The sequence below is a fragment of the Pseudochaenichthys georgianus genome, unplaced genomic scaffold (assembly GCF_902827115.2).
Source record: "Pseudochaenichthys georgianus unplaced genomic scaffold, fPseGeo1.2 scaffold_683_arrow_ctg1, whole genome shotgun sequence".
In the NCBI taxonomy this organism is placed as follows: Eukaryota; Metazoa; Chordata; class Actinopteri; order Perciformes; family Channichthyidae; genus Pseudochaenichthys; species Pseudochaenichthys georgianus.
The window spans coordinates 11,615-68,837 of record NW_027263237.1 but is presented as its reverse complement, the minus strand read 5'-3'; the positions used below and the strand labels follow the sequence as shown (position 1 = coordinate 68,837).

Below are 57,223 nucleotides of genomic sequence, written 5' to 3'. Positions count from 1 at the left end.
TTTATTACTTAATAAATACATTTAAATATCCCCAAAATATTAAATGCTGCATGTTTGTCAGTGTCTCCTCCTACATATCAATAAATGCAAAATAAGTTCTGTTTTTTTTATTACTTTTAAGGCCCCAAATAACAGAACAAAAATATTCTGGATATATTTAAAATAATTTTATTTCAATGTTTTAAGGTTTAATTAGATTCAAGTTGACTAAACACTGACTTATTAAATACATTTTAATTTCCCACACATATTAAAAGCTGCCCTCCAAGTAGTTCCCAATGTGTGCATATTAATAATATACATAAATTACACATTCATTTCAAAATTCAGTGTTTCTTTTACCTGTAATGCCCCACATCATAAACCCTTTTATTTTTCACTCCTTTACAGTGCAAGAAATAAATCCTGTTTACCGGTGGATTCCTAAAATCCACCCCCCCCCCCAACACATGATCTATGACACAGCCGGGATGGTTAGTGTCGCTATGGTGACTTGCTTTTTACAAATAGCGCTGACAATGTCAAGTGTCGCTATGGTTGCAGATGAAAATATGTACGCAGGCTTTTTTTTTTATATGAGAAACATCAAGAACTGAATTATATCTGTCTCCATGGTAACCTCAGAGTATAGCAGAGGGAAGAGAGCTCTTTATTTTGCAATAGATCCTCTGCCTATATCTGAAGGAGCATGAAAACACCACGAGGGAGAAAATGAGGTTTAAAGAGGCCCTGTTATGCTCTTTTATGTGTAGCCTTTCCTACTGTGTTCTATAGGTGTTAGTGCATGTAAATGGTCTGCTAAAGCTAAAATACCCTTGTCCCCCCCCCCCCCCCCCCTCCCTGTAACTCTTCCACTGGACTCCTTTGTTTACTTCCTGAACATAGTGACATCACTGTGTAACACTCGTGCTCCTATTGGCTAGCGCTCCAACACATTGTACTTGATAGGCTGAGGGGCGGGACATCCCTCACCGGTTGACCAATCACAACAGAACCGGCCAGCTATGGTCCGTTTAAAATCATTGCAAATTACCAAAAGTGTTGGCACTAGTCATGATGCTGATCTCCAGGAGGGGACACCTTTATCCATCTATCTATCTATCTATCTATCTATCTATCTATCTATCTATCTATCTATCTATCTATCTATCTATATCTATCTATATATATCTATCATAACCTGACAGTCTATGCTCAGGGCGTAAAAAAACACGCAGCGGTTGCCTGAAGGGGAGGGTCGAGAGAAAACCACTGCCTGCGAGCCTTCAATTTGGGCAAAAACACCCGTTTACAGAGAGGAGCGCTCGATATATTTTCGGCGTTGCCTCGCGGGTACATGGAATCCTCTCTTTCAGTGTAACCCGCGTTAGCCCCGCCCGCCCGTGCTGACTTGATACTATTATCTAACAAACCCACGGGGTGAATGTCGAAAACACTCCATGCTGAAAACGTGCAAGCCGAGGAGCTCCGCAGTGAACGTGGCCGCAGGTTTGTTTTCCTAAACACTAAATGCTGTTACCTTCATACTAAACATTTTTGCCAGTTTGCATTTTAGCTTGTTACGGTTCTTATAGGTTTATTTCACCGCTGACATTTCCCTAGGAGAGCTAAATTGTGCCATTTTTGTGGACAGACACGCCTCGCAGACAGCAACTGGCTAGCTGTTAGCTTAGCAAAGTCAACTTCTGGTTCCAGGTAATTCAATTCAAAGGCTTTACTGTCATATGCACAGTAGCTACAGTTTACTTATAGCAATGCACATATTAAGTCCCAAGCTCTTACAACAATGCAACCTGATGTATACATATAAGACTTAAAACATATTAATAAAACAATACAAATAGTGCAATAAATAACAGGATAGAAATGCAATAGTGCAAGACGGATGTGCACGTAATGCAGGGGAAGTTAAATATATGCTAATTAGAATACGATGAGCTAAAATGTAACATTCTCCTTTTGCGCAGACATTTTTGGTATGTATTTTGGATTAAGGTGGAGATAAAACTGTAAAATGCTCCTTTTATAATAAGCGTTCCTACATATAAATTGTTATGCAATAATGCACTTATGAATATTATGTATGTGTTGTGTGGTGAACCCGGATACATCTGCTAGCTGTGATTGCTTAGCTAATGCTAGTTAAATGATGCTAATTCCTTAGCTGTGTAGGCGTTAAGCAGGTTCTCTATATAACTTAGCAAGGCCTCAGCACAGTGAGGGTTTTTTGCAGAAGTACAACCGGCTTTTGATTTTTGTGTAAAACCGGTAACAGTGGGCAGTGCAGGTGGGAGGAATGCATGCAGGGTAGTTTGAGACTATATTTAAAGTTTTCACTGCTGGATCCTTTCTGTTTTTAATACTGAACTACAACATTTATTCTGCAGCATGCATACTTTGCATTTCAGCTAAAGCCAATGTTAGTTATAATGAGCAGTATTACACTACACCCTGTGTCCTTAGACCCCCCCATTGAGATATACACAATATCAACACACTGATATGTTTAATGTTAATCTGCAATGGAAACACTTCCATTAAAAGGTTTCAAGGACATTAAAAAAACATCTTAAAAAGCTATATTTAGAAGCTATTTTTAGAAAGAACTCTGGCACTGAATTTGTGTTTTCCTGTATCACCTTTTAGATTTCGGACAACCAAATTAAAAGTATACCTTTTTTATTTGTAACTAAACCACAACTATTTATATAAAACACGCTGGAGACTTATTGTTATTTATGTATTATTAGAATACAAGTCTATGCCCGTGTGTGTATACATGTAGCCAGGCTTTTACCACCTTTCTTTTAAATGATATATATATGTGTTGTTGTTGCAGATCCACGTAGAGGAGCCTGTTTCCATTCCACTGCCAAACAATGGAGAAAATGGAGGTGAAAATGGACGAGGAGGAAGACAACTCATTCAGCAACACTGACACAAATGGTACGATCCAGCACGTCCTTTAATATAGACCATCATTTACACTGCATGAATTATCTCGTGCATGAATGACTCCTCTGTGGTGTTATAATAATAATAATAAAGCTTTATTTATACAGCACTTTTCAACACATGCAGCTCAAAGTGCTGACGCATCACGAGTTAAAAACAAACAAAAAACTCCCCTCGTTAAGAACGTTACAGGTACATGCAGCACAATATGTATATATGTTAAGGGTTAATAGACACAAGGTGGTAAAAGGTATGATAATAAAAATATAATAACATAAATAAATAATGGTTTCTGTCCGACAGACAAGACGACTGAGTCGATGCAACAATATGAAACCCGATAAAGCAAAGTGAACACATAGGTACAACAGGAATAAAAAGATAATAGTAATAAAAATGCCATCATTCCAATAAAGGTTAAACGATTAAAGGTCATTTCCACTGATCATAATTCCATTGTTGAGGCCCCCCCCCCCCCCCCGTGAGCCCAGTGTGCTCTGATTGGTCGGGACGTTGCGAGGCTCGCTGCTCACTGGCGTGGTTTCCGGGTCTGCGACACAGCGCGAAACTCATCCTGAGCACACGAACACTCACAGCCGAAGTAAAACCAATAAGTGTGGCTTGATATCGAGAAAGAAAAAGGTTTCTAACGCTGTGAGAACGGGTCTGCGGAGAGAAAATTCCTCCGCCATCCCAACTCGTCTATTACCAGCGTTCAGGGAGCTCTATGCAAGTCGATGGTGTGGGGAAATATCTTCCAAGGCCCATAACTTTCACCCAGTGTATCAGTTCCGTCCTGACTGAGCACACGCACCTGTAGCCTTGGCTGCTGCTCTCACTGTTTTGTCTCCGTGTTCCCGCCTGTTGGCGTCAGCTGATAGAGGTGTTATGCTTCTATCTGTTATGCAGCGTGTTGATGATTCTCTCTGAGCTAAACACACGGGTCTGGGGTAGCGTTCTTCAGATGTGACGTGGCAACTCCACGGTGAAGTCAGGACCTCTGGCTCTTGGACTTGTGATGTGAATTCTCCGGCCGATACTCCTAAATAAACCCGTCGGTGTTTGACATCAAAGCTCCAACTCTCCTCGTGTCTCTCCGAGTCCTGACTCCCCGTCGCTACGGAAGTTTCCCTTACAAATGGGACGACCCTGCTAGTTGAAAATGTACGCTAAAGGTCCTGGTGTGTGAGGAGCTCCGCGGATTGGTCCATTTTGGTTCCGGTCACGAGGTTCCCGGAAGAAACAATGGAGAAAGAGAAATGTCCAACGAGGCGTTCTGGGGCAGCAGACAGGTCTTCTCTGTGTTAGAGCTTTACTCGCTACAGGGTGCACTTTGAGGGTTGTGACTCTGCAGACCGTTCACATGCAGAACAAGCTTCATAGCAACAAGGGGACGGGTGAGAACCGGAAAGCATGACATGGGATCTTTAAGGAAAAAAAGACCAACGGAAAAAATAATTGCTATTGAAGAATGTTAGATGAATAAAATAAGATAAAAACCTTTAAGACCTATACAATAAAGGAAACCGTCTAAAAGGATGTGTCTTTAGCTGGTGTTCCATATCCAGGTTTGAACACGGCACCTGATCATTCGTCCATTTGAGAGAGAGAGAGACCCATAGGCCCCGCCCACTCGATCGGATCAGCCGATACTAATTTCGGCGATCGGAGCATCCCGTATAAAAATATATATCAATAGTGTTTTATTGTCAGAGTTGATAGATATTTTTTATCTTCACGGTCTACTGTTTATTTAATACTGCTTTAATTCTATTTTGAGATGTTTAAATTCTAGTATTGTTTATTTGACCTCTTTAATTTCTTTTTGCTTTGTTGTTTTTAATGCCGCTGCAACGCAAACATTTCCTAATTTGGGCTGAATAGAGCACCTCCTATCTTATCTCATATTATTATTATTTATATATATATATATATATAAAAAAAAGACCAATATCCATATCCAGGTTTGAACACGGCACCTGATCATTAGTCCATTTTGAAAGGAGGCAAAAAGAGAATTCCTGGCTAACGCTACGTAGCATGTGGACATGTCAGATGGTGGAGGGTGCCTCCTGTCCAGCACACTGCTGTTCGTCTGATCTGCACGCTTTTTCATCCAGGAAGCGGACATCGTGGTGCCGGACGTGTTCCAGGACGGAGTTGGCTCCCGTATGAAACCCAGTATTTGGGCAGAACAAACTGTAGACCTGGAACTCTCCGTGTTCATTTATTTTGATAACTTTTTTTATGTGATTCCAACGTATTTTTTAATTAAATGTTCTTTCTGCAAAACAAAAGAAGTCGTACAAGTACACAATGACGTAAATATATCATAACAATAAATACATAAGACGCCAAAGAGGGAGATTTCTCACGATTAACCCTTCAGTGGATTTGGCTCGTTATTATTTATTAACACTCCAGGATGGAGTTGGCTCCCGTATGAAACCCAGTATTTGGGCAGAACAAACTGTAGACCTGGAACTCTCCATGTTCATTTATTTTTGATAACTTTTAAACACATCATTACATGCAAGAAAGGTTAGAAGAAGAAATACAAGTACACGATGACATTAATAGATAAATATTATCTCGCGATCGGCCGATATTCCCGATCGCTAGAGCCGATCACATGACGTAGAATACATGACACTTTTCTCAGAGAGAGAGAGAGAGAGAGAGAGAGAGAGAGAGAGAGAGAGAGAGAATTTAATACTGCTTTAATTCTATTTTGAGATGTTTAAATTCTAGTATTGTTTATTTGAACTCTTTAATTTCTATTTTGTTTTTAATGCCGCTGCAAAGCAAACATTTCCTAATTTGGGATGAAGAGAGCACCTCCTATCGTATCTCATATTTAAAGACAAACCACAGGGGGACGTTTGCTCACTATTAACCCTTCAGTGGATTTGGCTCGTTATAATTTGGTTACTCAGGCATCCTTTTAAAATATTTTAGCGCTGTATTCCTTTATAAGTAGCTTTTATAAACTTATAGATTTTGTTTTTAGAAAATAAGATAACATGGTTTAAAGAATCAAAGATTTTTTTTTTATAAATTAGTGCAATATTCATATCACAGTAGGTGCGATATTTGGTAAATGCAAAATGTGTGAAAATATGTTGGAGCTGCAGAGAAATCAGTATTCTGCAGACTTTATAACAGATTCTCTTTAAGAGCATGTGTGACCTGCTCCATCGAAGTCAGTCGCATTGACCCGAAGACACATCTTGAGTTGTACACGCTGCTGGAAAGAGGAGACTCCTAGCTTTCTCATGATATCATGTTGTTGTTTTCCTCCAAATATTAATCGAAATATGTCACATTATATAACGACTATCACCGAGTCATCACTTTGAGAGAAAGGCCTTCAAAGTTTCTCTTCTCTGGAATCCATCGATCTGATTGGTTATTAGCAAATGATCAAAATACTACGGAGGGAAGATATTTTCGTTTGGAGGGGAAGCTCGCGAGTGTGTGTGTATACGTGTGTGTGTGTTTGTGTATTTTTGCGTTGGTGTGTATCGTGTTTGTTTCCCGGGGAAAACTCTCACGAGAAACACCGGCTGTTGTTCTGCCTGCTGTGACGTCAAGTTACTCCGTTCTCCGCTTGTAATTATGCCGAAGCTTCAAAGTCGTATTTATCTTCTGAATTTGCCGAAACAAGTTTAATATTCTGAAAGCCAAGACTTTGTTTAATTGAAACCAGATGAAAACAAACTGTAACGGACCCTGCCGTGTTATCTATGATTACTATACGCGTACATTCATAATGTCAGCCGGAGGGGCGGCGCTGCGGAACAGCAGAGTGCGAGTGAGAGCTGTCGTCGTCCCTTCACGAGCTTAAAGAATGTATTTATCGTGATTTTGGAAATAAAAGTTTCATATTCTGAAAGCCAAGACTTTGTTTGTTTAAAATCAAACAAAACACCCGAAAAATAGTTTTTTACGTAAATCCACGTTTATTTTGAAATGAGCCGTTGCGACTTCCGACTGATTTCGATAGTCACACATACTTATTAGTGGTAATGTGACGGATGTTTCAGATGTAGTAATTCGCTCTAAAATCCAAAATAATATTGCAATTCAAGTCTCAAGGCTTTTAATGTCATGTGTGTATATATAGCTACAGTGTAGACATGACAATGAAAATCTGAGGTCACAGACTCCTCCAACAGAGCAGCACAATAAAACAGATAAAATAGTGCAAGTAAATAAAATAAAATATAATAGAAACAGTGCAGAGTAGTCTATATACAGAGTCTGCAACAACGGTCAAAATAATCGGAATATTGGCTCCAAACCGTGCAGCCCTATTTCTTCGTGCCACATTTGGAAATGGTCGAAGTCTACAGAGTGTCGTTGACGGTATTCGTCCGTTTGTTAATGATGAACCCCTCGATACGGACTCACCTGAGCTGTGTTCCCTCGCAGGTAAACGGCCAGCGGACGACATGGAGGAAGAGCACGTCTTCAAACGTTCTCGCAACGCAGACGAGATGGTGGAGCTACGAGTTCTTCTGCAGAGCAAAGTAAACACCGTCAACATGTACACTTCGATATATATGGATATGTGTTGGACTGTTTTCCTCCATTGATCAAAGTAGAGAGGCTCTGATTGGCCTTTTCTTTGCCTGTTCCCAATTTGTGACTGTTTTCTTTCTAAGAACTGTAGTTGGCATCGTACACACACATTTTATTTAATGGGAAAGTAATTGTATGTTCATATATCAGCACTTTGGCTCGACCAAAAATCGGTTAAAAAAAAAAAAAGTGCTATATAAATAAAACTTGATTTGATATGAGAGAAGAATCAATGAGAAAATATTCTATTCTTTGTATGTAGGCCTACAAAGAGTCCTACTTATCTATCTAGCACTAATTTACTTCTAAAATCCTATTTAACTTCTTATGTTTGTCCAACTATCTTGACTCAAATAGTTTTAATGTTTGATTTAATTTCATTCTCAAATTTAGCATCAGTTAGAAAAACCCTATTTCCCCCACAATAAATAAAATACTCGTGTGTTCTTCATTAACGCTGAAGATCTGACACACCAAATATATGTGTGTGTGTGTGTCCTAGTATTACTATACTTGTGGGGACCTACATCTGTTTACACAGTCACGTGTGGGGACTCGCCTCCCTTATGGGGACAAAATGGAGGTCCCCACGAGGGGAGTCATTAATTTTAGGGTGAAGACTTGGTTAAGGTTAGGATATGTGTGTGTGTGTGTGTGTGTGTGTGTGTGTGTGTGTGTGTGTGTGTGTGTGTGTGTGTGTGTGTGTGTGTGTGTGTGTGTGTGTGTGTGTGTGTGTGTGTGTGTGTGTGTGTGTGTGTGTGTGTGTGTGTGTGTGTGTGTGTGTGTGTGTGTGTGTGTGTGTGTGTGTGTGTGTGTGTGTGTGTGTGTGTGTGTCACAATCTGAAAACAGTTTCTTTTCGCCTACAGAATGCTGGTGCTGTTATCGGAAAGGGTGGCAAGAACATAAAAGCCCTGCGCACTGACGTGAGTAGACGGATGATGTTCAGAAAAATATTTTGCTGCTGAGGAGCAAATTTAAAAGACTACATTAATATAATCCAGACCTAAATTCCATTTAAAGAGGCCGTATTAGGCTTTTTTGGGGTTCTCCCTTCCCCGTAGTGTGTCCTATAGGTACACATGTAAATAGTCTGCAAAGCCTGAAATCCAACACGTGACATCACTAAGGAACACTTGTGCTCCTATTGGCTAGCGCTCCAACACATTGTACGTGATAGGCTAAGGGACATCTCTAAGCGGTCGACCAATCACAACAGACCAATCAGAGCAGACTTGGCTCTGGTTTCAGACAGAGGGTGAAAAGAGGTGCTGCGGCACAGGCAGTATGAGAACAATAAAGACGTGTCACAGTAGAGACACAACATACTGATACCTGAACATCAGCAGGAGAGGACTCTTTAAAGTAGAGACACTACATACTGATATACACCTGGACATCTGCAGGAGAGGACTCTTTAAAGTAGAGACACTACATACTGATATACACCTGAACATCAGCAGGAGAGAACTCTTTAAAGTAGAGACACTACATACTGATACACACCTGAACATCAGCAGGAGAGGACTCTTTAAAGTAGAGACACTACATGCTGATATACACCTGAACATCAGCAGGAGAGGACTCTTTAAAGTAGAGACACTACATACTGATATACACCTGAACATCAGCAGGAGAGGACTCTTTAAAGTAGAGACACTACATACTGATATACACCTGAACATCAGCAGGAGAGGACTCTTTAAAGTAGAGACACTACATACTGATATACACCTGAACATCAGCAGGAGAGGACTCTTTAAAGTAGAGACACTACACACTGATATACACCTGAGCATCAGCAGGAGAGGACTCTTTAAAGTAGAGACACTACATACTGATATACACCTGAACATCAGCAGGAGAGGACTCTTTAAAGTAGAGACACTACATACTGATATACACCTGAACATCAGCAGGAGAGGACTCTTTAAAGTAGAGACACTACATACTGATATACACCTGAACATCAGCAGGAGAGGACTCTTTAAAGTAGAGACACTACATACTGATATACACCTGAACATCAGCAGGAGAGAACTCTTTAAAGTAGAGACACCACATACTGATATACACCTAAAAGTGAGTATTATTTCCGCTCTAATGATAAAAAACTAGCAGGCTCATTTGTTCCCAGTCCTCTTGTGATCCAGTTCCCTTCGAAGGTTCCTCAAAGCCTGAGTCTCAGGGCTTTAAATCTCCAAACTGTTGTTTAAATCGTGTCCAATCGTGTCACACTTCCTGTTCCTTCTTCACTCACCACAGTTTTTCACTATTGGGACACAAAATAAAGCTTGTATTCAATTAAAAATGTATTCCTTCTCCCCCTCTTCCCCCTCCTTCTCCTGTACTTTTTTTGTTTTGCTTTTATTTTCGGCCAACCTTCCTCTCCGTTGTCCATGTACTGGATCGACATGCCCCACCCACTGACGTTGGCCCCGCCCATAAACCGTGCCCCTAAATGTGATTGAAAACCCCCGCCCAATGCCAACCTCCTCCACCACAACCACCACCACAACCTCCACCTCCTCCTCCACCTCCACCTGCAGTTCAATGCCAGTGTTTCAGTCCCAGACAGCAGTGGCCCAGAGCGGTATGTCCCACCAGTTATTGCCTCACTGCCTGATTAGAACAGAGAAAAAAAACATGTCTTTTGATAACTTCTGTTTCATATTTTATACACATGACGGTTTACTTCCCCCATTCCTTACCCCTAAACTACCCCCCTTTCTTCACTTTGTAAGAGACGTGTGTTGTTTTTCCTTTTGATTTCTCTGTCCATCATTAAGCATCTTCATTGAGTTTGACTTTGTTTATTAACCATGCAGAGAATCACCGACGACCAACCAGGGCTGCACAATATATCGCATCAGAAAATGTACTCAAACACATCATGCTACACGTTTTTCCATGACTTATTTATGCAACTATTTCACGATTAATCAATAAGTAAGGAATTGATCTGACGTCCAGCGCTCTGTCTTTTAACCTCTTTCCTTCTCTCCCTCATTATTATGCTTAGTAGCGGTGTGTTATTGAGTATTAACAACCTCTGAGAAGTCCACATTGACCAATCAGAATAGAGTATTCCACTCCACCTTGTAATAAGTAAGGGATAATGTGCAGCGAGGCGGCCATTAATATCCACAGCTGACGTTAAATTGACCTGCTGATTTATATGACTGTAAATAGTCACTTGATCCTCCTGAGCAACGGTCTGTTATCCTTAACAACGGTCTGTTATCCTTAGCAACGGTCTGTTATCCTTAGCAACGGTCTGTTATCCTTAGCAACGGTCTGTTATCCTTAGCAACGGTCTGTTATCCTTAGCAACGGTCTGTTATCCTTAGCAACGGTCTGCTATCCTTAGCAACGGTCTGTTATCCTTAGCAACGGTCTGTTGTCCTTAGCAACGGTCTGTTGTCCTTAGCAACGGTCTGTTATTCTTAGCAACGGTCTGTTATCCTTAGTAACATTCTGTTATTCTTAGTAACGTTCTGTTGTCCTTAGTAACAGTCTGTTATCCTTAGCAACGGTCTGTTATCCTTAGTAACAGTCTGTTATCCTTAGCATTGGTCTGTTATCCTTAGTAATGGTCTGTTATCCTTAGCATTGGTCTGTTATCCTTAGTAACGGTCTGTTATCCTTAGTAACGGTCTGTTATCCTTAGCATCGGTCTGTTATCCTTAGCATCGGTCTGTTATCTTTAGCATTGGTCTGTTATCCTTAGTAACGGTCTGTTATCCTTAGCATCGGTCTGTTATCCTTAGTAACGGTCTGTTATCCTTAGCATTGGTCTGTTATCCTTAGCATTGGTCTGTTATCCGTAGTAACGGTCTGTTATCCTTAGCATTGGTCTGTTATCCTTAGTAACGGTCTGTTATCCTTAGTAATGGTCTGTTATCCTTAGCATTGGTCTGTTATCCTAAGTAACGGTCTGTTATCCTTAGCATTGGTCTGTTATCCTTAGTAACGGTCTGTTATCCTTAGTAACGGTCTGTTATCCTTAGCATCGGTCTGTTATCCTTAGCATCGGTCTGTTATTGAGTATTAACCTCTAAAATTGACCAATAACAATCCGGTATTCAACTTCGCTGTGTGATAATATTTTTTTTAAATGTCCTATTGAAAATGTGTTGCTTGTCAGACTTAATAGATCAGAAATAAATATCATTATGTAGAATATTAATTTCACTATCTAATGCACACGGACACAGTAGCATTAGAAGCCTTTCTTTGGTTTTGCAGTTACACGCTAACAAGCATAGCTAATGAACACAGTGAAAAAAAGTCTGCACGCTTGTAATCGTGGATGTATACAATGCAAGATTCAAAAATATTTGCAAATACTTTATGAGAAAGATCCTGCATTCACGATGATTCTACTGTGGTATTACCCAATATAACCATCACAACATTTTCTTATGATTTAAGTAAAAATAAGCTTTTAGTACCGCTTTCACAGATCGATGAGTTTTAATCTAGCCTACAATCTTTAGGGCGACAGTACTGCATTGTTTTTTTATCGCAGAAAAAAAGTGTCCTTCCTATATCGTGCAGCCCTACAACAAACTACCTACTGAGAGTTAGCATCATGTTAGTTAGCGTCACAAATGTCCCTTCCAGTGATGTTTTTATTTCACCATAAACTTGTAGAAACTCTCGCTCTGTCCTCTGTGGCCCACTTTGCCCACTTCCTCCCCCCTTTCTCCCCCAATGTTGTCAACATCACTGTCAATGATTTCTGCGAGAGGCTCCGCCCACTTTTCTGTCACTCATTATTAATGTCTTCTTCTTTATATCATTGTGCTGCTTCCCTTATGTCAAATTTCTCCCAGGAAACATCCGATCAGAGCTCCATACCCTCCTCCGACCCCAAACTACACCCCTCTGCTCTTTTACTCTTCTTCTGACCCCCCCACCCCCAACCCCTGATCAATATAAGAAGACGTGCTGGTGGTGAAATCGTGATTTCAAAAGCTTTTGTTTGATTCCCCAACTTCCTTGTGGTGGGATTGTTATAGAAGACCCCCCTCTTTCTCTCTCTTTTTCCCTCCCGACTTTTTGTGGCCACGTTCCCCCCCCCCCCCCCCCTCCTTCTCCCAAAATGTTCTTATATTGAGTGCATGTCAATTGTTCTTCTTTACATCCTATAATGCCTTGATTCGTTTCGGCCGACATTGTTCCTGACAGAATCCTGAGCGTGAACGCCAGCATCGACACGATCGGAGACATTCTTCTGAAAATCATCCCTACTCTAGAGGAGGTAAGTCAACGAGTTTAAGACGCGCTATTCTGCTATTTTGGGGGTTTTGCCTTTCCCTGTAGTATAGGTCTTTGTGCATGTAAATGGTCTGCAAAGGCTAAAATCCCAAAGTTCTGAAACATTGGGACAGTATGTTACAATCGCGCTCCTATTGGCTAGCTCTCCAACACATTGTACATGATAGGCTAAGGGGCGGGACATCTCTAAGCGGTTGACCAATCACAACAGAGCCGGCCAGCTAACCAATCAGAGCAGACTGGGCTCTGGTTTCAGACAGAGGGTGAAAAGAGGTGCTGCAGCACAGGCAGTATGAGAAGAATAAAGAGCATTTTGAACATTAAAGCTTGGAGACATGTAGAGACACTACATGTTGATATACACCTGAACATCAGCAGGAGAGGACTCTTTAAAGTAGAGACTCTACATACTGATATACACCTGAACATCAGCAGGAGAGGACTCTTTAAAGTAGAGACTCTACATACTGATATACACCTGAACATCAGCAGGAGAGGACTCTTTAAAGTAGAGACACTACATACTGATATACACTTGAACATCAGCAGGAGAGGACTCTTTGAAGTAGAGACACTACATACTGATATACACCTGAACATCAGCAGGAGAGGACTCTTTGAAGTAGAGACACTACATACTGATATACACTTGAACATCAGCAGGAGAGGACTCTTTGAAGTAGAGACACTACATACTGATATACACCTGAACATCAGCAGGAGAGGACTCTTTAAAGTAGAGACACTACATACTGATATACACCTGAACATCAGCAGGAGAGGACTCTTTAAAGTAGAGACACTACATACTGATATACACCTGAACATCAGCAGGAGAGGACTCTTTAAAGTAGAGACACTACATACTGATATACACCTGAACATCAGCAGGAGAGGACTCTTTAAAGTAGAGACTCTACATACTGATATACACCTGAACATCAGCAGGAGAGGACTCTTTAAAGTAGAGACACTACATACTGATACACACCTGAAATTAGCAGAATAACCCCTTTAATAGAAATTGGGAGTGGCCAATACGGACCACTCTGATGTTGCTTTGTGTTTTTTTTTTTTTAGTACCAGCATTACAGTGGGACAGATTTTGACTCGGAGCTTCGCCTGCTGATCCACCAGAGCCTGGCGGGAGGGATCATCGGGGTGAAAGGAGCCAAGATTAAGGAGCTGAGAGAGGTAGGACAGAGGCCAGATTAACAGGAGATTAATTGTTAAAATAATCGAGTTTGTTTTTAACAATGCCGTTAAATACATGTATGAAAACACTACTTTTTACCTGCCATTATTGGTTAGTTCAGTATGGAGGACTAAAGCTGCCCAAACAATATATAAATGCAATAATGCTGAAAATGTAAAAATAAAATGTAAACTAAATATAATTAAATACGGAAATGTTTGTCTGGCACATTTCATGTATGCATATTTTAGTGTCATTATTTATTGCAATGGCAGCATTGTCCTTCCATAGATTAGTAGCAGAGTTATCAAAGTGGATTTAATTGGTTTAATATGTTCCTGTTTCCTGCCCAGAACACCCAGACCACCATCAAGCTGTTCCAGGAATGCTGTCCTCACTCCACCGACAGAGTGGTTTTGGTCGGAGGGAAACCAGAGCGAGTCGTCGAGTGTATAAAAGTTATCCTGGAGCTGGTGGCCGAGGTCAGTCTTAATTTACTTTATTACATGGCTTCAGAGGAGGGAAGTAGTGGAGTACAAATACTTCGTGATTGTACTTAAGTATATTTCTCTGGTATCAGTACTTTACTCCATTACTTATTCTTCTGATGACTTTTTACTTTGACTTCTTACATTTTGAACCCAAATACCTGTACTTTCTACTTCTTACATTTTGAACCCAAATACCTGTACTTTCTACTTCTTACATGTTGAACTCAAATACCTGTACTTTCTACTTCTTACATGTTGAACTCAAATACCTGTACTTTCTACTTCTTACATGTTGAACTCAAATACCTGTACTTTCTACTTCTCACATGTTGAACACAAATACCTGTACTTTCTACTTCTTACATGTTGAACACAAATACCTGTACTTTCTACTTCTCACATGTTGAACTCAAATACCTGTACTTTCTACTTCTTACATTTTGAACCCAAATACCTGTACTTTCTACTTCTTACATGTTGAACTCAAATACCTGTACTTTCTACTTCTCACATGTTGAACACAAATACCTGTACTTTCTACTTCTTACATGTTGAACACAAATACCTGTACTTTCTACTTCTCACATGTTGAACTCAAATACCTGTACTTTCTACTTCTTACATTTTGAACCCAAATACCTGTACTTTCTACTTCTTACATGTTGAACTCAAATACCTGTACTTTCTACTTCTCTCATTTCCCAAACAGCTGGTTCCTTTAGTCTGAATGTGTGTTGGTGCGTGGTCATTATTCTTTAGAGTCACTGCGTGCCTATTGGTTGGAACACGATCCGTGTATCCATCACTTCCTGGTCTTCTCTAAAGAACCAATGGAAACGTTGTCATGTTGCCGTTGTTCAGCATGGAAACATTCATTAGCTAACAATGACATTATTGTTCTATTAATATAAAGGGAGGTCAGGTACTCTTTAAAGCAGCTGCTAGATATGGGTACTTTTTACTGAAGTACACTTCAAAGCCTCTTTACTTTGACTTGAGTAAAGAAGTTTAGTCAGTACTTCTACTTTCACCAGAGTATTTTTAAACACGAGTATCTGAACTTCTACTTGAGTAAAGGATGTGTGTACTTTTCACATCTCTGCATGGGTTAGTCGAATACTCGATTCTGATTGGTCAATTCGCACATTTTAGAGGTCAATATGACAACTGCTGTTTTTCACAGTTTTTTCATTTCCTATAAAAATAAATTTAAACGAGAAGAAGAAACTGCTTAAATAATTAAAACAGTTATATAATTACATTGCATTATATAAAGACAACTTTAAATCTCATAAAGTAAATGTTAAATAAACAATATTTTTTGTTTTTTACCGCATTTTTTATTACATTTCCAGAACTAAATGTTGTGAAATAATCAAACCAAATAAATAATGAACAAATAAATACAAGTTAGATAGATATATAATTTTTAATAATTCCCTTTTACCTTTTTATTCCACAGGCGCCTATCAAAGGCCGAGCGCAGCCTTACGACCCGAACTTCTACAACGAGACGTACGATTACGGCGGCTTCACCGTTGTTTTCGAGGAGCGAGGCAGGCGACCAATCGGAGGGGGGGGTTTCCCCATGAGGGTTCGAGGGGGCTTTGATCACATGCCTCCCCCCTCCAGAGGCAGCAGGCCGATGCCCCCCTCCTCCAGACGGGACTATGATGACATCAGCCCGCGACGGGGTCCTCCTCCTCCTCCATTGAACAGAGGAGGAGGAAGAGGAGGGAGCCGAGCGAGAAATCTGCCTCTTCCTCCTCCACCGCTGCCAAGAGGAGGGTGAGGAGAGGCACTTTAAAGTCAACAAGGGGTTAAAAGTAATGGATAAAATACAGTAAAAACTATGAAATACCATAAAATGTCGGACTCAAGAGGACAGACGTAGGGACATCTAAGCTCTCTGTCTATGGGCTTTATTTAAAAGGAAGGTCTTCAGAATCAGAGACGGTTAAACGTCCCACGGTGCGGGGCATGTACAATACATTTATAAAAAAGGGGAGGAGTTGAGGGAGTTGTACCGAAGGATTTAGTCCTGGTGTGTTTTTAGAAACCAGGCACATAATTACTATGATAAGACATAATGGGAACAAACAGTTCCTAAGCAATGATTACTGTGGTGTGGTTAGAAGTGTTAAAGGTCACCTATCATGGTGTCTTTAGGCAATAGCAGAGCTCTCAGATATATGAAAATATTTTAAAAAACATGTCTATTAAGTGTTTTGCTCCAAACACCAAACATCACCGAGCCATGCCTCATGTCCCTCTGTTTCACTTCCTGTTTCTAAAGTGCTGATTTGGGGATAAAGCTTTAAAAAAAAAAAGGAGGGGTCTGAGCTCATGCGGGACCCGGCAGCTACCATCTAAACTAAATGCTGCCGTGATGAAACGCCATATCATGGATTATCAAGGATTCTCTCTGAAACAGTCTGGAGCTCAAAGGCAGGCATGAGATTCACTCACCTTTCGGCGAAATTCGCCGTTTTGAATCCAAAATAGGTCGTTTGTGTGATTCATGTAGATCTGCAATAAAAATATTTTTGGGGTATGGGGGGGGGTCTGGGACCCGGAGTAATCTGCGGCCGCGAGCTGTTATGTGCCATCATGATACGCATGGTGTTCTTTTTTTATATATTATAATGCAGCGCGAGCTGTGTGCTCGAGTCTTCCTGCCTGTCGGCTCTGCTGCTCCGCGATGATGGTCTAGCTTCAGCAGCCACATTACCTACGGATATTAACTGTGCGGTCCGGAGTCACTGTGGCACAGACTGGACCGCTGGTGAACAGCTGTTAGAACGGGCCGTTCAGGTGTTCAGAGCAGAGCGGCAGAGCGTGATGTGAACTGAAACGTTTTTCTGTTGCAATATTATTGTTGAGCTGGCTAGCTAGCATACATTGTCACTATCTGCTAACGTTAGCTTTAGCCTTCGTTTTCTAATAGTTTTTTTTTCATAGGCGATAAACGGAGGTGGTATAAGTATAGATATTGTACTTGAGTAAAAGTAGAAGCACTCAGATCTTGTACTTGAGTAAAAGTAGAAGTACTCAGATCTTGTACTTGAGTAAAAGTAGAAGTACTCAGATCTTGTACTTGAGTAAAAGTAGAAGTACCAGAGTGTAGGAATACTCTGTTACAGTAAAAGTCCTGCATTCAAAATGTTCCTCAAGTGAAAGTAGAAAAGTATTCTCATCAAAATATAGTGAAAGACAGTAAAAGTAGTCGTTGTGCAGATTGGTCCATTTCAGAATAATATATATGATGTGTTTTATAATGATTGATCATGAAAGTGTTCTCAAAGCTGGTGAAGGTGCAGCTAGTCTGGATGAATTTGTTCAATGACTGAAGTTAAGACTTGTTAAGTTTCTCCAGCTCTCCCCAGATTGGCAAAAAAATGCATCTCAAAATGCATCAGATTGATGCTTTAAAATATGGAATATTAAAAATGTTGAGATGTTACGTCATATCGGACGCAAATCTGGATCAGCTCCGTTGTTCCCCGTTTTTAGAGATTTGGGGTACGGAGGAAAAGAGAGAGGGTTTATTTCCTGACGCTGCGTGAGTTCCCCGACGCACCGGGGACACATGTTGATGTAGAGAAGACATCACAAAGTGCATTTTGCGTGATAGGTCCCCTTTAAGTAAAAAATCAACAACAATAAAAAGGGAATTAATCAAATAAAATAAAATAACAAAAAATAAATGTTTTAATGTTTTAATAATGTTCTCAATAACCCGCTTATTTATTGTAATTTATTTATGCATGTCTTTTTTTTTTGTTAATTCAAAAGTACATTTTGAATGTGTCAATTGTAGCGGCAGCTTTAGCCCTCCATAGATTAGACACCGTAGGAAGTTTGTATTTTAGTTTTCCAACATTTTCGCTGTCCTTGTTTCCAGGGGGGACCGATTCTCTCACAGCAGTTATCACGGCGGCATGGACGACAGACAGAGGTGAGGACTGGGCAGGATTATCAATAACTCAGGATATGATAGAGATATTATGTTATATACCTTTATAAAATACAGAGGTAAAAAAACACTGAACTGATCCCAGGTCATCACATCGTCTGCATGTCCCTTCCTGCAATAAGTATTATACCTAAACAAATCAGTGTAAAATGAATTGGTCTAAAACATGTATTTTTTTTTATGTATAAATGCATTTAATATAATATAATTATATGTGTGTTTAGTGACAGAAGAGGCCGAGGAGGAGACCGTTTCGAAAGCATGGTGAGTGTGTGAATGTGTGTCATGTCTTTTATTGTGAAATATGTTTCAGACGAGGTGATTGGGATTCCTCTTTATGAGTGTAACACACACACACACACACACACACACACACAGGCATGGTCACCGTGCTGCTCCCCCCCCCCCCCCGTGTGTGTGTGTGTTCGCACACTGATCCGGGGCCTCTTGTTGCCTGGCAACAGTTGTCTCCGTGGTTACCGCGGAGCAGCTGAGTACGTAGTCCGGAGATCCACCGGCGCTAGCACAAATGAACTTGAGCTGAGAATAAGAAAACCTGAACAGGCGTCCTTTAGGGCTGAACTGCAGGAACATATACTTAAGAAAATGTTTAAAGTATTTCTAAAAATGTAGGGGGAAATATGGCGGGATTCAAAACTGCATTTATTGAATTTATAGGATTGAAATAATTACAATGTAATACGATATTTTGTACACAGCTAATGCTAACACCAGCACTTTCAAAATGTCCTCTTATTACGCCGTCCGTTAAACTGCTTCTTGTTCATCTTGTTTCCTTTCCATCGGTCGCGCAGGGCGGAGGAGGATATGGTGAGTGGCATTCATTATTTAATCAAAGTCACGTCATTGTTTTCATTGTGGTAATAATTAGTTTTAGACATGTTGCGTATTGTCCACTTCATCAGGGACACTTGTTCAACGATCTTTCTTTAATGCAGTTTCCTAATTGTTTTTCAGACAAGGAACACTCAGAAGGTAGAAGAACTTCTGGGGACCCCCTAACGATCACACATACACAACGAGAGACATAGGAACATACCGGGTTTTAAAATCAATTTCCAACAACATCAGATAACCGATATAAATTAAATTGGCTAAAAGTGGTAATGCAATATATTAACATTTCAAATTCAGAGACACACATACACACACACACCCATACATACACACACACATACACACACATACACACACACATACACACACACACACACACACACAGCACATACATACATACGCACACACGCACATACATACATACACACACACGCACATACATACACACACACACACACGCACACACACATATATGTACACACAGCACACACACACATACACACACATACACACACACACACACAGCATGCATACGTAGGCTAAATAAAACACAGATTCTGATTATCATATAATAAAATCACTTTTTTATTCAGATCAGCTTATTTTGTTGAACTAAATGCTGGAAATGTAATATATCATGGTACTTTACTCACTCACACACACACACACACACACACACACACACACACACACACACACATACAGAAAGAAGGGTGATTTTGGTGCATGTTGAGGGTCCATAAAACACAGTTTCGGATTTTCATTTAAAAATAATAAACACAACATTATTAACTCTTTTATATTTTAAAATGATTTTAAATACATCATAATAATTTGGATAAATGTAATCTCTCCCTGGGGGTCCCTGTGCCTCACTTTCCTCATTCTTAGAGCACATGGAACGGTTCACTTTAGGTGTTTTCTGTATTCCTGTTTTCCATCACTCTTCCTCCCGTGGTGTCTTTTCCTTTCTCACTCTCTTGTTTCCTCTCCTAAAGACAACAACTCCTCCTGGGAGCACTTCCAGTCTGGTGAGTGGGGATGGATTACGTATACACGTCTCTTCTCTCTTGACCCCTCACCTAAAGGGCTTCTTGTTGCATGCGTTAGTCAAAGATAGAACCACCTGAAATGTTCTTTACCTCCTGATTTCAGGCGGCAGAGGATCGTACAGCGACATCGGAGGCCCAGTCATCACAACACAAGTCACCATCCCAAAAGACGTGAGTGTCGAAAAAAGTTAATTTAGTTAAATATGGAGTTAAAAAACACCATGCTGTTGCCAAAATATCCAGTCAGCAGATTAGCAGTCAGTCTAAAGCACTTCCTGTTTGAATGAAATGCACTTCCTGTTTGTAAAAAGTCAGTGTAAGCATGAAACATTGATTGTTTTATCCTCAATCCGAGCCGGATAAACACATCGTAGTACACTGGTGTAGTGTGGACCCTTCGTACGGATGAATAAAGATGCCATTACTAGGGTTGGGTACTGAAACCAGGAACCGAAAATAACTGGAGTCGAAAAGCAGAACCAGGAATATATATATTGGCAAGAAAACCTACAAGAGATTGTACAGTGCAATCGGAGAGATACAGGGTGTTTCTCAATGTCGAGGACGCTTCCTTGGTAGCACATGTCTTCCGAGTCACTTGCTTCAGAAGCGAGGCAAGAATCCTTCCTGGCATTCGGAAAAAGAAGAGTGGAACAGGCGAGCAGGTGTGCGTCATATGAGAGGCCCCGCCTTACATTTTCCGCCACAGATTTGGGGAAATTGGTCCGTGCGCAAAGCATTGTGGGGATTTTAACACCGGAGTCTACACATATGCCGCCTCGAAATTTCTCGCTACGACGTCCGCCGGGCTCGGTAGTATGCTTGAAATAGTGGCTCTCGAGCAGCTTTCCTCGACATTGAGAAACGCCCACAGTACGTCCACGTTTTAGAAATGAAGAACCGAAAATAACTGGAATCGAAAAGCAGAACCAGGAATATAACTGAAACTGAATATATATATTTTTTTATTAATATATTTGTTATTCCTTTTTAAATATATTTCAATATTTATTAAAATACCAAGAGAGAAATAGAAAATAGGGGAAACATTTAACAAACACAGAAAATAATAAATCGTACCGTATTTAAATATGAAATAAAAAAATATAATATGCAAATTAGTTTTTGCTTTGATAAATAAATTTAAAAAAAATAGTTTTTGGATGTTTAGTTGTGTTCTATTGATATATTTGTATTTAAACGCACAATTATGAAAATGCCGACTTTATTTATACGTTACAAACCACACATCTTGCTGTAAATAAAGAGCTTCAGGGTTCCTACTTCCTACGGTCATTCGAAACCTGGAAAAGTCGTGGAAATGTAACTAAAGTTGCATCAAATATAATTATATTTTATCTAATCGCCGAAATAGTGATACTATAACGATAATAAATACTGTATCGTATGAAACGTAAAATGGCATTTAACTGATTTGAGTTGCTTTAGCGCAGGGATGGGCAACTTTGATGGTGGTGGGGGCCACATCATTGATATACTGGCCACCAGGGGGCCGCAGATTCACTTGGAACACACACACACACACACACACACAAATGCCATGTGTTGTCTGTAATTATTAACAAATATACTAAGTCTGACATCTTCATTGACATTTTACAATCAAAGGGAACATCCTCTAATAAGCCACTAAACAAATATCAGTTCACAGAAATGTTATTTCATTTTTACAAGTGGCATGTTTGTATTGAACAGGGTATTAAACAGTGGAATACAACTATTTTAAACTATTGGAAAGCACGGAAAATGTGTGTGTATTGAGATGAACCATTAAGATGACATACACATGAAGTCATGAAGACTAACCCAGACAATAGTTGTGTAACTTGAACCTAAGACACTTGTAGCCAGTCTCTGCATTCCCCTTATTCCACAATAAGGGGAGTGTCAACACAGACACCTGTCAGCCCGCACTCTGCTGTTCCTCAGCGCCGCTCCCCCTCCCTCCCGCTGAAATTATGAATGAAAAGCGTAGTAATCATAGATAACATGGCAGTTTGTTTTCATCTGATTTCAAATAAACAAAGTCTTGGTTTTAAGAATATTAAACTTGTTTCGCCAAATTCAGATGATAAATACAACTTGTAAAGGCATAATTACGAGAGGCAACTTGATGTCACAGCAGGCAGAACAACAGCCGGTGTTTCTTGTGAGCGTTTCCCCGGGAAACAAACACAATACACACAATATGCGTCACAGATTACTTTGCGGTATTTGAAATCATGTACGCAGCTCGCGACGTAACTAGGAGTCTAGTGGACGGTATCAGAACTACAAGTAAAACAAATTAAAAATATTTTTTTTTTAAATGTTTTTTTTTTTAATTAATTACGTTGTTTATAAATTAATCTGAGGGCCGCAAAAAGAGGGGGTGGGGGGCCGCATGTGGGGGCCGCCATTTGCCCATCCCTTAGCGTGTAGAAGCTATTAAGCCTACTATTGGATTCGTCTTAGATGGGCACGACATGTTTCAGACCTTATTTCCTGTTCCAAGTTCAAATAAACCATTTTCAGTGGTACGCTGAGAAATGTTTTTGGTCGTGGAAAATGAGGTAAAGGTCATGGAGAAGTCATTGGTGAGAAGGTGTATGAACCCTGAACCCTCGTTTGCTCCCCAGCTGGCGGGCTCCATCATCGGAAGGGGGGGCCAGAGGATCAAGCAGATCCGCCACGAGTCCGGAGCCTCCATCAAGATTGATGAGCCACTCGAGGGGCTCCGAGGACCGATCATCACCATCACGGCACACAGGACCAGATCCAGAACGCCCAGTACCTGCTGCAGAACAGGCACGTTCTCCAGTGACCCCCCCCCCTCCCCCCCCCCAACCCACAAAGAGCTGCTATCTTTGGGTCGGCTCTGCATGGAAGTAAACATGGGTTTTGTTGCAGTTTTAAGATAGTTTAATTTGCTTTGAGTGTCTGTTGCAGCCAGAGTAAAGCACACAACGAGAAATACATCGCCACATTGGGGCCTGCACGTCAGTCTGAAAGGGGAAGGCTGCAAGGTGGAGCAAGTACAGCATATAGATGTCTCCTTCAATCCTCCGCAGATCGTTAGTATAAAAAGGCAATCATTGTTCCTACTGAGGTTTCAAAAATGTTGTATTTGCAAGATAGGCATTATGTATTAAAATCTGTGTTAATTTGGATTGTTAGGTTAAATGTTCTTGTTTCATTTTCAGTTTTGATAATCTGTTTGTATTTTGAGGAATAAAAAATGCTCCATAAATCAGGCTCTGTTTTGAAATGTTTAATTAACAAATATAACAATTAAACTTCCCCTGTTGGTCATTAGAACAATCTTTTTTTACATTATAAGCGTTTAAATGTTATGTTTTAATCTGCTAACGATGCATTCATGTATTCAATCCGTGCATGGATTTCTGGAATCGGATATTTGCCATTTTCAAAATTCTTCTTATTTTCAGTCGAGAGATTTTATATTCTTAAATGTGAGGACCTGCTGCTCTTCTGGGATAATACGGAAATATATACTATTATTATATATAGAATTGTCAACATTTTTATAAACACAACAATGGAGAAAGTAATTCCACGACACAAACAATCATAAGCTTCAGCCTGATCTGAAATCAGTGTGTGACTTTTGGACGTAATGCAAAGCGCCTTTCAGAAAGTGTTTTAATGTTTCAGACACACTTCCTCCCCTCCTCCTCTCCTTCTCTCCCCTCCTTCTCTCTACATGTCTAAGCAGTCATGAAGCTTTTCTATTTATTGGCATGCTTTTTAAAATAAATGCTATCATTCCACAATAAAAATGTGTGTGTGAAGCGTCCGATCTCCTCTTCCAATAAATATTCCTAATGTTGTCCTACTTTCATGTGTTTCTGGTTTCAGTGTGAGGCAGTACTCTGGTCGCTTCTTCTAGAAAAAGGAGAGCGATAAAGAAGAAGAGTGAAGCCATGCCGCCATACTGTTTCCTCCTCAGAGCCGACATTCCCCTGCTTCTCCTCCTCCTCCTTTCTTTCTCACAAAACACAACGATTTTCCTTTGAATCTCAAATCTGTCGGGCAGATTCTCGTGGAGTGAACTCATCTGTGTTTTTCTGCTTTATTTCAGTGCAGCATGCAGAATGTAATCTCTTTGTAAAGACATTTTGTTTCTTCCCCTCCTTAAAACCTTTAAGCACACTTTCAAAATGAAGCTGCATGGTGTCCGAATGGCGAAGTACCGTTCAAATAAACTTTGATTTTTACTCCCATTTCAGCATACTTTTAAAGTGCTTTTTTGTAAGAGGGGGCTTTATTGAAGTAGTCTGACATGTCCTTCTTGCAAGAGCTTGGTTGGTTCCTGTGTGGTATGAAAAATAATCCTACTTAAAGAGGCCCTATTTTGGTTTTGGGGATTTCGCAAATAGATGTCCTACTTTTGCTTTAAGTTGGGATACATGTGCCAGTGTGATGAAGCAAAAATGTGTGTATATATTTACATGAAGTAAGCATTAGTGTCATGCCGTTAAATAGGCCCTACTTTCTTGGAAGGAGATTGCGCCATCAATCAGGTTAGGTCATCTTTTTTTTAAATGTCTTTTCTGCCGCTCGTGACTGGCTGTGATTCGACCTCATCTGTTTGATCCATGAGTGTGTTTAATTTTGAAGCGTTTTTAAAGTGTGTTTCGGAGCATACAGCGTCCGTGTTGGTTGTCCTGTTGCCTCCTGCAGGAGTTTAGTAAATAAAGTCTGTCACAGTTCTGCAGAGTGGCTCTACTTTCTGCTCGGAGGTGTGAAGTAACTAGCATTTACTCGAGTACTGTATTTAAGTTCGATTTAGAGGTACTTGAGAATTATAATTGTGTGCTACTGTGTTACTTCTACTCCACTATATTCAGAGGTCATGGTGTACTCTTACTCCACTACATTAATTAAATAACTTTAGTTACTTCACAGATGAAGGATGTGAAATATAATCAAGTGTAGAATCAGACTTTAGTTTCCACCTGGAGTAAATCCACCAGCTACCCTGCAGTCTACAAAGTACTTCAGACTAGCTGCACCTTCACCAGCTTTGAGAACACTTTCATGATCAATCATTATAAAACATATATATATATTATTCTGAAATGGACCAATCTGCGCAACGACTACTTTCACTGTCTTTCACTATATTTAGATGAGAATACTTTTCTACTTTTACTTGAGGAACATTTTGAATGCAGGACTTTTACTGAAACAGAGTATTCCTATACTCTGGTGCTTATACTTTTACTCAAGTACAAGATCTGAGTACTTCTACTTTTACTCAAGTACAAGATCTGAGTACTTCTACTTTACTCAAGTACAAGACCTGAGTACTTCTACTTTTACTCAAGTACAAGATCTGAGTACTTCGACTTTTACTCAAGACAAGACCTGAGTACTTCTACTTTTACTCAAGTACAAGATCTGCGTCCTTCTACTTTTACTTACTCCACTAACAAGATCTGAGTAGTTCTACTTTCACTCAAGTACAGATCTGAAGTACTTCTACTGTTTACTCAAGTACAAGATCTGAGTACTTCTACTTTTAATCAAGTACAAGACCTGAGTACTTCTACTTTTACTCAAGTACAGAGTCTGCGTCCTTCTACTTTTACTCCACTACAAGATCTGAGTACTTCTACTTTCACTCAAGTACAAGATCTGAGTACTTCTACTTTTTAACTCAAGTACAGATCTGAGTACTTCTACTTTTACTCAAGTACCAGATCTGAGTACTTCTACTTTTACTCAAGTCAATATCTGAGTACTTCTACTTTTACTCAAGAACAAGATCTGAGTACTTCTACTTTTACTTCCACTACAAGATCTGAGTACTTCTACTTTACTCAAGACCAGATCTGAGTACTTCTACTTTCACTCAAGTAACAATATCTGAGTACTTCTACTTTTACTCAAGTACAATATCTGAGAGTACTTCTACTTTTTACTCAAGAACAAGATCTGAGTACTTCTACTTTTACTCCACTACAAGATCTGAGTACTTCTACTTTTACTCAAGTACAAGATCTGAGTACTTCTTACTTTTACTCAAGTACAAGATCTGAGTACTTCTACTTTTACTCAAGTGCCAGATCTGAGTACTTCTACTTTACTCAAGTACAAGATCTGAGTACTTCTACTTTTACTCAAGTACAACATCTGAGTACTTCTACTTTTACTCAAGTGCCAGATCTGAGTACTTCTACTTTTACTCAAGTACCAGATCTGAGTACTTCTACTTTCACTCAAGTACCAGATCTGAGTACTTCTCCTCCTCTGTGTCTTCGTAAGAAATCTGCCCGGTTGTAATCTGGTTTCCGGTGAGTTGTGTCAGCCTGTCCGATGCATCCGCAGTCGAGCACCGGAAATTAGTTCCCATAATGTAATAGTGCAGCTCCCACACGGCTTCCCATCAGATCAGCCCTCTGTCAGTCACATGGTGCTCTGTTGTTTCTGTTTTTTCACACACAATAGAGGACGGCAGACTGCACGCTAAAGGAAGATCACTCCAAGACTTGTCTCCGTACACTGAAAAACAACCGTTGCATCTCTTGTGCCTCTGGAACCGGGCTTTTCGCGCATGTTCGCGTTGTTTTGCAGCGCGATGAAGTGAAACTCCGCCATATTCACCGCACCACGCCCGGAGAACAGCCTCTGCTTCTTAAGTTGTTTGCACAAACTTTACTTCCTCATCACAAGAGAGAAACAAGGTAACACTAACATCCTTTTAGTCTTAATCGCTTCCTGAGATGTTCTTAAAGCTTGTTTCCAGATCTGCCGTTTTTACGCACAGCCGCTGGTGGAGGGTTAATGGGGATGTGGGGACTTTGGGCTGTTCCATTTCTTCTGTAACCGACATTGTGTGAGTGTGTGTGCGCCCGGGAAGGTGCCATTTCCCCCCGGTAGAGATGACTCTGAGCTCCGTGGGGGCCTGCTGCCTCAGCCCGGAGGCCAAAGAGGCGAGGCGGATCAACGACGAGATCGAGAGGCAGCTGCGCCGGGACGAGAGGGACTCCAGGCGGGAGTACAAGCTGCTGCTGCTCGGTGAGGACCGGGGGACGGGGTTATCAAGTACTTGTATTATAGTGCGAGAAGAAGTTTACAGATACTCTAATTAAGTAGAAATGCATGGTCTTAAAAAGTACTGATATGTTTTGCTTAAGGAAAAGTAGCAATACTACATTTTAAAAGTACTTTGTTACAAGTAAAAGCCCTGCATTCAAAAATGTTACTTTACTAAAAGTACTCAGATCTAGTACTTGAGTAAAAGTAGAAGTACTCAGATCTAGTACTTGAGTAAAAGTAGAAGTACCAGAGTGTAGGAATACTCTGTTACAGTAAAAGTCCTGCATTCAAAATGTTACTCAAGTAAAAGTAGAAAAGTATTCTCATCTAAATAAAGTGAAAGACAGTGAAAGTAGTCGTTGTGCAGATTGGTCCATTTCAGAATAATATATATGATATGTTTTATAATGATAATCATTAAAGTGTTCTCAAAGCTCAAACCTGTCCACCTCTGGTCTTACAAGTAAAAGCCTCTGAATCCAGAGCCCAGTCTGCTCTGATTGGTTAGCTGGCTGGCTCTGTTGTGATTGGTCAACCGCTTAGAGATGTCCCGCCTCCTTAGGCTATCATGTACAATGTGTTAGCCAATAGAAGTGGGAGTGTTACACAGTGATGTCACCATCTTCCGGAAGTAAACAAAGGAGTCCAATGGAGGCATTGATAGCTTGTTAGCATGCTGCTGTTTCTTAGCATGAATTAACTACAGAGGGATTCTTGTATATGGCATCAATTTATTGCCATGTTTTAATTTCCCCATTGTTGGCCTGCGTGTTTAACGTCTCACGTCTGGGTTCCATCTTCTGTCAGCGCCCTGTGGGTCTGTTTTATGAGCAACATTCTGTCGTCCCACCAGGGCTGCCAGTAAGATGCTAATGACAACAATGTGCATCATTTCCTCCTGTCGCTGACGAAATCATTTACTGGCAACCGTTAGAAACACGGAGTAAAATCATGAGCGTATCTTTAATCCATAAATAACGCTGGACAGTTTTAAGGGTTTACACATGATGGGATTTATTGAAATGTATGATTTGGAGCACGGGGTTAAAATGTAAGAATGGCGATGGACGTGTGACGAAGCTACACATCGGACTGTTGACCCTGAAGGAGTGGTGATCCATTCAGTTAATCATTTCAGAAAGAGAAATGTCCACCATCTTCTGTCAAGTAACACGAATACAACATGGCTCTGAAGATAATAAAGCAGGCATACACGTGTCTACCCGTTGGGACCATGCATGTAGAATAGGGACTGGATACCGCGTGGGAGGCGGGGTGTCGGTCTTTCCTGTGAGAGCTGCTCGTTGGCGCATGAAGGCAAAACGGCCCAACTTTTGAGAGAGCGAAACGTCACAGATTACCCAGCATGCCTAGCTGTCAGAGCAGAAGAACTGGTATGTGCGCTTATAGAGCATGCGCAGTTGAGTTGCCCCTTAAGCCCCGCCCCCGAGCTCCCACTCTCGGCTCGCTAGAATGAATGGAGAGAAAATAAGCTGGAAGCTGGGGGTGGGAGCCGGGGTGGAAGCTGGGGGGGTGGAAGCTGGGGTGGGAGCTGGGGTGGTGGAAGCTGGGGTGGGAGCTGGGGTGGTGGAAGCTGGGGTGGTGGAAGCCGGGGTGGTGGAAGCTGGGGTGGTGGAAGCTGGGGTGGAAGCCGGGGCGGAAGCTGGGGTGGTGGAAGCCGGGGTGGTGGAAGCTGGGGGGGTGGAAGCCGGGGTGGGAGCCGGGGTGGTGGAAGCTGGGGTGGAAGCTGGGGGGGTGGAAGCTGGGGTGGGAGCCGGGGTGGGAGCCGGGGTGGTGGAAGCTGGGGGGGTGGAAGCCGGGGTGGGAGCCGGGGTGGTGGAAGCTGGGGTGGAAGCTGGGGGGGTGGAAGCTGGGGGGGTGGAAGCCGGGGTGGGAGCCGGGGTGGTGGAAGCTGGGGGGGTGGAAGCCGGGGTGGGAGCCGGGGTGGTGGAAGCTGGGGGTGGGAGCCGGGGTGGTGGAAGCTGGGGGGGTGGAAGCCGGGGTGGGAGCCGGGGTGGTGGAAGCTGGGGTGGAAGCTGGGGTGGAAGCTGGGGTGGAAGCTGGGGTGTAGCTGGGGTGGTGGAAGCTGGGGGGGTGGAAGCTGGGGGGGGGTGGAAGCCGGGGTGGGAGCCGGGGTGGTGGAAGCTGGGGTGGGAGCCGGGGTGGTGGAAGCTGGGGTGGTGGAAGCCGGGGTGGGAGCCGGGGTGGTGGAAGCTGGGGTGGAAGCTGGGGTGGAAGCTGGGGTGGAAGCCGGGGTGGGAGCCGGGGTGGTGGAAGCTGGGGTGGAAGCTGGGGTGGAAGCTGGGGGGGTGGAAGCCGGGGTGGAAGCTGGGGGGGTGGTGGGGCAGGCGAGCAGCAGCAGCAGCAGCAGCAGCAGCAGCAGCAGCAGCAGCAGCAGCAGCAGCAGAGGCAGGACGACCTGCAGCTTCAATAGAGCACCATGTTTAGGAGAATGCGATTGGTTGGTTGGTTGTCAGAGGGACGAGCTGCGGCACGTGTTCGTGTATCCTTGGTGCTCGAGTGGACTGCCTGAACTCGCTCGCAGGCTCCGCCCCGTTTACCAGTTCCTCTGAAGATGGAGATTTCTTACAAACTAAATGATCCATACATACACGATGCTCTGGTCTTCAGTAGTAGTGGTACCATCGTTTAGAAATACTTTGCTACAGTATTACTCTGCTCAACGGTCCAGCTGCACGTCGAGTTCAGAATATATATATTATTGTAATGAATTATTTATGCATTAATGCGTTCATCACTTGAATGCTGCAGCTGCAAAGTGGAGCTTGATTTGGAGCTTCATCGAAACCGTGTTCAGGCCCGTGATGCTTTCTGGGGGGCTTCCCTCCCCGTAGTGCGTTGGTGTGTGCACCCGAGAAAGACGAGGTACACTTAACTAATGTTCATTTTAAAAAAGAGGAATAGTTTTGGTGGGGTCGGATTGGAATTTCCCAAAGGGGGGTTAGTTTAGCGTGACACACTTGGAAGAACTAAAGGATACGTTAAACAAGAAAGCAGAAAGAAAGTGAAGTCATGGAAAAGTATTGCTGCTAAAAGGCTAGCGATGATTGAGAGCGAATCATTTCAGATGTGTGTATCTCTCACTGCACGTGTTTTATTATCTCTGCTATTAGTGTTATAATATGTTTCTTAATGTCTTTCATGTTTGGAAAGCGCTTTGAAATGCCTTGAGTTGAAAGATGCTATAAAAAAATAAACTTGCCTTGGTCTGCAGAGGCTAACGTGTGTGTGTGTGTGTGTGTGTGTGTGTGTGTGTGTGTGTGTGTGTGTGTGTGTGTGTGTGTGTGTGTGTGTGTGTGTGTGTGTGTGTGTGTGTGTGTGTGTGGTGTGTGTGTGTGTGTGTGTGTGTGTGTGTGTGTGTGTGTGTGTGTGTGTGTGTGTGTGTGTGTGTGTGTGTGTGTGTGTGTGTGTGTGTGTGTGTGTGTGTGTGTGTGTGTGTGTGTGTGTGTGTGTGTGTGTGTGTGTGTGTGTGTGTGTGTGTGTGTGTGTGTAGGGACTGGTGAGAGTGGGAAGAGCACCTTCATAAAGCAGATGAGGATCATCCACGGCCGGGGCTACAGCGACGAGGACAAGCGAGGGTTCTCCAGGCTGGTTCACCAGAACATCTTCACCGCCATGCAGGCCATGGTCCAGGCTATGGAGGCCCTGCAGATCCCCTACACACACACACAATCAGGTAACACACACACACACACACACACACACACACACGACCAGGTACACACACACGCACGACCAGGTACACACACACACAACCGGACACACACACGACCAGGTACACACACACACACACACACAACCAGGTAACACACACACAACTGGATACACACACACGACCAGGTACACACACACACAACCGGATACACACACACGACCAGGTAACACACACAACCGGATACACACACCCAACCAGGTAACACACACAACCGGATACACACACACGACCAGGTAACACACACAACCGGATACACACACGACCAGGTAACACACACACACACACGCACACAAGGATACACACACACACACCAAGGATACACACACACACAACCAGGTACACACCCACACAACCAGGTAACACACACGACCAGGTCACACACACAACCAGGTACACACACACACACACACACACACACACACACACACACACACACACACACACAACCAGGTACACACACACACACACACACACACACACACACACACACACACAACCAGGTACACACACACACACACACACACACACACACACACACACACACACACACACAACCAGGTACACAACCAGGTACACACACACACACACACACACACACACACAACCAGGTATTACTACAATAGAAAATAAAAAGAAAGACACATAAGTGCATGGCTATAATATATTAGTGTTGAGACGGTTTCATAGAAAGGGAAGGGCGAAGTGAAAACTCATTCTTATCCCTTTTGTTGTTGATGCACGCACTGTCCAACAATAGCATGCTTCACTGTCTCTCACACACACACACACACACACACACACACACACACACACACACACAGCCTGCAGCGCATCAGGCTGAAGCACTTCTGGTAAACTGCGTCTCTGTTTAGTTTTGCAATCCTGTCTCTTGGCTCTGCTTTGGGAAGAGCACACTCTGTGACCCGAGGCGTGTGAGGACAGGTGACGAGACGCAGAAGAAGAAGAAGAAGAAGAAGAATAAATTCCCGTTAATTATCGAGTGACTCACCGGAGTCCATACCGTAAAGAATTATTAATCACATAAATCTTAGTTAGAGTTTCCAGGTAGGCTGAGGAGTGAGAAGAGTCCACTTCCTCTGAACTGGGGGGGGGGGGGGTCATGTGACGTTTGGCAGCATTAACCATGTCTGAGTCAGCATGTGTTTCCCCCATTGCAATTATTTATTTACTTAAAGGTGGGGGGGGTAATTCACTTCAGCAACACTTGTTATATTCCATGGAATGCTCTTAACATCCCGATAGCAATGAATAAATTAAATGCTTTAATAATAATAATATATCATATTTTTATAGCGCCTTTCAGGAAACCGAAGGTCGCTTTACAAGTCGGGTAGGGGGGGGGAAGTAGCGGAAAAATAAACCTATTAAACTAACTATACAGCTTTGACAATAAATACATATAATATCACCTGTGGAAGCCGTGGCGCTGTAAAAAGCACGACCAATCATCTGAGCCGGCTAAAGTAACTGGACGGCCTACCTGCCTGTCAGCCTTCCATCGGGGCACAGACTTACCTCGTGCCCTCGTTGGTCATGTGCGCGGTCGTGTGTGTTGGGGGAGGGGCTCTGTGAGGAAGTGGCAGATTTGTTCCAGTTGTGTATTTTCAAAGTCTAGCGCACTGGAGCTGCTTCTCCATTCCTACCTCCCCCACCTTTAAGCATGCACTCAAAGGAAAAGGGCATTTGAGGGAACAGCGTCCCACAGAAATGATGCGTTTCTTGTATCTGTTCCTCTTGTTGTTCCTTTTGCCTTTCGTTTATATCTGGCGTCACGATTAAAGGAAATGTATACGTTGTTAATCAGATGGGGTAAACTGGATAGACTTTGAATTCCAAGAAGACGCAAGACATCACTTTGTAAAGTCAGGAACACAAAGCAGCCGTTGTGTTTTCCCGTCAGCTCTGTGAACGCACGGGAAGGGGGAGGGGCTCTTATTTCACGACTAATCTTCCTTTAAGTTTCATTGAGCTTTATTTATTATATGATGCATGGACGATGTTGTTGTTCGGGAATAAACAGCGAACCAATCAGTCATTCTTCGATTTATCAACCAACCACATCGGAGTCCAGCCACACGAGGACGATAACGCAAACGGACCGCAATCGCTATCAAAAAAGTCGTCCACGCGCAACGGGCACGAGAAACGTGTCCGTTCACACGAGACCGCTCGGAAGCGCTGGAGACGCTGTAGTACATATGCCAGGCCTGTAAGTGGCGCTGTAGTCCTGCCACAACAGCAGCGAAGAAGACTTCCCACGCATGGTTGCCATGGTTGCCCTTCTGTTTATTCTCCGCTGTGGCTCTTTCTCTCCGTCCCCGAGGCGAGCGTGTGCTCCTGCTGTACATCTCTCCGGTAGTCCACCAGCAGATGACGAACACCCACCTCTCCGCCTCTCCCGAGGGACGAGGGGACCGGGCGGCAGAGTTTCAGTTTCTTTCGCCGGTCAACACGTCCGTTAACGTTTTAATGTTCCGGACACAATTAGAAAAGTGCCGATCAAAGTTCTTCTTTGTTATTTATTGAGCTTTAAAACAAATTGATAACGACTCTATGTAAAAGAATAAAAACCGGAGCCTCTCTTTTCCTCCCCCTCTCCTGAGAGCCCAGCAGCTGATCTCTGAGCAGGGGAGGCGGGGCTTCAACGTTATCAGGACATGATCGTATAGGCGTACACACAGAGCCGTTTGCCCCCCCCCCCCCCCCCCCCCCCCCCACACACACCTATCCACCTTGGGACCCGTTATCGTTTTCTGCGTTTCCATGTCGTCCTCGTGTGGCCGGGGCTTTAGTTTGATGGAAGAGTTTTGGCTGCAGGCTGTTGACAAAAAAACTGGTTCTTTTTCTGGAGAAAGCTCCTGCGTCTTTTCATAAATGTATGTTTTGCAGAAATAAACAAAGCGATAACTTTATTTCAATCAGGGAGAGACTTTGTTTTGGTGGAGGAGGGTGGAGGGGTGAAGGGATTGATGGAGAACCGGTCTTGATTTGAGTGGACCCTGGATATGAAGAACAGGAAGTGGAGGGGTGAAGGGATTGATGGAGAACCGGTCTTGATTTGAGTTGAGCCTGGATATGAAGAACAGGAAGTGGAGGAGGGTGGCGTCGAGTCACCTGAAAGGACGGCTGTCAAGAGGGGAGAGAGGAGATTTAAGTCCCCGTTAATCAACTGTCCCAACAAACAGTAAATGGGGCAGGTTTAGCTAATTTACAATAAACATTCAAATGTGAAAAACTGAGATAAGTAAGATATAAGAACACATGTTATATATGTTCTATATTCACAGTGGAGAGCTGTGGAGGTTTTCCAAAACAAAGCCAAAAGTCCTTTTCTGTCTAATTGAGTCACTAATGTGTGTTTTGTTGTGTTCAGGCGAACGCCACTCTGGTGTGCGGGGTGGACGTGGAGCGAGTCACGACTCTTCCGCAGCCGTACGCCGACGCCATCAAGAGTCTGTGGAGCGACGCGGGGATTCAGCAGTGCTACCTTCGCAAGAGGGAGTACCAGCTCTCTGACTCCGCCAGATAGTGAGTGGAGGAGAGCTCTGAGACTTCACAGAAGGGCTTCCATTGGTTCCTCTGCTCAGGGTGAAGCGGTTGGAATATAAACTATTTTCACAATAAATATCACGAGTAAAACTCCTCAGACTTTACAGATGCAAGGCTTTTATTGTCAGCGACAGTGTCGACATGGCAATGAAATGATTCTGACCTGAGCTGCTCCAACAATGCAACATATCATTAAATACAAAGTAGTGCAAGCAGTCTATATACTTACCTCCCTCCTAAACAATTATCCTCTCTGAATCCAGATTATTTTAGCTTGTTTCTTTTATTTTGGCTTTTTAATTACTCTCTTTAAAAGCATTTTATAATGTCTCTCTGCTGCACTATATCTAAATGCTTTTTGAATGGCTGTTTCTAAATGTTGTTGTTTTTGTAAAGCACTTTGAATTGCCCCGTTTTGAAGTTACTTTACTATAAAATGCATTTTATTCGCGCCATTATTTGCCTTTTTAAAATATCTGTGTTTATTATAACTAACCAGTTTCAAACCAATGCTACGACTGATTAAATACATGTGTTTGGATTTTAGTAGCAGGGTCATTCCAGAATTAGAGGACAATTCAGACACTAACATTTTTGAAAAATTAACTTTTTTTTTTTAATGTATTTAGAAAAAACAGATAATAAACCATCAAAAAAAGTGATTTGCCCAGCTAGGCATCAAATGTATATTTTCCAATGAAGAATTACCCTGTTACTCTAACTATAGTAACAGGGTTGAAAATCAATGCTAATGAGCTTTAACCTCAGGAAGTATTGCTAGATGTAGCATGTACTTTCAAGGCAAGGACACACTTGGATGTCTAATGCAAGAAAGATAACTTTGAAATGAATATTCTTTATTCTGATAATATCAGTAACAGGGTTGAGTGGGTCGGAGTGCCACACTCTTTTAAGACTGGAAAGATTGTAAAAATATGAAAAATAAAAGAGAGGACTCAGTTTTGGTCTACCCATGGCACGAGCACGTGGCTCGCTGATGTCACTTCCTGTGTGTCGTCTGACTTACAGTTTGTTCACTTCCTGTGCCAATCTAAACAGGTTTGGGTAACAGGGTTGAACGCATGTTGAGGGACACACCTTCTGTGCTAAATTACTGTTATCTAAAATATGTTTATGATTTAACAAATTGATTTTGCCATTACAAGAGACATCAATAGAATAATACCAAACAAAGTAAATCAAATCCCGATTTTAAATGTTATATTTGACCCAAGTTGGTCACCAAGAAGCGGGGACGAGAGAGAAATGCCATTTTAGGGGATGTTCGAGAGCTATTCGATGATTTAAATAATATTTTGAAACCACTTTTTCTCCAACTTTATATACATTTTGTCTCAAGACAAGTATGTTCAACACAACAAGTGCATGTTTTAGCTTTTTGGGCATGGATTAATAGATTTTTTTATATTCCAATTCTGGAATGACCCAGTTATATTCAAATGTTTTAGGATATTTAGTCATGCTAAGGTTATTTTTTAGCTTGTAAATGTTTCTGTATAATACATGAACTCTCCCAGATGTAGTATTAGTAATATACATTTAAAATACCTTCTGTTTAGTGTCTGTAGTCAAAGCTTCAATGTCCCATGAGGTCTCTGTTTGTGATCAACCTGATTGAGTATCCTCGCCCGTCCGCAGCTATCTGGATGAAATGGAGCGGATCAGCGACGCCTCTTATCTGCCGACTCAGCAGGATGTTCTGAGGGTCCGGGTGCCGACCACCGGGATCATCGAGTACCCCTTCGACCTGGAGGACGTGGTGTTCAGGTGAGCCATTCATCTCCTTGTTACCAGTAACTACTACAACACTGATTTTGTCGATTTATCGTATCTTGATTGACTCAGAATGTAAAGCTGAATACCTCCACAAAGAAATACGCAAAAACTAATAAATAAGTAATTAAATGTAATAAATGAATGATGATATTCAGGGTTATAGCATGCGGTGATGCTGTGGCGCTGATCTTGGATTTATCAATTATCTCAAGAACATGATTCAGACGCAAACATGACGTCGGCGCTCCGTAAATACAAAGCTGTCTCTGCCGTCTGCCGCTCTGTTGGACGCCATTTTCATATTTTTGAAGTAATTACACAGTTTTTGAAATATTGTCTTCTGGCATCACTTTAACATTTTACGGGGAAAATCGACATTTCGGAATGAGGGCACACGACACAATTGCCATGACATGTGGTGCCTCTCACGGTACGTCCACCATACTTGCCAACCTTGAGACCTCAGACATCGGAAGCATTTCCGTACCGCATGTGTGGGCTGTGACTATCTGCCTCACCCTTAGACTTTGAGTTGCGCGCGCTGCTAAAGAGACGCGCTACCATGGCAACCAAACAATGGTGTAGCAGTATTAAAGTCAGAGTGGAAACAGTCGTGAGTAAATCAGGAGAGGGCTATGAAATCGGGAGTCTCCCGCGAAAATCGGGAGAGTTGGCAAGTATGACGTCCACACGGCAGCGTGCGTTGAAGCTCGCCGGTGGGCGTGTCTGGCGTGCGACCGACAACCAATCACATTAATCTCCCGCCCCGGACACACAAGCACGCGGTTTGATTGGCTAGAGCTTGTACTGGCATATGATTTGATTGGCTGGCGCTTCCCTCGACGCTTGAAAAGTGTTCTCGACTTTTCGAAGCGAGGCAAAGCGACGGACCCACAATGCAGTTCGGCAAAGCGTGACATCACCCCGTTCAAAGTGAATGGGAAGCGTCTCGCTGCCGTGTGGACGCGCCGTCGGGATGAGTTTTAAACATTTTAGTGATGACACTACACCATACCCCTGTTTGTAGCGTCATAGTGAACGTTAGCATTAGCCTTTAGCTCACCCTGCTCAGTACAACCTGCTGACTCATCCTGTTGCTCCCTCTGAAGACCTAAGAGCCATTACATCGTGCTGGAGCTTTAATAATTCATTATCAGAGGTCTGCCTCACATTTCGACAGTAGTTCATCAGCTCGGTCAAACCAGGACGAGTGTGGAAGATGGTTTCGTTCCTCTAACACTTATATTAGATTAGAAGTCAGTGTCTCTATCTTTATATTTTAATCTAATATGATGCAGCTGTCACACATTTCCCCGTGTTTCCGTTCAGAAGATTTGGGGACACCATAACGCTTACTGGATCAACACCGATGTGGCAGGACTCCACCTTTTTAAGAAATATTTCTGTCTGAGTCCATACAGTGTATGCTGGGGTCAGGTTTTAACCGCTTAAGTTTCCGTGTCTGAAAAACGATGGTTGTTACCAGCACAGACATTTGGAGCGGCTATTGCTCTAAACTGGAAAAAGGGCCTCCCAGTTCGCATTATTCTTATTCTTATCTTTCTTTATGCAGTGACGGTAATTACTTATTTATTTAGTATTCCGTAACTTAATAACAGAGATGGTCAAACTGAAGTGGAGACATGGCAGAAATCCTACAATGAAGCGGGACAGTGAAGTGTTCTCCTGGGAGAGGGCGATCAAGAGAAGAGAGAGAGGGCGATCAAGAGAAGAGAGAGAGGGCGATCAAGAGAAGAGAGAGAGGGCGATCAAGAGAAGAGAGAGGGCGATCAAGAGAAGAGAGAGAGGGCGATCAAGAGAAGAGAGAGAGGGCGATCAAGAGAAGAGAGAGAGGGCGATCAAGAGAAGAGAGAGAGGGCGATCAAGAGAAGAGAGAGAGGGAGTTTACGGATGAAAAGACACAGAAGCACAAAAAGATATTTAGGTGTTTTTATTTTGTAATCAACCGACGGTGTCCAGAGGAAGTAAAGTCCCCTGGTGTGTCCCCTCTACTCTAACGCCAGGCAGGCGTTTGGTGTGATCACCAAAGCCATATGAGGCCGGAGGGCTTTCCTCTGCTTCCAGCTGTCAGATTGTAAACAAAGTCACGTGACGTGGGGCGGACAAAGTGTGTTTCCCGCAGCCAGGCGCTACAAAACTAATTGTGGGCTCATCATGTTGATTCGGCCACAATAGAAAAAAGAACTCTCGCTCTCTCCAGAGGGGCAGGTCAGACGGAAATGGCAAACGGACTGTTGCCCGGGCAACAATAGTCTGAACCTGTGCACGTCCCTGTGTGGCTGAATCGGACTACAGAAGTAGTGGAGGTCGTTGTACGTCATTACGCCGAACACGTGAACACTCCTCTAAGTTAGTTTCTGTTCTGCTTGAAAGCAAGTCCCTGCCTCCTGCAAAGTGTTCCAACAAACGCTTCAACTTGAACCATTTAGAATCTGCGTGTTAGAATATGGATCTGAAGTTGGCGTGACGTTGAAGTCGTGCTGCTGGACTCGCCTGTAGTTCCTTTGTAGCATAACGTTAGCATTTAGCTTCTGGACTTTAGATTTATGATTCGAAAATTATGCTAGACACGTGGAGATTATCCGCATGAACAAAACGTGGTTCCTTTTCCACAGACCTGATTTTTTACAATATTTCAAAATCCTATGGAGAAATCCCGTTGCTTTTTTGTCGAGGGACCCAGCCGCTTCCTTCAGGGTGGGCCGACACAAATACCTCATCACTGCACCGCTCTATAGTGATACATTTAATTGCTGCCGTCAGCAATATTTGTAGAAGATATTTCCTAGCTCTTCTGGTATAGAAAATATTACGTGTGTGTGTGTGTGTGTGTGTGTGTGTGTGTGTGTGGTGTGTGTGTGTGTGTGTGTGTGTGTGTGTGTGTGTGTGTGTGTGTGTGTGTGTGTGTGTGTGTGTGTGTGTGTGTGTGTGTGTGTGTGTGTGTGTGTGTGTGTGTGTGTGTGTGTGTGTGTGTGTGTGTGTGTGTGTGTGTGTGTGTGTGTGTGTGTGTGTGTGTGTGTGTGTGTGTGTGTGTGTGTGTGTGTGTGTGTGTGTGTGTGTGTGTGTGTGTGTGTGTGTGTGTGTGTGTGTGTGTGTGTGTGTGTGTGTGTGTGTAGGATGGTGGATGTGGGGGGGCAGCGGTCGGAGAGGAGGAAGTGGATTCACTGTTTTGAGGAAGTGACGTCCATCATCTTCCTGGTGGCGCTCAGCGAGTACGACCAGGTGCTGGTGGAGTCCGTCAACGAGGTGAGACCCGTATTACTAATATACAGCCGGGGAAATAATTCAGAGAGCACAGAACAAAAAAATGCAGTTTCTGTGGTTTTATGTCTTCCAAATGATAAGAACAAAAAAAAATCTAATTTGGAGAATTTAATTTGATTCACAGAAAATCAGATTAATGGATTTCTTTTTCTTTTTTATCTCTGGCACAATTTTTTTGATTTTATTTATTTAGATTTTATTCTTATTTTATTTTTTTATTTGTATTCATTTTATCTAATAATATACTTAAGAGTTTCATTTCCAAACTATGCTGTATAGAAGTAAATAGAATGCTGATCTCTCTCAAATTCAAATTCAGCTTTATTGGCATGACCGTAATGACATACAGCATTGAAGGAGTAATTACTATGACAACCAACAACTATACATGGTTATAATTAATGCTACGTGGTCGAATTAAATCTGGGGAAACATTGATGAACCTCTCATTCCATTTACTTGTATATAGACTCCTCTTGCATTATTTCTATTTTATTTGAATATAACATTCTCTTGCACTATTTTACCCGTTATGTTTTAGTTGTTCTTTATATATGTTGGAGGAGCCTGTGACTTCAGTTTTTCATCGACATATCTCCACTGTCGGTCTCTCCTCCACCCTCCTCTGCAGAATAATCCCTGTCCGCCTGCAGGGGGAGCTCTTGAGTCGCTCTGTTCTGCACCCCTCACTGATGACATTACACACACATTGAATTAGCTCAATCAGTATGTTGTGCGTGTGTTCAGTTGTTTTGTTTGCTCGTAGAACCGCATGGAGGAGAGCATGGCGTTGTTCCGCACCATCATCAACTACAAGTGGTTCCACCGCTCCTCCGTCATGCTGTTCCTCAACAAGATCGACCTGCTGGAGGACAAGATCATGTACTCTCACCTGGTCGACTACTTCCCCGAGTACGACGGTAAGAGTATTTATATTTAGGTTTCAAACACCGTATTTTAGCGTTTTAAAAAGAGGAAATTAGACATTCTTCCTTTTTTTAAGATGTGTTTTAATGAAATTCCCTTTTTAATTTGATTCTCTAAACTACTGATGCATTTATTCATTATAAATAGAAGTATTGTCACTTTAGGATCCAACCACATATCATATAAATAGTCAAACTAGATTAACGGACATCTTTCATCACTTGCACTATTTTATTATTTTATTTTATGTAGAGGAAATTCATAAAAGATGTGCCTCTGAAACTACACTGTGTTGTCGTCCTTGTATTTTAGGGAATGAGGCCTTGAAAAGTCCTTCAATTTGATATTTAAGGAGCTGTAGTTCCTTTATAGCCCAACATTAGCCACCTTTAGCTTAGCGGTGGTGACTTGAAGTCATGTGACCGTGCTGTAGCTCCTTTATAGCCCAACATTAGCCACCTTTAGCTTAGCGGTGGTGCCGTGAAGTCATGTGACCGTGCTGTAGTTCCTTTATAGCCCAACATTAGCCACCTTTAGCTTAGCGGTGGTGCTGTGAAGTCATGTGACCGTGCTGTAGTTCCTTTATAGCCCAACATTAGCCAACTTTAGCTTAGCGGTGGTGACGTGAAGTCATGTGACCGTGCTGTAGTTCCTTTATAGCCCAACTTTAGCTTAGCGGTGGTGAGGTGAAGTCATGTGACCGTGCTGTAGTTCCTATATAGCCCAACATTGGCCACCTTTAGCTTAGCGGTGGTGAGGTGAAGTCATGTGACCGTGCTGTAGTTCCTTTATAGCCCAACATTAGCCACCTTTAGCTTAGCGGTGGTGCCGTGAAGTCATGTGACCGTGCTGTAGTTCCTTTATAGCCCAACATTAGCCACCTTTAGCTTAGCGGTGGTGCCGTGAAGTCAGGTGACCGTGCTGTAGTTCCTTTATAGCCCAACATTAGCCACCTTTAGCTTAGCGGTGGTGACGTGAAGTCATTTGACCGTGCTGTAGTTCCTTTATAGCCCAACATTAGCCACCTTTAGCTTAGCGGTGGTGACGTGAAGTCATGTGACCGTGCTGTAGTTCCTTTATAGCCCAACATTAGCCACCTTTAGCTTAGCGGTGTGCGTGAAGTCATGGACCGTGCTGTAGTTCCTTTATAGCCAACATTAGCCACCTTTAGCTTAGCGGTGGTGCGTGAAGTCATGTGACCGTGCTGTAGTTCCTTTATAGCCACAACTTTAGCTTAGCGGTGGTGGTGAAGTCATGTGACCGTGCTGTAGTTCCTTTATAGCCAACATTAGCCACCTTAGCTTAGCGGTGGTGCGTGAAGTCATGTGACCGTGCTGTAGTTCCTTTATAGCCCAACATTAGCCACCTTTAGCTTAGCGGTGGTGCGTGAAGTCATGTGACCGTGCTGTAGTTCCTTTATAGCCCAACATTAGCCACCTTTAGCTTAGCGGTGGTGCGTGAAGTCATGTGACCGTGCTGTAGTTCCTTTATAGCCCAACATTAGCCACCTTTAGCTTAGCGGTGGTGACGTGAAGTCATGTGACCGTGCTGTAGTTCCTTTATAGCCCAACATTAGCCACCTTTAGCTTAGCGGTGGTGACGTGAAGTCATGTGACCGTGCTGTAGTTCCTTTATAGCCCAACATTAGCCACCTTTAGCTTAGCGGTGGTGGCGTGAAGTCATGTGACCGTGCTGTAGTTCCTTTATAGCCCAACATTAGCCACCTTTAGCTTAGCGGTGGTGACGTGAAGTCATGTGACCGTGCTGTAGTTCCTTTATAGCCCAACATTAGCCACCTTTAGCTTAGCGGTGGTGACGTGAAGTCATGTGACCGTGCTGTAGTTCCTTTATAGCCAACATTAGCCACCTTTAGCTTAGCGGTGGTGACGTGAAGTCATGTGACCGTGCTGTAGTTCCTTTATAGCCCAACATTAGCCACCTTTAGCTTAGCGGTGGTGCCGTGAAGTCATGTGACCGTGCTGTAGTTCCTTTATAGCCAACATTAGCCACCTTTAGCTTAGCGGTGGTGACGTGAAGTCATGTGACCGTGCTGTAGTTCCTTTATAGCCCAACATTAGCCACCTTTAGCTTAGCGGTGGTGGCGTGAAGTCACGTGACCGTGCTGTAGTTCCTTTATAGCCCAACATTAGCCACCTTTAGCTTAGCGGTGGTGACGTGAAGTCATGTGACCGTGCTGTAGTTCCTTTATAGCCAACATTAGCCACCTTTAGCTTAGCGGTGGTGACGTGAAGTCATGTGACCGTGCTGTAGTTCCTTTATAGCCAACATTAGCCACCTTTAGCTTAGCGGTGGTGACGTGAAGTCATGTGACCGTGCTGTAGTTCCTTTATAGCCCAACATTAGCCACCTTTAGCTTAGCGGTGGTGCCGTGAAGTCACGTGACCGTGCTGTCGTTCCTTTATAGCCCAATATTCGATTTTTATTTCAGAAATCATAAAGTGGTGTTAACATGTGGAGATTATCCTGCATATCATAAACGAGAAAGTTTATTTTCTGCAATAATCCAAAATCCAATGGAAATATCCAATTGGCTTTTTGCGGAGGGAGCGCCAGCCTAACAAAAATATGTCATTACTTTACTTTACCAATCTTTAGAAAATAATCAAAGGTGTGTCTTATTGCTTTTGGATGTACCTTTTCTTCTTTGTGTTATTCCCTCTTTCAAAACCTCGAGCCGCTGTTATATTCTTGCGCTTTATTGATAGACTTTTATCTACACTTTTCTGTCTCTTCCCACCAGGTCCTCAACGGGATGTGAAAGCGGGGAAAGAATTCATCTTAAATATGTTTGTCAGTCTCAATCCGAACGAGAAGAAAGTCATCTACTCCCACTGCACCTGCGCCACAGACACAAACAACATTCGATTTGTCTTCAGAGCGGTGAAGGACTACATCTTGCAAATCAACCTGGAAGTCTACAACCTGGTGTAACCGCTATAATTCAATCTGCTTTCGTACAGCCTGCTGCGAGCTCTGCAAACTCCTGCTGCTGCCGAACACTATAATCCACAACAGGAAAACTGAGAAGCCGCAGAGCACGCCGCCAAATGACTGTACTACTGATGTATTTCAAATGTCCCCTGTTAGGCTCTTTCGGAATGGATGTCTGCAGCTATAATGAAGTGTGTCCTGACAATTAAAGTGCTGCCTTAGTGAGCAGTCTGTTATAGCGTGCACTCTGAAACATATGGAGCTCTTTGAGAGGAGAAACAAGTATTTCCATGGCCTCAAAAAGCCTCCGAGGACTTGAGATGGGTCTCTCCTTCAGGGAACACGTGGAAGAGACTCTGCAATGCAGCGCCTCTCACCACTAACCCCAGTGTATTTCTTTTTAACTTAAAAACTGTTAAATACTCTAAACGTTTAGATGTGTCGCGACCTAATGGGTAATAATTAACACTAAAGTATGGTGGCCGAGAGGTGCCAACGCGCTTCAACGGCGCTTCAACGGCACATTACTTCTAATGTATCATATTTACATTAGAAGTAACACGCTAAGGCTTCAGAAACAATGCAAGGGAAAAATACCCATGCGCAGCGTTTACTAAAATGTGCAAATACGAAACGCTGCAAGAAGCCCAACACAGGGGACACTAAACATGTCAGGATGATAAAGCTGAACAACCGTCTCTGTCGTTGGAAACTTACCTAAAATGTTTTATGCTCTTATTTTAACAATGTGGTCACATGACTCCTTCTGGTGTTACTGCAGATCTGCTGTAAGCTAGCTAGCTAACGTAGCTAACCTGGTCATTTCAGATATACTGACAAACCCTTCCAGTTATGAGACAGACTATGGTCTCCCAGCTGTGTGCGTCACTCTTTAGTGTCCCCTGGTCTCCCAGCTGTGTGCGTCACTCTTTAGTGTCCCCTGGTCTCCCACCTGTGTGCATCACTCCTTAGTGTCCCCTGGTCTCCCACCTGTGTGCGTCACTCTTTAGTGTCCCCTGGTCTCCCACCTGTGTGCGTCACTCTTTAGTGTCCCCTGGTCTCCCAGCTGTGTGCGTCACTCTTTAGTGTCCCCTGGTCTCCCAGCTGTGTGCGTCACTCTTTAGTGTCCCCTGGTCTCCCAGCTGTGTGCGTCACTCTTTAGTGTCCCCTGGTCTCCCAGCTGTGTGCGGCACTCTTTAGTGTCTCCTGGTCTCCCAGCTGTGTGCGTCACTCTTTAGTGTCTCCTGGTCTCCCAGCTGTGTGCGTCACTCTTTAGTGTCCCCTGGTTCCGTTGTGTTCTGAGCTTCTTGCGTCTTTATGCATCTTTTAGTAAATGCTGCACATGTTTCCACGACTTGCTGAAGATGTTTCTTCATGTGTTTTGGCACATATGTGTTTTTGTTTCTGAAGCTGCAGCAGGTTTGGACCTGTAGGCCACCATACCAATGACACACGTTATTGCATTGCTATTTGTTCTGATATTATGTTGATGTGTACTTCACTTTGTTGGGTCTCTTCATTTCCAATGATGGCATTAATCGATCTTAAACCACCTTTTAGAGCAGCTTAGTATTAACATATTTAAATGTGATTTAACACTCAAGTTATTTTGTTCAAACTTGAGAATCCAGTGTTTCAGGTACTAATGATTTTCTTGCCATAGAATCTTCACTTAAATGAACTTGCCCTAGTATTTATCTGTATGCATTTTGTAAATATCACACGGTACAACGTCAGTGTTAAAATGCTGAAAGAGAGAACTGCTATGTTCAGTACTATCTGAAGCATTCATCTTTTGCTTTTCAAAGGTACCAAATGCATGAACAAAAAGCTAATAAGAGAGTTTCCACTGCACTAAAGTTTACATAACTCTTCACTTAGAAATAATAACTGCCTAATTTGGTATAATTTCAAGTTTTTCTGTCGCTTATCGCATTCTTAGTGCATGTATTTGATGCGATTGGATAAATAAACACACATTTGATGCTCAGTTTTTCTCCGTCTGTGTTTACAGCTCAGCTCCAGCACACTGTGGGTTTAGCTTTGGAGTGTTTGTCTTTTGGCGGCTCTCCGCTGGCTCATCTGGAGCTCTGCTGTTCCCCAAATCTCCTCTGTGGGAAATCCATCTGGCTTCTGTTGAGGTCCATAGCTTCAGCAGTAAAAACAACTTTATTTTTTGAGGACCAGCGGCGAGCCGTCAGGGCCCTCTAGGCCTAAGTTATTCTACAAAATAATATTTAAAAACATTTTTTAAAAAAAATGATATATTTTTTTAAAATATTTTTTAAATTATATTTTGCATTCGTTTTACCAAAATAACTTGATTTAATTGTATTTAGAATAACATTTCCAAAGAAATAAATTGAATGTGAAGGGTTAAATGAAAGAAGCTCCTTGAGCCGTCTCTGCGAGGTACTGTGAAGACAGGAGCTGATTGGACGTCCAGCTATGTCAAATGACAGTACAATTGACCAATCATATCTTCCCTCTAAATGGGTGGGTGTTATTATCGCGGACTTTATGACAATTTCGCCCGCTGTGAAGCTTTTCTTGTTTCCATAGCAACAACAACTTCCTGTCAACAGCGTAAATTCGCCTTCAAAATAAAAGCATGCCAAATTACACTTAAGACATACAACTGCAACGAAAGTAACAAACACAATGCAATATCCTTTTCAATTTCAAAGAACACAAATTGGGTTGTTTACAGGTGTTGTTCTGTGTGGTGGAGGGTCGCTGACATCGATGCGTTTTGCACCCCGGGCCGTCGATTTGATATTCCGCTGAAGTATACGCTGTGACGTAATAACTCTTTATTTATTTAATTTTTTTGACGGGGCGTCAGAGGGCCTAGGTATAAAAGTCACGGCTCGCCACTGTTGAGGACAAACACCGAATGTAATGTGGCAGCAGCACACGACAAGTTGTGTGTGTGTCAGTCATTGCTAGATGTGCTCCTATTGAGTGACTACTGTAGTGTAAGGTAGTATAAAAACATACCTCTACATGTTTACTTACAAAAGATACCCAATTATGATCTTTGTTTGGGTATTACCTCTCCTGAAGTGTGTTATATAGGGTTTTGTGAATGTAAATGGTCTACAAAGGCCTCCATTGGACTCCTTTGTTTACTTCGGAACATAGTGACATTATTATGTAACATTCTGTGCTTTTGTTGGCTAGTGCTCCAACACATTGTACGTGATAGGCTAAGGGGCGGGACGGGTGAAAAGAGGTGCTGCAGCACAGGCAGTATGCGGACAATAAAGAGCTTTTTGAACATTATAGCATGGAGACATGTAGAGACACTACATACTGATATACACCTGAACATCAGCAGGACAGGACTCTTTAAAGTAGAGACACTACATACTGATATACACCTGAACATCAGCAGGAGAGGACTCTTTAAAGTAGAGACACTACATACTGATATACACTAGTAAATGAGCCGCTTTAAATACCAGTAAAATACAGCAGAAGCTAAAAAATGTTGTCCCACTTCTTTCAAACTTCCATGTTTTTACACAGGATTTTAGGTTTTTGAAGTTTCAAGCCTGGCACATTCATAAATGTACACAGACTCTTGTGGTTCATTTTCTATGTCTGATTGTTCCTATGAAATCGTTTTCTTCGCAGAGTTAATGACTACAAAACAGGCAGGATAATTTTTCATACTCCTTTGCCAAGTTTTGACAGGTGAAATGTACTTCGGAGAAAGCTAACTTCAGTTTAATGATAGTGTTTATGAGTCACAGTAGAAGAACAGGTTAGCAACAGGGACTCTTTAAAATGATTTGATATGCTCATTGACCTGTTGTACGGAAAGCCAACAGTGCCATGAACTCCACTTTTTCAATTTATTTGATACATTATAGAGACAAACTTGCATATCATGGCACTGCTGGCTTTCCATATAGTTCTGTCCTTACATAACTTTCAGCTCGGTTCCTGTCTGCCCATCCTCGGGAATGTGGAATGCACCTGAACTGGATCCGGCACGAGGAAGAATGCCTGCGGAAAGTCGCCAATCCACCTGTTGTGGGACAGAAGCCTTTCCCCCGAAACTAAAATCATTTTCCAATCCTCTTCCTCTCTGCTCCCTGTCAGCTGTGGTGCAGTTTGTGGACTTTTACAACAATGGAGTGCTGCCTGTCTGAGGAGGAGACGCAGAACCTCAGGGTGCACAAAGAAATAGAGAGGCAACTTCGACAAGACAAAAATAAGTCTCACAATGAGGTGAAGCTGCTGCTTTTGGGTGAGTTTCTTAAAGAACTTCCAATAGGTTTTACACTGACATTAATGGGAACTAATTAACTACCAGTAAACTAAAATATTCCCTTGAAATATGGATATTTCCATTTAAACAGAGGTGGCAAAAGTACAAACTCTCTTTACTTAAGTAGAAGTACAGATACTTGTGTAAAAAAAGACGTTGGTAAAAGTAGAAGTACTGATTCAACTTTTTACTTAAGTAAAAGTACAGTCTCTGAAATGTACTAAAAGTTAAAAGTTACTGTTTTTGTGCAACGCTAACTGAACCTTACATCATAATATAATATCATATTAATATAAGTGAAAAGGAGGTTCATTTCATATTTACTTCCCACCTCTGCATTTCAATGTTGCCTATAAAGTGACTTTAAAAGTGTCATATGTTACCACATGGTTACAGCTCAGGTGAATTAAATGTTTTAACCACAACAGTTTTGTTGAACTGAAGAAAAACACCTTTACTCAAACATGTCTTTTCTTTGTAAATGTTACTAGCTAAACTAAAATGTTCCTGTAAAAGGAGAACATCGTGTTGTGACAATTGTAGCACTGTCATTTTTTTTAGATATTATTATTTTAATTATAAGAATTGTGGCTGCATTGTCTAGCCTGCTGTTTGAGTGCTTAAAGCTACATTTTAACATCAGCAAGCTAACATGCTAACAATGACTATGCTAACATGCTGTTTAACAGGTAACATGTATAACATGTTCATAACGTGGCACTGGATGGCGGTAAATCTTTGGCTAATCTTGTGTCTTAATTTATTTTATGTACATTGCCTTGTTTTTTATGCTGCTGCAACGCAAACACTTCCCAAATTGGGATCAATAAAGAATCTCTCTCTCTCTACCCATATATCTACCTATCTATCCATCCGTCTATATCTCTCTCTCTGTCTATCTATCTATCTAAATATGGTGCACATATAATAAAAACACCATCATAATATCTATATATTAACTGTTGTAAATATGCTGGTAACATTCTGCTTTTTGCCCTGTGCATTATCAGTAATGCACAGGGCAAAAAGCAGACGAGGAAGACCACAGAAGGAAATTAAATTGTAAGCATCCATATGCAAGGACTACTCTTAATTTCGGTAGTTGGTGTACAATTGTGGAATTCTCAACACAAGGATCTAAAGAATTGTATTTGTATTTTTCAGTTAAAGAAGTTGTACAAATTAAGAAAGATGGGACTCTATGAAGCAGAATGTGAATACGTCTAGGTACTCTGGTCCTTCATGTTTTTGAAGTCTTTGATGTGATGCCTCCTCTGTATTTGCGGGTGCCATTGTTATTGTTGTTATTGTTATTATTATTATCATCATGTGTCGCTTTCCACCTTCTTCTCCAGTAGGACTCAGATGAGGGTGTTGCACTTTTCTTTTCCATATACATGTGATGTTTTGTTTCTTTCCGTTATCCGTCAAGTGGGAAATAAGTATGTTTTTTGTGTGTTTCTCTTCGTGTCCTAAGATACCGTTATGTTTGGCTGTGAAAAAAATAAATAATAATAATTATTATTATGAAGGGCAGACCATCTATTTGTATTTATTTTTGTGGCAATTATTGTACATTTGGTTTTGCGTACCATGAGCAGGACAAATAAAAATAAAATGAAAAATATCTACGTCACATATTTGAAAGAAAATGAAGGATAATCAGATTTAACTTTGTTGACAATCCATCTAAAAGTTGTTGAAACAAAAACAGAAGTATGTCCTCGTGATCTAAAAGTGGTGGACTGACCTCAGACTGTATCATTAAACTGCAAGTCATTGTTGGCTTGAGCTGACAAATCCAAAAGTATCTGGACCAATAGATGGCAAGGCTTTGGTATGTGCTGTTGAATGGATTGTTGTTGTTTTTTTGAAGTAGTTACCGGTTCCTTCTGCATTCCTCACATAGCCGTAAAGGGTCATGCTAGGTCAGCCCTAACCCATGCATGCAACCTTTTAGCATTTGTCTGATTCGTCTACATCAGGGATGTCAAACTCAATTTCATCACGGGCCACATTCGCATTATGGTTGCACTTAAAGGGCCGGTTGTAACTTTAAGACTATATAAAAAGACATATATAGATATTTAATATAAAATAATGTATTATATTACATTATTGCCTCTGCATTGGATTATTATCGGATAGGGTAATAACTTAATAATTAACTACATGTGAAAGCAGAAGATAGGGCAAATAATTGGAAGTCTCTTCAGTGAGAATGTCACAAAATGATTGAAAAAGAAAAGAACATTCTGGAGAAAAAGACATTTTGAGAAAGAAGGCATATTTGAGATGCATTGTGGGACATGTAGTTTATGGGCAACGTGCTTCTGTAAATCGGCATGTAACCGTATAATAAACGTATTATATTCTTTGTGGGGCCGCAGAAAATGAAGTTGCGGGCCGGATTTGGCCCCCGGGCCTTGAGTTTGAGACCCCTGGTCTAGATGCATTAAGATAATATAAGAGGTACTTTATTGTTCCCAATTTGGGAAATGTTTGCGTTGCAGCAGCATAAAAAAAACACAAAAACAAAACTAGGCATTGCATACATTTAAGCCCCTGTCACACTGTCCTGAAATTGACACCCGATGGACACACGATAGAGGAAATGTTGAAATTCGGCTGTGATCGTAGCAACATCGGGCCGTTCGTGAGGCATCTAAGCCATCGTACGACCGCCGGTGGAGTTTCTCAGGCTCCGGCAGCAACTTCGTGAGCGGCAACTTCGTAAGGCACTCGTGAGGGCATCTTGTCAAGTCGTGTCATCTTCGTGTTATCATCGGTGCATTCACCCTCACTCTGATCGGGGCGAATGCCCGATGGCACCGAGGATAACAAGATGCCCTCACGATGGCCTTACGAAGGGCAACATGGACACACGAATTCAACACGAAAATGAACTTTCTCGAGGTCCTTCGGCAATTGTTTGGCATGCCAACGATTTTGCCACCGCTCACGAAGTTGCTGCCGGAGCCTGAGAAACTCCACCAGCGGTCATACGATGGCTTAGATGCCTCACGAACGGCCCGATGTTGCGATCACAGCCGAATTTGAACATTTCCTTTATCGTGTGTCCATCGGGTTGTTTTATTGCACAACAAAATCATGTAAACATATTATGTAAATAACCCAATTTGTGTTCTGTGAAACTAAAAAGGATATAATATATTATTTTGAAGGCGAGTTGACAGGAAGGTGTTGTTGCTATGGAAACAACATGACGGAGAAAACTTAATATCTTCTCCATATAAAGACGGATAAAGTAAAGATCAAAGTCTGAAGATATCAGTACAGTATCATAGTACTGTAACATAATTGTTTGTGTTACTTTCGTTGCAGTTGTACGTCTTAAATGTAAATGTCTTCGTGTGTGGTTCGGGGCCATCTTCGTGCGAAATTCACAATTCCATACTCGTGTGTCCATCGGGTGTCAACTTCGGGACAGTGTGACGGGGGCTTAAAGAGTAGAAATAAACAATACTAAAATAAAAAAAACTGAATTAAAGCAGCATTAAAAAGTAGAAAGTATACAGTAGGCTGTGAAGATAAACCAATCTATAAACACTATTGAAGGGAACATGCATTATGCAAATACATGACATATCGGTTAGAAACGCTCAGTGCAGGACATTAAAACATAATCCTTTCGTTGGACAGCGACGACGATGAGTATACAGCCGTCTTATTAAATCAAGCTTTTGATTTTCAACTATCAAAACAGCCCACTTTGGTTCTGTTGAAAACGATGCATTACATGAGTGACTTTGTTTAAAGGTCAGCGCGAATTTAAACCTCAGCTCAAGTCTGGAGGTTGGATCCCCCCCGGTAAAGCTCTGACTAATGGTTAACGTGTTTAGCCATTTTGTTTGCTTAGCTGACTCTCGTATCCAGTCCAGAGGAACTACCAGGTGGCAGGAAGTGGCTGATTAACTTTCCTTTGTATTCCTTTCTGTTGCATGTCTTGTCGTTTTTATGTAGGTTGTTAATGTCTGACGTGTTTATGATTTGCCATGGATGTAAGTGCATTTAATGACATCTATTTGCTCTTATATCCAAGTGAGTAATAAGATCAGCTTTGGAGTGTTTGATAGAAACAAATGGAAGGTGGGCAGATGCACCCACTCCCCTCTATAGCCTCGGGGTAGATATATAAAAAACCTCTGAAACATCTAAAAGTATTCTTCCATTGTTAATCAAATAACTTGTTGTTCCTGTTTGCCGAAGTCCCGTTGAGCTACAGCTGATTGATGTCTGGCTGGTTTTATTTTTAAGTGTTTGTCCTATTTCTGGCGTGGCTTTGATCTGATTCCATGTCTCATCCTTTGCGTCTCGTTCATCTCGTTTGCCTAGGGACTGGGGAAAGTGGGAAGAGCACTTTCATCAAACAGATGAGGATCCTTCATGGCGCGGGATACAGTGAAGCTGACAGGAAAGGCTTCACTCGCCTCGTGCACCAGAACATCATCACGGCCGTCAAGGCGCTGATCAGCGCCATGACGGCGCTGCGGATCGACTACGACGACGACCAGAACATTGTGAGAAACTGCAGGGTTTAAAGGTCCCCTGTCCCCCCATCACAGGTCTCAGATATACACAGAGCCTGTCTCTGATTGGCTGAAACGCCAAACAGATCATTGCAGCATTACCCATAATCCCCTCTGTTTCAGCCCTGTTTCCAAAGTGCTGATTCTCTGTCTGTTACTTTAGATTAAAATAAGGAGCCCCTCTCCACGCCCCTCTGAGAGACATTTGATGTAGAAGAGACATGAAGAAGAGGGGACACATGTTGATGTAGAAGAGACATGAAGAAGAGGGGACACATGTTGATGTAGAAGAGACATGGAGAAGAGGGGACACATGTTGATGTAGAAGAGACATGAAGAAGAGGGGACACTTGTTGATGTTGAAGAGACATGAAGAAGAGGGGACACATGTTGATGTAGAAGAGACATGAAGAAGAGGGGACACATGTTGATGTAGAAGAGACATGAAGAAGAGGGGACACATGTTGATGTAGAAGAGACATGAAGAAGAGGGGACACATGTTGATGTAGAAGAGACATGGAGAAGAGGGGACACATGTTGATGTTGAAGAGACATGAAGAAGAGGGGACACATGTTGATGTAGAAGAGACATGAAGAAGAGGGGACACTTGTTGATGTTGAAGAGACATGAAGAAGAGGGGACACATGTTGATGTAGAAGAGACATGAAGAAGAGGGGACACATGTTGATGTAGAAGAGACATGAAGAAGAGGGGACACATGTTGATGTAGAAGAGACATGAAGAAGAGGGGACACATGTTGATGTAGAAGAGACATGAAGAAGAGGGGAGACATGTTGATGTAGAAGACACATGAAGAAGAGGGGACACATGTTGATGTAGGAGAGACATGAAGAAGAGGGGAGACATGTTGATGTAGAAGAGACATGAAGAAGAGGGGACACATGTTGATGTAGAGGAGACATGAAGAAGAGGGGACACACGTTGATGTAGAAGAGACATGAAGAAGAGGGGACACACGTTGATGAAGAAGAGACATGAAGAAGAGGGGACACATGTTGATGTAGAAGAGACATGAAGAAGAGGGGACACATGTTGATGTAGAAGAGACATGAAGAAGAGGGGACACATGTTGATGTAGAAGAGACATGGAGAAGAGGGGACACATGTTGATGTAGAAGAGACATGAAGAAGAGGGGACACATGTTGATGTAGAAGAGACATGAAGAAGAGGGGACACATGTTGATGTAGAAGAGACATGAAGAAGAGGGGACACATGTTGATGTAGAAGAGACATGAAGAAGAGGGGACACATGTTGGTGTAGAAGAGACATGAAGAAGAGGGGACACATGTTGATGTAGGAGAGACATGAAGAAGAGGGGACACATGTTGATGTAGAGGAGACATGAAGAAGAGGGGACACATGTTGATGTAGAAGAGACATGAAGAAGAGGGGACACACGTTGATGAAGAAGAGACATGAAGAAGAGGGGACACATGTTGATGTCGAAGAGACATGAAGAAGAGGGGACACATGTTGATGTAGAAGAGACATGAAGAAGAGGGGACACATGTTGATGTAGAAGAGACATGGAGAAGAGGGGACACATGTTGATGTAGAAGAGACATGAAGAAGAGGGGACACATGTTGATGTAGAAGAGACATGAAGAAGAGGGGACACATGTTGATGTAGAAGAGACATGAAGAAGAGGGGACACATGTTGGTGTAGAAGAGACATGAAGAAGAGGGGACACATGTTGGTGTAGAAGAGACATGAAGAAGAGGGGACACATGTTGATGTAGGAGAGACATGAAGAAGAGGGGACACATGTTGATGTAGAGGAGACATGAAGAAGAGGGGACACATGTTGATGTAGAAGAGACATGAAGAAGAGGGGACACACGTTGATGAAGAAGAGACATGAAGAAGAGGGGACACATGTTGATGTAGAAGAGACATGAAGAAGAGGGGACACATGTTGATGTAGAAGAGACATGAAGAAGAGGGGACACATGTTGATGTAGAAGAGACATGGAGAAGAGGGGACACATGTTGATGTAGAAGAGACATGAAGAAGAGGGGACACATGTTGATGTAGAAGAGACATGAAGAAGAGGGGACACATGTTGATGTAGAAGAGACATGGAGAAGAGGGGACACATGTTGATGTAGAAGAGACATGAAGAAGAGGGGACACATGTTGGTGTAGGAGAGACATGAAGAAGAGGGGACACATGTTGATGTAGGAGAGACATGAAGAAGAGGGGACACATGTTGATGTAGAGGAGACATGAAGAAGAGGGGACACATGTTGATGTAGAAGAGACATGAAGAAGAGGGGACACACGTTGATGAAGAAGAGACATGAAGAAGAGGGGACACATGTTGATGTAGAAGAGACATGAAGAAGAGGGGACACATGTTGATGTAGAAGAGACATGAAGAAGAGGGGACACATGTTGATGTAGAAGAGACATGAAGAAGAGGGGACACATGTTGATGTAGAAGAGACATGAAGAAGAGGGGACACATGTTGATGTAGAAGAGACATGAAGAAGAGGGGACACACGTTGATGAAGAAGAGACATGAAGAAGAGGGGACACATGTTGATGTAGAAGAGACATGAAGAAGAGGGGACACACGTTGATGAAGAAGAGACATGAAGAAGAGGGGACACATGTTGATGTAGAGGAGACATGAAGAAGAGGGGACACATGTTGATGTAGAAGAGACATGGAGAAGAGGGGACACATGTTGATGTAGAAGAGACATGAAGAAGAGGGGACACATGTTGATGTAGAAGAGACATGAAGAAGAGGGGACACATGTTGATGTAGAAGAGACATGAAGAAGAGGGGACACATGTTGGTGTAGAAGAGACATGAAGAAGAGGGGACACATGTTGGTGTAGAAGAGACATGAAGAAGAGGGGACACATGTTGATGTAGGAGAGACATGAAGAAGAGGGGACACATGTTGATGTAGAGGAGACATGAAGAAGAGGGGACACATGTTGATGTAGAAGAGACATGAAGAAGAGGGGACACACGTTGATGAAGAAGAGACATGAAGAAGAGGGGACACATGTTGATGTAGAAGAGACATGAAGAAGAGGGGACACATGTTGATGTAGAAGAGACATGAAGAAGAGGGGACACATGTTGATGTAGAAGAGACATGGAGAAGAGGGGACACATGTTGATGTAGAAGAGACATGAAGAAGAGGGGACACATGTTGATGTAGAAGAGACATGAAGAAGAGGGGACACATGTTGATGTAGAAGAGACATGGAGAAGAGGGGACACATGTTGATGTAGAAGAGACATGAAGAAGAGGGGACACATGTTGGTGTAGGAGAGACATGAAGAAGAGGGGACACATGTTGATGTAGGAGAGACATGAAGAAGAGGGGACACATGTTGATGTAGAAGAGACATGAAGAAGAGGGGACACATGTTGATGTAGAAGAGACATGAAGAAGAGGGGACACACGTTGATGAAGAAGAGACATGAAGAAGAGGGGACACATGTTGATGTAGAAGAGACATGAAGAAGAGGGGACACATGTTGATGTAGAAGAGACATGAAGAAGAGGGGACACATGTTGATGTAGAAGAGACATGAAGAAGAGGGGACACATGTTGATGTAGAAGAGACATGAAGAAGAGGGGACACATGTTGATGTAGAAGAGACATGAAGAAGAGGGGACACACGTTGATGAAGAAGAGACATGAAGAAGAGGGGACACATGTTGATGTAGAAGAGACATGAAGAAGAGGGGACACACGTTGATGAAGAAGAGACATGAAGAAGAGGGGACACATGTTGATGTAGAGGAGACATGAAGAAGAGGGGACACATGTTGATGTAGAGGAGACATGAGGAAGAGGATTTTGCCTTTAAGTCCAGTTTTCCAAGAGAAGCTATCCGGTACTCGTCTATTAATAAGTCAGTTAAATGTTGAAAGTGATTGTTTATATCCCTCTCTCTCTCTCTCTCTGTGTGTGTGTGTGTGTGTGTGTGTGTGTGTGTGTGTGTGTGTGTGTGTGTGTGTGTGTGTGTGTGTGTGTGTGTGTGTGTGTGTGTGTGTGTGTGTGTGTGTGTGTGTGTGTGTGTGTGTGTGTGTGTGTGTGTGTGTGTGTGTGTGTGTGTGTGTGTGTGTGTGTGTGTGTGTGTGTGTGTGTGTGTGTGTGTGTGTGTGTGTGTGTGTGTGTGTGTGTGTGTGTGTGTCAGAGCCATGCACAGAAGCTGAGCCAGGTGGAGGACGACCAGGTTCTCACGTTGGAGGCTTGGCAGACGGAGGCCGTTAAGAGACTGTGGAGCGACCGAGGTGTTCAGAGGTGCTACGACCGCCGGAGGGAGTTCCAGTTATCAGACTCTGCCAAATAGTAAGACCTTAATATACTCAGAGGGGGCAAAAGTACACGCATCCTTTCCTCAAGTAGAAGTACAGATACTCATGTTTAAAAATACTCTGGTAAAAGTAGAAGTACTGACTAAAGGCATCACGTTTGGTGTTTCAAACCCACGAAATATGAATTCGCTCCGCAGAGTATCTTCATGGTCATATGTCATCGATCAGAGCTGAGTAAATGTTCATTCATCTTTAAATTATTCACCATGGGTGTTAAGAAGAAATTCTCCCAAACAATCTGTCGCCTTATCGCTTGTTTGTTTCGCTTGTCTTTTTGATTATCGTAA

The 57,223-nt window shown here is 42.3% G+C and overlaps 2 protein-coding genes and 1 pseudogene across 2 annotated transcripts in view; all 3 read left to right on the top strand.

Moving 5' to 3' along the window:
* Positions 1–2,852: 2,852 nt before the first annotated feature.
* Positions 2,853–25,126, top strand: LOC117443821 (heterogeneous nuclear ribonucleoprotein K-like). The gene is given in 16 exon segments (XM_034079653.1): positions 2,853–2,946; positions 7,390–7,487; positions 8,407–8,463; positions 10,087–10,130; positions 12,731–12,803; positions 13,901–14,014; positions 14,369–14,497; positions 15,969–16,294; positions 18,411–18,464; positions 18,707–18,746; positions 19,298–19,313; positions 20,339–20,371; positions 20,496–20,563; positions 23,032–23,149; positions 23,152–23,200; positions 24,272–25,126. Coding segments are annotated over 16 exon segments (1,317 nt in total). The 5' UTR covers positions 2,853–2,879; the 3' UTR covers positions 24,303–25,126.
* Positions 25,127–27,120: 1,994 nt separating this feature from the next.
* Positions 27,121–45,714, top strand: LOC117443822 (guanine nucleotide-binding protein G(q) subunit alpha-like; annotated as a pseudogene).
* Positions 45,715–47,601: 1,887 nt separating this feature from the next.
* The window catches only part of LOC117443823 (guanine nucleotide-binding protein subunit alpha-14-like), a 16,202-nt gene continuing 6,580 nt past the window's right edge, over positions 47,602–57,223 (top strand). Inside the window, exons 1-3 of the mRNA XM_034079654.2 lie at positions 47,602–47,982; positions 52,360–52,544; positions 56,756–56,910. Coding sequence (XP_033935545.1) covers positions 47,865–47,982; positions 52,360–52,544; positions 56,756–56,910 — 458 coding nt within the window. The 5' untranslated portion in view covers positions 47,602–47,864. The remainder of the gene's footprint in view (positions 47,983–52,359; positions 52,545–56,755; positions 56,911–57,223) is intronic.